This window comes from Meles meles, chromosome 19 (assembly GCF_922984935.1).
Source record: "Meles meles chromosome 19, mMelMel3.1 paternal haplotype, whole genome shotgun sequence".
NCBI lineage: Eukaryota > Metazoa > Chordata > Mammalia > Carnivora > Mustelidae > Meles > Meles meles.
The window spans coordinates 44,127,982-44,200,070 of record NC_060084.1 but is presented as its reverse complement, the minus strand read 5'-3'; the positions used below and the strand labels follow the sequence as shown (position 1 = coordinate 44,200,070).

Sequence of the window (72,089 nt, the reverse complement as noted above, 5' to 3'; positions counted from 1 at the left end):
AACTAAATTAATGTAGGGTTGGCAGCAGTCAGTTAAGTGCTCAACTTTCGATTTGGCTCAGGTCATGGTTGCAGTGTCCTGGGATTGAGCTTGAGTCAGGCTCCACGGTCAATGCAGAGTCCCCTTGGGACTCTCTGCCCACTTGTGACTAAGATAAATAAAATCTTAAAAAAAAGAAAAAAGAAAAAAATGGGTTAAAAAATTAACATAGGGCCTGCCAGTTTTCTCCACTGTAAAGTTTCTATTTGGTGGTTGGAGCGGAAGAGGCAGACCTCTAAAGCCAGCTGTCACTGTCATGTGGAAGGTATATCAAAGTCTATGGGGACAGTGAAAAGATCAGTGGTTACCAGGGTTGACGGGAAGTGGTCGGTAGGAAGAGTGCAGATGATTTTTAGGGCAGTGAAATTCTCTGTATGAAAATACTCTGTATGATACCATAATAGTGGGTACATATCATTATACATTTGTCCAGACCCACAGAATGTACAAAATCAAGAGTGAACGTGATGTAAATTATGGACTTTGACTGATTATGATGTGCCCATGTAGGTTCCTCAGTTATATTGCATGTACCTACAGGGTACCTCCGTGTGGAGGCAGGGCTTAATTGGAAAATCTTTGTACTTTCCCCTCAATTTTACTGTGAACCTTAAACTGCTTAAAATAAAGTCTTGAAAAACCTACATAACATCAAATTTACCATCTTAACCATCTTTAAGGGAACAGTATGGTAGGGTTAACTATATGTACATTGTTGTGTAGCTAATCTCTAGAACTTTTTTATCTTGCAACACTGAAACTCTGTACCCATTGAAAAGTAACTCCCAACTCTCTCCCACACCCCATTCAGCCCTTCACTTCTTTAATCACGGTTTCCCTTAAGTCTGCAAGCATGGCTGTATTGGCCCTTTTGAAGTCTTTTTCTGATGAATCTGACACCTGGTCATGTCACAGGCAGTTTCTATTTCCTGCTTTTGCAGGATGTGGGTCATACTTTCCTGTGAACTTGCATGCCCCATCGTTTGTGGTGAAACTGGACATTCTAGATAATACATCATAGCAACTCTGGATACTGGTGTTGTCCCTCATCCCAGCTAAGGCTCATTATTTGCTTGCTCATTTGCAACATGCTCAAACATATGAGGTCATAGACTTGCTTTGTTTCTCAACAAAAAACTACTTTCTAACAACTTACAGAATGAGGTATTAAAAGTTGTGGTAAATTGTTCCTCATGCTGAGGAGTCTAGTTCTTTAATTTAAATTCCAGCTTCTACTGAGAGAGCTGGTTGGCTGGCTCCTTGCAAGGCTGGTTTTATGTGCATAGAAAGAACTGGGGGTGCCTGGGTGGCTCAGTTGGTTAAGTAACTGACCTTGGCTCAGGTCATGATCCTGGAGTCCCAGGATCAAGTCCCGCTTGGGGCTCCCTGCTCAGCGGGGAGTCTGCTTATCCCTTTGACCTCTCCCCACTCATGCTCCCTCTCTCTCATTCTCTCAAATAAATAAATAAAATCTTAAAAAAAAAAAAAAAGAAAGAAAGAACTGGGATTCCCATGGTTTGGGAGCAACTGTTATCAGGGGATCATGAGTATTATCTTGGTAGGACTTTTCCATTGGGACAAGTCCTACTTTTTGATTATAAAGTAATATTAGTTTGGCCCCATTATTATTGATCTATTTCTTATGGCTTTTAGAGTTAGTCCTACAGTTGGGAGTGAGGTCCATTCGTATCAGTGGTATTTTCACCTGGATTCTATATACTATCTACAGGATGGTTCTAATTTGAGTCATCAGTATCCCTTTGGCTAAAGTGCATATGGTATATCCCACTATCCCCACCCTCAAATAATTGTAATTTGCTTGTATAGTGGCCCTTAATGAGTAATATGCTACCTAAACACATGTTCTACTTAAATTAGAAAAAACCACTGAGGTAAGGGTATAGAGTAACTAGGTTATTTTCAATTATATGGCATTTTTATTTATCTATTTTATCTTCGTATTTTATTTTTAACTGGGCTCTACACCCAGCATGGAGCCCTACATGGGGCTTGAACTCACAATCCTGAGATCAAGACCTGAGCTGAGTTCAAGAGTCAGATGCTTAACCGACTGAGCCCCCGAGGCATCCCATGACATTTTTAATAATATAAAATTGTGTATACATTAATAACTGTTTTTCTTTAATAATAACCTATTGAAAAACTGTTTGAATATTCTACAAAACCGACCTGTACTCTTCAAAAATGCTAGTGTTGTAATAAACAGAAGCAGAAAAACTATCCAGATTATAGAACACTAAATATAGGTGGCAATAAATTGCAGAACTTGATCCTGAACTCGGTATTCTATTAGGGGAGAATATTTTATAAAGGATATCATCAGGACAACTGGAAATGGAATATTGTTGATTGATACAGTGTTTTCTTATATAATCTATGTGACATTTCCTGCTTTTGGTGATTGCACTGTGATGAGATATGCGAATTGCCTTGTTCTTAGGAAATATATGCTGAAGCTTTATGGGGAAAAGGAGTATGATACATATTTCCTGCTCTTAAATGGTTCAGAAAAAAAAATGTGTATTTGTGTTGAGAGTGAGACTGGACAAGCAAGTGTAGCAAATGGTTTTTTTAAAAGGTGAATCTGGGTATATGGGAGATCTTTTTTTTTTTTTTTTTAAAGATTTTATTTATTTATTTGACAGACAGAGATCACAAGCAGGCAGAGAGGCAGACAGAGAGAGAGGAGGAAGCAGGCTCCCTGACAAGCAGAGAGCCCGATGCGGGGCTCGAACCCAGGATCCTGGGATCATGACCTGAGCTGAAGGCAGAGGCTTTAACCCACTGAGCCACCCAGGCGCCTATGGGAGATCTTTTTTATGAATTTTATTTATTTATTTATAGAGTATGTGCACAGCAGTGGGAGGGGTTGGCCAAAGAGGGAGGAGAGAAAGACTCTTAAGCAGGCTCCACATTCAGCTCAGTGCAGTGCCCCGGGAGGATCATGACCTGAGCAGAAACCAGGAGTTGGTCCCTTAACTGACTGAGCCACCCAGGCACCCTATGGGAGATCTTTATACTATTCCTGTAACTTTTCTATAAGTTGAAATTATAATTTCAACTTTATATTTTAAAATATATTTATATTTTTATAAAATATATTTATATTTTATATATTTTATTTATTATTATTATATTTATTCTTATTATTATTATATTTATTATTATTATATTATATATATTATTATATATTTTATTAAATATATTTATATATTTTATATTTATATTTTAAAAAACTCAAAATAATGGTGTATTTTGTTGCTGGAACACTATACAACCACAATGAAGGAGGAGGAAGCCTTTTAAGTAATATGGAATAATCTGAATATATTTAGGAAATCTCGATTGTGCTGGTGGTTACACAAATGTAGATGTTGGCCAAAACTCATCAAACTGTACCCGTAAAATGGGAGCATTTTATTGTATACAAAGTGTACTTCAAAGTTAATTTTTAGGGCTCCTGGTTGGCTCAGTTGTTAAGCGCCTGCCTGGAGCTCAAGTAATGATCCCAGCGTCCTGGGATCAAGTCCCACATCAGGCTCCCTGCTCAGCGGGGAGCTTGCTTCTCCCTCTCCCACTTTCCCTGCTTGTGTTCCCTCTCTTGCTGTCTCTTTCTCTCTCTGTCAAAAAAATAAATAAAATATTTTTTAAAAAAGTTAATTTTGGGCACCTGGGTGGATTAGTTGGTTAAGCAGCTGCCTTAGGCTCAGGTCATGATCCTGGAGTCCTGGGACTGCGTCCCGCATTAGGTTTCCAGCTCCATGGGGAGTCTGCTTCTCCCTCTGACCTCCCCTCTCATGCTCTCTTTCTCTCTCTCTCTGTCTCTCTCAAATAAATAAATATAAAATCTATTTTAAAATATATATGGTTGGGGGGAATTGCAGACCACTGTGCATAATATGCTATTGTTTATATGAAGAAGAGGAAAAAGAATATGTGATTTGCTAGAATGTAGGGAAGGATACATAAAAAATGTTTAACAGAGGAGATTTAAATGCATATCACTAATGAAAGAAGCCAGTTTGAAAAGAAGTTTACATATTGTACGATTCCAACCGTACTGCCTTCTGGAAAAGGCAAAAACTATGGAGACAGCAAAAAAAAAAAAAAAAAAGAAAAGAAATCAGTAGTTGCCAGGGTTGTTTGGGAAGCAAGGGATGATGAATAGATAGGACTTGTATGGCAGTGGAAATACTCTGTATGATCCTGTCATTGTGGATACACGTCATTACAAATTTGTCCACATCCGTAGAATGTACAACACCTTAATGTGAACCTTAATGTGAACTATGAACTTTGTGTGGGTATGAGGTGTCAACATGAGTTCATAAGTTGTGTCAAATGTAGCATTTTGGTGGGGGATGTTGGTAAGTGGAGGCTGTGGGGAGGGGACCAGGGGTTTATGGGAAATCTCTATACCTTTCCCCAGTTTTGCCACTAACCTAGAACTGCTCTAAATACTAGTTTTTTCCCCCTAAGTTTAATAGAAGTTGTCTCCAGGGAGAGAAGATGGAAAGGAGACTTATTATCACTGTACATACTTCTACACACATGAATATATGCATGTATAATACCTTTTCAAAAGTGAAAAATAGGGGTGCCTGGGTGGCTCAATTGGTTAAGCATATGCTCTTGGCTCAAGTCTTGATCTCAGTGTCCTGGGATCGAGTCCCACATCGGACTCCCTGCTTGGTGAGGAGTCTGCTTCTTCCTCTGCCTACCACTCCCCTGCTTGTGCTCTTTCTCTCTGTCAAATAAATAAGCAAAATCTTTAAAAAAAAAAAAAAAGAAAAGAAAGAAAAATTCTTGGAAAGGAGAAGCTATTTGAACAAAAAGGAGTTTAGGAAAGTGGTACTTCAGACAGCAAATTTAAAGTAGTGAAATCTTTATAATAACCATAACTGATTGGGAAATTAATAAATGAAGGAGAAAAGATTCTATTCACAAAAGCAACAAAAATATCAAACACATTTCATTGAACCTAAGAGGAGAAAAACATGCAAGATCTTTAAGAAGAATGCAGTAGACTCCCTGAAGGACAAGAAAATTACCCATTTTTTTTTTGTTTTTGTTTTTTATTACTATATAATGTATTATTAGCCCCAGGGGTACAGGTCTGTGAATCGCCAGGTTTACACACTTAACAGCACTCACCATATCACATACCCTCCCCAATGTCCATAACCCCACCACCCTCTCCCTACCCCTCTCCCCCCAGTCACCCTCAGTTTGGTTTATGAGATTAAGAGTCTCTTATGGTTTGTCTCCCTCCTGATCCCATCTTGTTTCATTTATTCTTTTCCTACCCTCCAAACCTCCAATGTTGCTTCTCGACTTCCTCATATCAGGGAGATCATATGATAGTTGTCTTTCTCTGACTGACTTATTTCGCTAAGCATAATACCCTCTAGTTCCATCCACGTCATCGCAAATAGCAAGATTTCATTTCCTTTAATGGCTGCATAGTATTCCATTGTATACATATACCACCTCTTCTTTATCCACTCATCTGTTGATGGACATCTAGGTTCTTTCCATAGTTTGGCTATTGTGGACATTGCTGCTATAGACATTCGGGTGCACGTGCCCCTTTGGATCACTACATTTGTATCTTTAGGGTAAATACCCAGTAGTGTAATTGCTGGGTCATAGGGTAGCTCTATTTTCAACTTTTTGAGGAACCTCCATGCTGTTTTCCAGAGTGGTTGCACCAGCTTGCATTCCCACCAACAGTGTAGGAGGGTTCCCCTTTCTCCACATCCTCGCTAGCATCTGTCGTTTCCTGACTTGTTAATTTTAGCCATTCTGACTGGTATGAGGTGGTGTCTCATTGTGGTTTTGATTTGTGTTTCCCTGATGCCGAATGATGTGGAGCACTTTCTCATGTGTCTGTTGGCCATCTGGATGTCGTCTTTGCAGAAATACCTGTTCATGTCCTCTGCCCATTTCTTGATTGGATTATTTGTTCTTTGGGTGTTGAGTTTGATAAGTTCTTTATAGAACTTTATCTGATATGTTGTTTGCAAATATCTTCTCCCATTCTGTCAGTTGTCTTTTGGTTTTGTTAATTGTTTCCTTTGCTGTGCAAAGCTTTTGATATTGATGAAGTCCCAATAGTTCATTTTTGTGCTTGCTTCTCTTGCCTTTGGCAATGTTCCTAGGAAGAAGTTGCTGCGGCTGAGGTCGAAGAGGTTGCTGCCTGTGTTCTCCTCAAGGATTTTGATGGATTCCTGTCTCACATTGAGGTCCTTCATCCATTTTGAGTCTATTTTTGTGTGTGGTGTAAGGAAATGGTCCAGTTTCATTTCTGCATGTGGCTGTCCAGTTTTCCCAACACCATTTGTTGAAGAGACTGTCTTTATTCCAGTGGACATTCTTTCCTGCTTTGTTGAATATTAGTTGACCATAGAGTTGAGGGTCTATTTCTGGGCTCTCTGCTCTGTTCCATTGATCTATGTGTCTGTTTTTGTGCCAGTACCATACTGTCTTGATTATGACAGCTTTGTAATAGAGCTTGAAGTCTGGAATTGTGATGCCACCAACTTTGGCTTTCTTTTTCAATATTCCTCTAGCTATTCGAGGTCTTTTCTGGTTCCATACAAATTTTAGGATTATTTGTTCCATTGAAAGAAATGGATGGTATTTTGATAGGGATTGCATTAAATGTGTAGATTGCTTTAGGCAGCATAGATGTTTTCACAATATTTGTTCTTCCAATCCATGAGCATGGAACATTTTCCCATTTCTTTGTGTCTTCCTCAATTTCTTTCATGAGTACTTTATAGTTTTCTGAGTACAGATTCTTTGCCTCTTGGTTAGGTTTATTCCTAGGTATCTTATGGGTTTGGGTGCAATTGTAAATGGGATTGACTCCTTAATTTCTCTTTCTTCTGTCTTGTGTTGGTGTAAAGAAATGCAACTGATTTCCATGCATTGATTTTATATCCTGATACTTTACTGAATTCCTGTACAAGTTCTAGCAGATTTGGAGTGGAGTCTTTTGGGTTTTCCACATATAGTATCATATCATCTGCAAAGAGTGATAGTTCGACTTCTTCTTTGCCAATTTGGAAGCCTTTAATATCTTTTTGTTGTCTGATTGCTGAGGCTAGAACTTCTAGTACTATGTTGAATAGCAGTGGTGATAATGGACATTCCTGCCATGTTGCTGACCTTAGGGGAAAAGCTCTCAGTCCGAGGTGACTTCTTATCCCCACCTGACATCATTCCCCATTTTGGCTCCACAAGACCTCGGGTTTTGAAATCAGCATCTGAGTCAGTCATGCAGCTTGTCCCAGGATGTCAGCCTTCAGAGAAATCAACAGGTACATTGGGTGCAATGTCTCATCCATGTCAGGACGGGAGGTAAAACTTCTCTTTATCTTCAAACCTCCTGAGCATTTCTCTTGTCTCTAGTGGAGCCACACAGTCAGACTGAAGCAGCTGTCAGCAGTCTTGAGTGGGTGCCTGAGTCCCTTAGTTTCCCTGCAGGGAGCACATGGCAGGGGATCCCATTTTCTCTGCTTCATTTCTGGCTTACAAAAGTACTTGGAACATCTCTTTCCTAGGCAATCACTTTGATTAGAAAGGGAAGACAAGATTTATTCTGTGTGTGTTTTTAATATATAATGTGTTCTTTCACCTAATAGTGTTTATTCCATTGGGCCTAGGTTGTGGTGGCGTGGTGGGCATCTAGAGTTAGGTGGCTATTTGTGGTCAGATAGAGACTTGGATGGTGTCTTGTCATTTGTCAGAGGTGATGTTTCCTAACTCATCAGTCTTTTCATCCAGAGAGTTACAATGAGGGCAGAGGGGAAATTCAAATGATTCCAAGGAACCTTTTATGATTTAAAAGTTAAGCTTGACTTTCTAGTTTCACTAAATGGATCATCTAGATATCTGGACATGCTGTATTTTCTCTATAGTTTCATGGGTGGTGAAGTCAGGAGAGTGTTTGGGAATTTTCCTGGATCGAAACATGTTGGTGGCTTCAAGGGGCTTGGTGTCAGGAACCCTGGGGTGAATTTCTGGAACTGCTTGCCTGTCGCTGCATGAGTCAGGTTACCCCACAGGTTTTTCCACTCCCTCCTTAGGGAATTGCTGGCAGGTAATGTTGTGCATAAAGCGGAACCCTCCTGCACTGTTGGCGGGCGTGCGGGCTGCTGCAGCCGCTCTGGAACCGAGTGTGGTGGTTCCCCCAAAAGCTAAGAATCAAACCGTAGGATCCAGCAATCGCACTCCTAGGTATTTACCCAAAGGACACAAAAATGCACATTCAGTGGGGTCCCAGCACCACGATGTTTATAGCAGCATGAACAACAATAGTGAAACTGTGGAGGGAGTCCCAGTGTCCGTTCACTGGTGAATGGAGAAAGAAGATGTGGGAGACGGATACACAACAGAACAGGACCCAGATTCCCAAAGAACGAAACCTTACCCTCTGCAAGGATGCAGATGGACCTAGAGTGGTTAAACTAAGCAAAATCTGTAAGGAAAGACAAAAACCCACTGACTTCCCTCCTCTGGAGCTTCAGAGAGAACACAGATGAACATAGTGGGGGAAGGACGACAGGCACATGAGGAGGTAGACTCAACCTTAGAGCACAAACCGAGGGTTGCTGGAGGGCAGGTGCATGGGGGGAAGGGTAACTGGGTGGTGGCTGCGGGGAGGGCACTTGCGATGAGCCCCGTTGTCTGCAGGGGAGGAATCACGAAATCCTCCCCCTGGAGCAAAGGAATGAATACTGCGTAGAAATGATCTAAAATTGAAGTCCATGAAGAAAAGAAAACATGTTGTGCTTCATGAAGAGCGAGGTAGAAATGGAGCGTTTTCCGCTCTCCTGTTCTGTAGATGATAGTTTTCAAACACCCCGGGGTGGGCTGTGCTGGTTTCTGATTGCACGAGGAGTCCTCGGAGAGCTGCAGTGAGAGGTTCAGATCTCAGAGCACGTTCACGCTCCATTGATGTGCTGCTCACAGTTTGTCCAGGTAGGAAGGTGAGTGCGGAGAACCACTACAGAAGAGGAAATGATGCGTTCACCATTCGGGAGGGAGCGTTCTGCCGCTCATGAAAGCCTTGGGCCAGTGTAATTTTGGGAGGGGTGGATCCTGGAGCTTTGCAGCAGACAGGGGAGCTCCAGGTCTGGGGAGAGCTGGCAGGGGTCCCGGAGGAGAGCGGAGTGCATTCTGCAGGAGGCTGTGGGCAGGGCTGGCCCCAGGGGTGGCTGTGTGTCCCCCTTGTGACAGTTGTGACAGGTCAGGGTGCTGAGAAGATTCCTGGCTGAGGACAGATGAGGCACAGGTGGAGAGCTGCCAGAGCACCGTTTTCTGGGCCACCAGCCTCACAACACACACAACCTCATCATCTGTCCCTGTCACTCTGGTTCAGACCTCTCTGTGTTGCCAGGCCGAGATGCTGGTTTGTCCTTTGTTCTTTGCGCGTGGGTGACATTTCAAAAGTTAGATGGTGGGAATGACGGGTGGTCGGAACATCTGTTCCTCTTTTATTTCCTGCTCTTTTTCAGTCTCTGAAGTGAATCAGACCTGCTAGTGGAAGAGGCAGTCTATGTGGTTTCTTTCTCCTGTTTTTTTTTTTTTTTTTTTAGATTTTATTTATTTATTTGATAGAGATCACAGGCAAGAGAGGCTGGCAGAGAGAGAGGGGGAAGCAGGCTCCCTGCAGAGCAGAGAGCCCAACGTGGGGCTCTATCCCAGGACCCCTGGACCACGACCCGAGTCGAAAGCAGAGGCTTTAACCCACTGAGCCACCCAGGTGCCCCTCTTTTTCCTGTTTTAATTAAACAATGGGAAAACAGTCTTCTGAAATAGTTAAAGAATTCTTTGTGGGTGTTCATGTTTTTCTCTTCCATGAACCATTTTCTGATATTAGAAATTATTTTTTAGGCGTGCCTGGGTGGCTCAGTCGTTAAGCATCTACCTTTGGCTCGGATCACGATCCCAGCGTCCTGGGATCAAGCCACGCATTGGGCTCCCTGCTTGGCAGGAAGCCTGCTTCTCCCTCTCCCACTTCCCCTGCTTGTGTTCCCTCTCTTGCTGTGTCTCTCTCTGTCAAATAAATAAATAAAATCTTTTAAAAAAAATATCTTTCCAGACTTTTTTCTTGGGTTGACTTCTAGTTTATAGTGCTGCGGTCAGAAAAGATGCATGGTATGACCTTGAGCTTCTTGAATTTGTTGAGGCTTGTTTTGTGGCCTAAGATGTGATCTATTCTGGAGAATGTTCCGTATGCTATTGAAAACAATCTGCTGTTTTAGGATGGAGTGTTCTGAATATATCTGTTAAATCCATCTGGTCCAGTGTGTCATTCAAAGCCATTGTTTCCTTATTGATTTTCTGTTACAGTTAACATCTTAAACTTATAATAGTCTAGCTTGAATTAATACTAACTTTGCCTCAGTAGTATACAAAAACTCTCTTCCTTTATAGCTCTGCCCCGCTTTTTTTAATTATTGTCACAAATTACGTTTTTATACCTGTGTGCCATCAACATAGATTTATAATTATTGCCTCATACAATTGTCTTTTAATTCATATAGGAATTAAGACAATTATAGACCAAAAATATGTGAACACTGACTTTTTAAAAAAAGATTTTATGTATTTATTTGATAGAAAGAAAGCATGAGAGGGGAGAGGGTCAGAGGGAGCAGCAGACTCCCTGCTCAACAGAAGCCTGGTGCGGGACTCGATCCTGGGACTCCAGAATCATGACCTGAGCTGAAGACAGTTGCTTAACCAAATGAGCCACCCAGGTACCTGAACACTGATTTTTATATTTATTTATATAATTATCTTAACTGGTGTTCTTTGTTTCTTCATGTGGATTCAGTTATTGTCTAGTGACATTTTAATTTCTGTCTGAAGGACTCTCTCCTGATAATTTTTTGTTGAAAACCAGAACTCCTGACATTATAATGTGGCAACACTGGAGATCATATTTGCTCCCTTCCCCTGGGTTTACTTCGGCTGCTTGTTATAGTTGTTGATACTCATTTATGACTTTTCTGAACAAATTTTAAAAAGTCTAAATTCTTTATCATATATGGCCATGGAAGTCTCTGTTCTATTGGTTTGTGGAGAACTAGTGATCAATAGAAATTTTCTTTACCTGGAACCAAAAACAATCCCCTAGTTTTTGAAGATGGGATGTGTGTGTGTGTGTGTGTGTGTGTGTGTGTGTGTGTGTGTGTGTGTGTGTGTGTGTTGGCACACTTTCAGTGCTTAAGCATTTTGCAACTAGCCTTAACTTTCATTTCCTGGTTGGACAGAGCCTGAAGGTAAATCAGAGGTGAATTTTGGGGCCTTTTCTAGAAACAACTCATAACAATACAAATAAAAATAACACAATCTTGGAATCAAGTGTCCCACGTTCTTCCCGCTGAGCCAGCCAGTTGCCCCCAAAAGTCACTTCTTTCTAAGATAATCTATAAATTCTAGGCAATCTCAATCAGAATACTAGCATCAGTTTTTAATAATAGAATTGACTAGCTCATTCTAATTCTCAGTTGGAAGACAAAAGGGTCCTGAAGAGCCAGAAAAATTTTGGAAGATAATTATGTAATGGAAGGACTTGCCTTATCAGATCCCATAAAGCTTCACATGGTATTGGGACAGTAACACAAACATAAAAGAGAGATGGAAAGAATGGTTGTTCTGTAAATGGTGTGTGGACAGCTGTTTATCCATCGGGTGGGGGGGAATGGTTACATCTCTACCTCACACCATGCTCCCTTCTGCAGCATATATACTAAAATTGGGATGATACAGGGAAGATTAGTGTGGCCATTGCACAAGGATGACATGGAAATTCATCTGTACCTTACACCGTACCCCAAAAATCAACTGCAAAGGAAATGTAAAATTCAGAAACTATTACAGAATTAGAGGAAAATAAAGAAGTGTGTATTTTTAAATTTGAAGGATAAGAATACTTTTGCATGTAAGAAACAAAATTCAGTATCCATAAAGAGATAAATGTAATTTAGTGAAAATTGAATATTTTAAAAGTCCAACAATGGGGTGCCTGGGTGGCTCAGTTGGTTGGGTGACTGCTTTTGGCTCAGCTCATGAACCTGGAGTCCCAGGATCAAGTCCCACATCGGGCTCCAAGCTCCATAGGGAGTCTGCTTCTCCCTCTGACCTTCTCTTCTCTCATACTCTCTCTCACTCTCTTTCAAATAAATAAATAAATAAAATCTTTTTAAAAAGAAAAAAAAAGTCCAATGATGCCATCCCTTCCAGCCAAGATGTGTATGTTGAAATTGAAAGCTCTGCAACCAATTCCAATTCAGGCCAAGGGAGCAGAGACTGGGGACTAATGTCTCCTCAAAACCCCCCAGGGGAGAGCTGCTCCTGGTATAGAGAGGGAAACCTGATTAGGCAAATGTATGGTGCAAAATAAAGATACTGCCTTAGTTGACACTTTTCCCACCCTTTCCACCTGCCACCCTGCCCCAAACTTCTACCATGCTCCAATTCTGCATCTCCCCAAGTGTCTCAATTTAAAACCTTGAGGAAAAGAAACATCTCATCACAGCCCGGGGAACCTGAGTAGACAAAGGTGTGCAGGAGCCTGTCCCCCACTCCTCCCATCCCACCCCACCACAGGTATCCTGCACCTGCTCCCTCTTCCAAAATCCCAAGTGCCCTCTCGGTAGCCGGCGAGATAGCTTGTCTAGCAGGGACAAGAGCCAGCTCGAGGCAAACACGTGGGGTAATCAGGAGCAGACAAGTGAGATTAGCACAGTCATTTAGGAAACAACCCTGAGACTAGAGAAAACTCAGCTACAGGAGACGGTGCACTAAGCCCTCATAAAGATATGAGAGCCCTTTAGAGAAAGAAAAACTGGGAGAAAGGATCTAATCAAGATCTAGAAGGCTGGGTGGCTCAGTGGATTAAGCCGCTGCCTTCGGCTCAGGTCATGATCTCAGGGTCCTGGGATCGAGCCCCGCATCGGGCTCTGTGCTCCGCAGGGAGCCTGCTTCCCTTCCTCTCTCTCTGCCTGCCTCTCTGCCTACTTGTGATCTCTCTCTCTGTCAAATAAATAAATAAAATCTTAAAAAAAAAAAGAAAAGATCTAGAAGGCCCTTAGTTCCCATAGCAACGCCTCAGCGTCCCTTGGTATGCAGGATTCCTTTCCAGGGGCCTGGAAAACAAAAACAAAAACACGTAAGAGGGCCATGATCCCTTCGAAATAGAAATTTTAAAATGTTCCCTCCAAAGGCAGTTCCAGATACCCACATAAAGAGAAGTTTGCTGAAATTAAAGCCGTTGGTTGCCTATAAGAGAAGCGCTGCGCCCAGAACTGAGGTAAACTGTAGAACATTGAAGTGGCTGCAAACCCTGGGACCCTACTGACAAATTATATGAATTAAATGCAAAGTCCTGGGGCACCTGGGTGCCTCAGTGGGTTAAAGCCTCTGCCTTCGGCTCAGGTCATGATCCCAGGATCCTGGGATCGAGCCCCACATCGGGCTCTCTGCTCCACGGGGAGCCTGCTTCTCCCTCTCTCTCTCTGCCTGCCTCTCTGCCTACTTGTGATTTCTCTCTGTCAAATAAATAAAATATTAAAAAAAAATAAGGCAATTGTGCCTTCTCAGTAAATGCAAAGTCCTGCTGCCTGCCACCTCTGTGCTCTGACTGCTGGTTAGAAATGTGCAGTTTGCCTCTGGGCTTGGTTTTGTAAAGAAGGGGCCGTTGCACCATAAGCGTCTGTTTGATCTTATTCATTAAAGTCTTCACTGTCCATTTCCTTTATTTTATTATTTTTGATTTATTGGCCCATTGATAATGAGACCTGCTGTCAGGTCTTGGAGTTCAGGGGTCATAACACCTGGAGGAGGACAGAGGGTCTCCAGCGCTGAGTGCAAATCTCCTAGAAGATTCAGCCAACAGCCTAAAAGAAGATTGCACAGTCAGAGAGTGCCTGGGTGGCTCAATCGGTTGGGTGCCTTGGCTCGGGTTGTGATCCTGGGGTTCCTGAGATAGAGCCCCACGTCAGACTCCCTGCTCAGCGGGGGTTCTACTTCTCCCTCTCCCTCTGCCCCTCTCCCTGCTAATTCTCTCTCTCTCTCTCTTTCACTCCCTCAAAAAAATAAAAAACAAAAAAATAAAAAAAAAATAAAATAAAATAATAAAAAAATAAAAAATAAAAAAACAGAAGATGATGATGATGATGATGAAGAAGAAGAAAAAGATGATGAAGAAGATGAAGATTGAAAGTCCGGGTGAGTTGCCCAGAGCAAGCATTCCTGCCAGGAATCCCGCAAGAAGCCTGTTACTCTTTGTAGGTATGTTGGCCGCAAACACTTTTTATTGGTCAACGAGAGGTGAGCCCGCCTCCTTTGCACATCCATTGGCTAAGAGCTCTGTCTATATTTGAGATACCTGCATTCTTCCTTCCTTTCCCTGTGTTGCTTTAAAACCGAGTCCAGTGTATTTAACCGTGTCTCCCATTGACCACTGTTTCGGGAGGCCTGCCTCCAAGTGAAAGCACAGGCAAACGCGAGGCCGGAAGAAGCTGGACAGGCAGGTGGCGTTGAACGTGGTTCCAGAGCTTTACGTTGTGCTGGCAAGAGATCGCCGGACGTGGGATGCTTGGGGCCCGCGCGGCGTGAAGTCCTCTGGGTCAGCCCTGCATGCCTGGGAATTCGGCAGTCATGTTGGGGAGGGTCCCAACTCGGGCTCTAAGTCCAAGCGGTAAACCTGCAGCTCTTTCTGCTTTCCAACCGGACTTGGTGAACACCTGTGCAGAGACTGATTTGCAGGGTTTCCCACCTCCGACTGGCAGGGTCTTCATATTAAAAGGAAAAGAGGGCATTTTCCAGCCCACCTGGGTAAAATGCCCTTTTATTTTCTGGCAGGGTTGGTTTTTTTTTTTTTTTTTTTTTTAAGATTTTATTTATTTATTTGACAGAGAGCACAAGCAGGGAGAGGGGCAGAGGGAGAGGGAGAAGCAGACTCCCCACTGAGCGGGGAGCACGATGCTGGCAGGGCTGGATCCCAGGACCCTGAGATCAGGACTTCAGCAGAAGGCGGATGCTTAACTGACTGAGCCACCCAGGCGCCCCTTGGCAGGTGTTTTTTGCAGGATGCCCTCTGTGAAGCCTTGGCGGATGGATTCAAGTTTATTAAATGAATAAATTCCTGGTTAAGAGTGCATTGATACCATGGCGCCCCAACCTTTAAAAAAATCCAATTCTTGTTAGCTGTGTTATTTAGTGGAATGTCTGTGATAAGGACAGCCAGTTACAGTGGCTTTGGGGATTTTATGTTGTTGATGAAACCAACTTTTAGTTCTGATTGGCCTAGGCTTCATAAAATTTATTTTGAGAAATTGCTGTGAAAGACACAGCAAGTTACTTTGGAATTTTTTTCTTTTAAGGGAAAATAAGTTCCTGACTTTGGTACTTTACTATTAGTAATAATTCCCCAGTTTCTTTCATATTTTATTTTCTGGGCAGATGTACATAGTTTTTGTAGAAAGAACAACCAGTTAAGGAGGTTTAGGGATTTTTGTTTTGTTTAAAAACTATAACCCTGGTTTGATTCTTTTAGTAATAGGTAATAGCACTACCTTTCCAAATCCTTTAAAATGTTTCTCAGGGGATCTTTAATTTTGTAGGATTTATTTCATAGCTTTGGATGAGAGACCTCACATAGGCTTAGGTCCCCATGCCAAATGAAATTTTATCCTTGGGTATGTTGCATTTTCTTCTTTGACATGCATCAGTTTAGAAGTGTGTTTAGTTTTCCGAGTTTTCATTTTCTCCCTTTTCTTCTTCAGTGTCCAGCTTAGAACAAATACTGACAGAAAAGAATAATGAGGGATTTGGAGAGATACTTTTTACTTACCACTGAGATTGATTTTTAGTCATTGTGCATCAGGCACAGGCCTGGGAGGCCAACATTGAGTCCCAGATCTAACCTTTATTAGCTGTCTGACCTTGAACTCACCCATAAGCTTCTCTGTGGCTTTGATTCCTCATGGGGAAAATGGTAGCCTCCAGAGTGACTGGCTGCCAGGTTCACATTGATGATCCAGGGGAAGGGCCTGGCCTCCATCCCTCCTCGCTGCTCCAGGCTTTGCCTTGTTAATTGAAGAAATACTGCTATAAACACATCCTGGAGGTGTGTCTGGCTTTTACCCTCCTAACGGTTTATGGAGAAACCCCTTCACATTTGCAACTGCTTCCTCCGATGTCTGTCATTCCTAACCCACCTGACTCGATCTCGTGTGATCTTAATTGTGTGTGTTTGCATAGATAGAATTTTGGCTTACCTGTCTCTTCAGAGTCTGATTGCCCCCACCCCCTAATCCAGGATGTGGAGTTTCTCTGGACTCCTTCCCAGCCCATCCTAGACTCCTGTGCTGTTCCGCCTCCCTCCCCATCACTGCAGCTTTATTGCTTAAACATTTCATAATGGACATCCCTTCCTGACTTTGTATTATGTTAAATTATATAGAGTTACTCTCTGGGTGTCTGTGCTGTATTACTGTTCATGGAGGCAGGTGGGCCTAGGTAAGAATTTCCCTTCTGTTGCTGAAGGAGGGGGTCACAAAGAATTGTTGAGCAGAGATGGGGAGACACTGGGATGATGTTTCTTTAAGGGTTGCCCTAAGGAGGGGCAGGCTGAACTTCCTCAGGCAAATCTCGTTTTTATTCTTTTAGGTCTGAATTGTGGGGAAATCTTGTAGAGATTGAAGAGGTAAGACTAAGCCTTCAACATTCACATTGAGAAAGGCACAGGAGAGGGCTGCAATTTGGGCTGGCAAAATGGTAGACAGGTGGACAACAAGAAAATATAACCCAGAGGGAGAAGAGAAAATACCCTTCGGAGATCAGGGCAAAATCCCAAAGTGTCTCTTTCCCCATGGTTATCATCAGGATGTGGATTCCCCTCCCAGCTCCACCCCTGCAGTGCCAGTGAAGGACCGCGGAGCTGTGGGGATGAGGGTGTGATAGGTCCATTCAAATGCACATCCAGATACAGGCGTGGCACCTCCTGGCCCGCTGCGCCACTGGGTAAGTTCAGTGCTTTTCCGTGCAGAGCATATCTTTATTTTCAGTTGACACATCAGTCTATATGGTACCTGCTGGTTTGGTTTTGATCTCATGTCATGGTGATAATTGAGACAGTGACCCTTAACACTTTAAAATTCTTCAGCTTGGGGTGCCTGGGTGGCTCAGTGGATTAAGCCACTGCCTTCCGCTCAGGTCGTGATCCCAGCATCCTGGAATCGAGCCCCACATCGGGCTCTCTGCTCAGCAGGGAGCCTGCTTCCCTTCCTCTCTCTGCCTGCCTCTCCACCTACTTGTGATCTCTGTCTGTTGTCTGTCAAATAAATAAATAAAATCTTTTAAAATAAAAAAAAATAAAATTCTTCCGCTTGCGGGTATGTGCTTGGGAGATAGTTTTTTATTGTTTTTTTTTTTTTCTTTTAAAAGATTTTATTTATTTGACAGTTAGCGAGCCAGTGAGAGAGCACAAGCATGGGGAGCAGAAGGGAGAGGGAGAGGGAGAAGCTTCCTGCTGATGACCTGAGCTGAAGGCAGACGCTTAACTGGCTGAGCCCCCCAGGTGCCCCTGGAATGTATTTTATCCCTACACCATTTCTTGATTCAGACAGACTAGCTGTGTTTCTAGTGCTTAGTAGCCACATATGATGAGTGGCTGCGTCATCAGACAGCACAGCTCTAGGGAATGATTTTATGTCTGCACTCCACCTCTCTTCCTGCCTCCTTTATTCTCACGGACCTCCACACCCCTGGAGCCTGTGACTCCTGCCTGTTTCCTCTCTTACCATTTGTTGCATTCCTTTTCTGATACAGAGACTCATTTCCAATCTTAATATTCTGCCCTGATTTCTTCTGTCTTACTTTCCTTTGAGAATCACAGTTTATTTTTTTCTTTTATCCCCCATCTCAGTCTTTCCCCATAAGACGTGGCATGCTTTTTTGTCTTGGTTGGGCATTTATTTGCAGTTACTTACTAATAATTATTTTCTTTGTCTCATCGGTTACATTAGACACTTTCCCCATTTTTTTCACAGATCTTTCTTGACAGATCTCCAGATTAATTTTAGAGTTAAACTGGAAAACTGGAATGCATGCATTTAGAGGTGTGTAGCACCCCTTATGCTTATGTTTCTGCCTTGATTTTTAAAATAGCATATATAGCTATACATATATTTTAGAATATAAGATCTCTTAACTATTGCTTTGCTTGTTGACTATGTTTAATAATTATTTTTATATCTTTTACACCTTTTTATATCTTTTCTGTGTGTTTTAGGGTTTCCATTAAACTAATGTTAAATTTTGTGTTTTTTTTTAAATGAAAAATAAATATTTATTTTAAAAAATTTCTACTCGAGTGGATATTTTTACCTAGGAAAGTCCATAAAAATGGGCATATTAGTGATGTTCCTTCCTGTGCTATAATGGAATGTTATCAGGAAACAGGGTGTCGGATATCAGGGAGGGTAGAAAGTAGGGGTTCTCGGAGTGCCAGGGTCCTGGGTTTTCTGGAAGGTCTCCGTGGGTCTGGTGGTTGGGCCTGTCACTACCTGACAGAGCCCTGCCTCAGTGGTACCTTTAATTTGTAGACATGATGCTGTCAATGCTCTTTCAGCATCTTGGAGGTTTTTATGTTTGAGGAGTTTCCAGAGAACCCTCTACACCCAGGGTTCAAGTCCCTTCTGGTCTTTAGTCCCTCCCCCTGAACTGGTGTTAGAGTAGAGCCCAGTGTGCGCCTTGGACCTGCAGCATCAGTGTTACCTGGAAACATATTAGCAATGCAGATTCTCAGGCACCACACAGACACTGAATTAGAAACTCGGGGGGAGGCCCAGCAGTCCATGTTTACTAAGCCCCCAATATGGGTCTGTTGCAGCAGCTTTCGAGAAGCCTTGTACCAGACGATGTTTGAGTTCATGCTGACTCAGTCACAGACGCCGGAGTCTACTCACTGCAATCCCTCCTACCCAAAGTCTGTCTTCCACAGGCTCTGCACTTCCTGGCTTTTGCTTCTCGTGAGTTCTGGGGTGTGTACATCTGTGTCTGTGAGGCCGTGGGAGAAGTGGCCCGGGCCGGAGTAGGCATGTACTGCTGCGGGCAGTAATAACGTGTTCAGAAGGGGGCGAGGAGCTGTGTTTGTGTCTGACTAATACAGCTCCTCGCCTGCTTTGTCTTTCCTCCATCTCCTGCTGACTTCACAACCTGACTGCAGCTTGTGCAAACATCTCTACTGAGTGGCGCACAAATATAAGTATTTGCGTGAACACGTACAGTCTACATATGTGGGTCCGCACCCCTTACAGGATCGTTTATTTATCCATCACTACGACTCTCTGTGATTCCTCTACCTTATTTTCTGTCACTGTATCCATCTCTACTTGAATGTATATGAAATAGTTTATTATACTGATATACAAGTATTATGTTTACTTTGTGTTTTTTCTCTCACTGTGGAGCCTCCTGCCTGTTGGAGTTTCAGTGTGGGATCAGTAGGTCCCTTTGGGAGGCCCTAGCTTCTCCCTGACCTCTCCTGCGGGACTGCCTTCTCTGGCTCTTTTGGAACAGAAGGTGTTGCCTGCCACCCTGTGGCTGCAGGTGACATAGCAGAGGTGTGGGCAGCGATCTCTTACCCTTGAACCTGAGTTTCCACATGAGTAGATTTAAGGACTCTGTGTCTTTCTTTTTCTTTCTTTTTTCCCCTCTTCCTCCCTCCCTCTTTCTTTCTGTATTACCTTTGTTTCTTTTTTAAAGATTTATTTGTTTGACAGAGAGACAGTGAGAGAGGGAACACAAGTAGGGGGAGTGGGAGAGGAAGAAGCAAGTTTCCAGCTGAGCAGAGAGCTCCAGAATCTTGGGATCATGACCAGAGCTGAAGGCAGACACTTAATGACTGAGCCACCCAGCACTGCCCCCCTTCCTCTCTCTCTCTCCCTTTCTCTCTCTCTCCCTCCCTCCTTCTCTCTCTCTCTCTCTTTGTGTGTGTGTGTGTGTGTGTGTGTGTGTGTGTGTGTGTGACAGGATTGTGCTCATTTCCCTCATCGCTTATTTACTCCCCATTTGTCTGCTCCTCATTTGCCCATCACCTGCTGTGCCCATCCCACAAACATATCCACGTTCTCCCCCAATCTGTGTGCAGGATGGGAAAGGCTCTCCACTTTTTATTCAATGTCAACCCCTGAATATACCTTCCAGGGGTATCTGTCATCTTCCAATCTAGCCGCAATCCTTGTGTGTACACCTCCCCAAAGACCGTCTCTCTGTAATGATTCTGTGCACAAACTGCCCTCCTCCGTGCCTCCTGCATCCCCGTAAGTGTTCCACCCCCACCCTCATCTGATTATCCTACTTTTATGTTAGTTTTCTGACCTGAAAGGTGATACTAGCTCCTTTGTTTTCGGCCTTAATTTCTAGGTCATAGATTACTTTCAGGCTAAATTCTCACAGAATTCAGAGAAATACGTTATTTACTAGATTACCAGTTTATTATAGACAGATAATACAGGAACAGCCACATGGGAGAGATGCATAGGGGAGGTACAGGGAAGGGTCACAGAGCTTTCATACTGAGCGCACCACTCTCCCCAAATCTCCCATCAACCTGGAAGCTCTCCAAACTCCCATTGTTTTGGGTTTTTATGGATGTTTTGTTACACAGGCATGATTAAGTCATTGGCCACTAGTGACTGATTCAACCTCCAGTCCCTTTTCCTTCTCTGAAGGAAAGAAAGGGGAGTAAGTTCGCAGAGTCACAGCATCACCTGACCTGCTGTTATATTATGTTTGCCTTTTTAAGGTAACCTATCGGCCTGGGTCTCTCTTCAGTGTGTACACACATGTCTACACGCAGGGATCTGGATTATCTCAGGATCCCACCTCCAACCATCTCCCACTCCCTGCACCTCCAGTCCCTTCTCTAACGTTCTCAGTTCTTCCATTTCATGTTTCCTCTTCACAGCCCCATGCCTGATTTTGGTTCTTATTGAGTTCTGTCAACAAGCATTCCACATTCATGGATATAAAACCCTCTGTGAGCTGTGCCACCAGACTGGAATAGGGCACAAGGCTGATCCTTCCTGAACATCATCCTATTGGGGTAGGCTGATGCTAACATGCAAACTTTTTTTTTGAACTTTTCCAAGTAAAGGGATATTGGAAGAGATTCTGGAGTGGAATGTGAAGACTCAAGAGTAGTCTTTGAATATTTGCATCATCATGATAGGTCTGGGAGGAACTTTGTGGGTGGGGTTTGGGAGGTTATCAGATATCAGGGAATTGTGGATATTAAGGAAGTCAGGAAAGAAAGGATAACTCACAATGCAACAATTCTGGATAAGCTCCCAAAGGCCTCTTTCTGGCTACTTAATGCCAGAAGCCAGGCCCTCACTTCCTATCAAGACTACAAGTCAATAACTGCCAATGAGGTCCATATAATGTCAGATCTATTCATGCCTTTCCTACAGCTGGGACTTTGAGGACAAAATATAAGGGGGCACCAGAAAAACTCAGTAATCAAGATAAACATTTTGAGGTAGTATCTTTGAAAATAAAAATTAATGCAAAAAAAATTCATGGTGAACAAAACTGTCAAGTTCTGCTTCCTCTTCACACCCCATGTCCCCACCTCCCAACCACAACCCTGGTAAATTTCCTCTAAGTGGCACCTGTCACCTAGCTCCCAATAAAACAAAACAAAACAAAAAACCCAGGGATTTCTGGATGAAGTCACAGTTTCTCATCACACTACTACTTCTACCACCAGGGGGCCGTTTGCTCTTGGCCTCAGTCCTCCTTCCCCATCCACAAATATCTCCGAGATAGAGGACCAGACCCATCCACCGCTACGCAGGGAGTTAGCCCAAGCCAATCCCGCTCTCCTACAAAATAGCCTTGACGTTCCCTGTGCGAGCTGGCGCACCAAGGCCGGTGTCGCTCCTATCCCGGAGTCCCAGCAGAGCGTCACTCCACGGCTTCGTCCCCGAAGAGCTTTGCCCTGAGCCGCGCCCACTCGCGCCAATCTGGACCCTGGTTTCTGCTCCTGGAAGGGCACAAAGGGCGGAGCTTTGGCATGGGTTACCCTAGCTCACCTGCGCTGCTGAAGATCAGCGCGCAGTCTGTCCACCCGCCTCCGTAACACCGGTGGAGCGCCAGGACCACATTTTCTAGAATCCTCGGGCATTTCTGCGACTCTCATGATCCGCGAGATCTCATTGGCCCTCGGAGGAAAAACATGCACAGCTTGCGGTCTGGGCATCTTAACAGTGAGCTCCTAAACTTCATAGTATGAGACGTGCAGACGTCAGAGTCACCCTGCCACCGAAACCTCTCCATCCCAAAGACTACACTTTCCAGGGGCCCGCGCGGCCACTTCCGCTGTCCGTCGCGCTCTCCTTACTGTGGCGTTGACGTGACAGGAGCGCTTCCGGTTGGTGGGTCCCGCCCACTCGCTAGTTGGCTTCTGGGGAAGCCTTGGTCTTCGGGTAGTTCCCTCAGTTCTGCGCTTAGTTCCCGAGCGTCAGCTTCAAGATCTGCAACGTGCGCCCCGCGTTCTGTGAGTGCCCTATAGTCATTGCCTTGTCAGTCAGCACGTCCTTCTGCTTGTCCCTGTTTTAGTCGTGAGGACACAGTTGCCTCTGAACTCGGGCGCTCTTCCATAGGCACCTCCAGGCCATTATCTTTTCATTCCAGCCCATAGAGTTAGAGACAGACCCTTATTCCTCTGCAGGAGCACATGGGCTTCATTCCCTGGCCAGAGCTTGGGGCTGAACTTGAGGGTGCTCTGTCACTCTGAACCCCTTTCCCAGGGCTCTGGATGGGAATTGGATTGTGCTGGTGATTTCTGTGACACTGAACCCCCAGGTGTGGGACTCCGGGACATACCCGCCTTGACTCCTGGGGAGGGGCTTTTCCATCTAGGAACGCTCTCGTTTCTCTTAACATCCCCAGATCTATCTTCTGAGACTTTGCCCTTCTCCAGGGAGAGCATTCAGGAGACCAGGAAAATGGCCACGGGGCTCCTGAAAGCCAAAAAAGAGGTGAGAATTTTCGTCAAATTCCATGTTGGCTGCCAACAGGATGAATCTGTTCCTTTTTCTTGCACTGCAGGCTGTCTTGTTGATGTTGGGCAAAGTTCACGCCTATTCCTGGAGGAGGGGTGGCTCATCTTACATGGGAGTCCCCCCATCAGCGTTCCTTTCCGCTCCATCCGTATCTCAGTCATCCGCGAAGTGATCCGTTGTAAACAACACACGGAACAGTTTAAATAAAAATACAGGAACATCCAAGCTTGACTGTCCAGTGGTAGGGATGCAAGACAGGGCCAGCAGAGATGCTTATGACCTGAAGTGGTTAGGGAGGGCTTCTGGAAGAAGTAGGGCTGGCTGAACGGCCCCTGAGGGTTTGGTAAGTTAGAGAGTTGGCAGAGCAGAGAGGAGAGAAGGAAGTATGGTTAGCCTGAGGCTAACTAATGGTGTTATTTAAGGTTGATTTTTAACTATGTGCTGGTGAAGATACAGACACGTGGAACAGAGGAGAGCTTGATGGTCTGACCTGAATTTTTTATTGAGAGCGTTTTCCACATCTGGCAATGGGAGATTTCACCAAAAATTCTGGATTGCCTGTCTCTCTGAAAATAAATTGCACTGTGATGTCAGGGAATTCACACCGAACAGTGTCTTCATTTGGACAGGTCCTGCAGAGTTTACTTGCTGCACTTTCCATAGTATCTTCCAAACTGAGGTTGAAACCACTGATCAGCTAACATTTGGCCTGCCTCCCTCATTTATATTACCTACCTCGCCCCTGAAGGATTTTCATTTTCCACCTCTTAGTCTGGGTGGCTAGGTTGAGTACCAGATTGAGGAATATAGATTTTGTCTTTGAATAAGCTAGGTTTTGGAGGATTTTGAGAAAGAATTTGACATAAGGAAATCAATGACATGGATATATAGGAACTTAAGGGGAAACTTCTAACCCCTGTGAATGGTGGCTCTGATGACCTGGACTTAACTGAATGTGATTAACATTTATTGAGCACCAACAAAGTTGCCAGGCTTGTTTACTATCAGTTTTGATATGCATTAACTTGGTTATTTCAGATCTTCCTTGACTAACCTTATGAAAAAAAATAAAGTTTAAACAGAAAATGAGACCTCAATTTACTTTTTTTTTTTTCTGTGACCTTGATTTATTCTTAATCCTGGTCCTTTGTGGTAGAGATTTACAATCGCCTGGATGTTATCAGAACAACTTGGAGAGTTCTGTGTTTCTCATTTGTATTTCATTCATTTGAAAGTGTTAGTGCCAAGAATGCATAATAAATCTAATTCAGGGCATTTCCTAAGGTAACATTAATATTTTGTGTGTATTTTCTTCACTACTCATAATGTTAATAGGAAAGCATTCTGATTTCCTGGGAAAAGCCAGACATTTGTGTGAGTTGATTTTTTCCTGCTCCTAATACTATATATATATAAATATTTTATATATATATATATATATATATATATATATATATGAAGAATTGATCAAAGGGTACAAGCATTTGAATGGATAAGTTGTTTAAGATGAAACTTCTTGTGCCTGGAGGAGTACCTGACACATACAAAACGTTGAGTGCATAGAGGAACCACACTTAAATAAATTAATTTGAAGGAATTAAGTAACAAAGGAGTTTCCGTTGTTTGTATTGATATGTTATTTAGGGCATATAATTAACTACATATTTCAGAGGATTTGGGTAGACTTTCTAGGTACTCTGATATGCATGACATCTGAATCATACAAAGCAATTTAAACAGATATACAGTAGGGTATTCAGTCACTGGCAAGGACATTTGCCTGAGAGAATAAACTAGAATTTGTAACAAATGAGATGGGCTGGCAGGCACATGATGTTACTAATCCTTAGCATTTTTTCATTGATTCCATTGAATAAATTTGATGACTGTCTACTGTGTGCAGAATACTTGATGGACGACAGTCAGTAATGTGTAAAGGCACAGCCTGCACACTTTTGGGCCTTCCATTTTATTTTGGGATTCTGTTACCATTGGGATTTTGTTTCATTTTACACACACACACACACACACACACACACAAACACATTTTGACAGACCTTAATGATAAAATCAGGATATTAAAGCTAATGCCAGGGGCACCTGGGTGGCTCAGTCTGTTAAATATCTGCTTTCAGCTCAGGTCATGATCCTGGGGTCCTGGGATCGGGTCCCAAGTCAGGCTCCCTCCTCTGTGGGGAGCCTGCTTCTCCGTCTCCCCTCTGCTCATGTTCTCTCTCACAATCTCTGTCGCTATCTCTGTCTCTCTCAAATAAATTAATTAAATATTTTTTAAAATAAAAAAAAAATAAAGCTGGTGTCAGCTATCTACCCAGACCCATATTTTATAGGTGGAGGAACAGCCAATACTTAACCCACTAGAAGTGATTTCTATAATGTAGTGCATCGAATGGATGAACCCATCCATTATTTTCCAGTTTGGGGGATCATTTTTATTATTATTTTTTAATTGCATTATAGTTAACCTACAGAGTTACATTAATCTCAGGTGTATAATATAGAGATTCAGCACTACCATACATCACCCAGTGCTCATCACAAATGCCCTCCTTAATTTCTATCACCTATTTCACTCCTCCCACTGCCTCCCCTCTATCTCCCCTCTAGTATCCATCGGCTTGTTCTCAATAGTTAAGATTCTATTTCTCGGTTTCTCTCTCTCTTTTTTCCTTTGCTTGTTTATTTTGTTTCTTAAATTCCACATATGAGTGAAATCATATGGTATTTGTCTCTCTCTGACTATTTTGCTTAGCATTATACCCTCTAGCTCCATCCATGTTGCAAATGGCAACTTTTCATTCTTTTTTATGGCTCAGTGATATTTCATTATATATATATATATATGTCACATCTTCTTTATCCATTCATCTATTGATGGACACTTGGGCTGCTTCCATAATTTGGCTATTGTAAATAATGTTACTATAAACATAGGGGTGTATGTATCCCTTTGAATTGTTTTTTTGTACTTTTGGCTAAATACCCAGTAGTGTGATTACTGGATCATAGGGTAATTCTATTTTTTTTAGAAGATTTTATTTATTTATTTGACAGGAGCTAGAGATCACACATAGGCAGAGAGGCAGGAAGAGAGAGAGGGAGAAGCAGACTCCCTGCCGAGCAGGGAGCCAGATGCGGGGCTCGATCCCAGGATCCTGAGACCATGACCTGAGCTGAAGGCAGAGGCTTAACCCACTGAGCCACCCAGGCGCCCCTCTATTTTTTTTTTAACTTTTTCTTTTCTTTTTAATATGAGAGAAAGAGAGAACACGAGTAGGGGGAGAGGCAGTGGGGGAAGCAGGCTCCCCACTGAGTGGGAAGACCAATGTGGGGCTTGATCCCAGGACTCCAGGATTATGACCTGAGCTGAAGGCAGACTCTTAGCTGACTGAGTCACCGTGGTGCCCCTATTTTTAACTTTTCAAGGAACCTTCATACTATCTTCCATGGTGGTTGCACCAGCTTACATTCCCACCAGTGGTACAAGAGGGTCCCTTCCAATTTGGGGGAGCATTTAACTTATTCCCAATATTTTAATTAGTGTAAATTTTGCTTCTATGATCAATTTTGCATGTGAAATTCTTTTATAGATTTGTATTTATTCTCACAGCAAAAATATGATAAGGTGAGTTGAAATGACCATTTCAAAGCAGTGGGGACTCACCCAGTTGGAGCTTTGGACTCTGCCTGTTCTAAAACATTTGATCCTTTTGATTATTTCTTCTGTTTTTGAGGCTCCCTTCTTCCATCATGATGTCTGCTTTATGTTTTGCAGGGGTTTTGTTTCATTTTTATTGCTATGCTGTGCAGTTGTGCATCCCCAGGGTAGACCTGCCAGCACAGATCTTTTTCTTTTCTCACGTGAATGTTTACAAGAGTGTCCTAGTTGGTTTCTCTGTGTTGATACGGTCCTTTGCTCCCACTGCATGTTTCTGTCTTTCTCATTTTCCCCAAACATTACAGGGACATTACTTTTCTGTTTAGAAGTCCTCCTTCAGTGGCTCACAACAGTGTCTTAGGTATTCAGAACACTCCTCATTTCACATTTATTTATTTGAGAGAGAGAGAAAGAGAGCAGGGGGAGGGACAGAGGGAGAGACTCTTCAAGCAGGCTCCCTGCTGAGTGTGGACCTGGACTAGGGGCTCAGTCTCATGACCCTGAGATCATGACCTGAGCTGAAACCAAGAGTTGGATGCTTAACCAACTGTGCCACCCAGGCACCCCAGGACACTCCTCATTTCAAATGTCTTGTGCTGTTTCTGACATCATGTTCTGGTTATTAATTCTGAAAATGTGCTTATTACACCTTTAACTTAGATTAAGTCACTTTTTAGGAGCTTGGCTGGCGAAAGGAAGACACATAACTGTTCCAGTCATTCACAGGAATCTATCTTTTCCATGTAATGACTTCAGGCCCAGGAGTAAGAGAAAGATGGAAGGACTGAATCTAATACTTGCCAAATCTAAGGAGTTTCTTTTTTTTTTCTTAAGATTTTTACTTATTTGTCAGAGAGAGAGCATGTGAGCACAAGCAGGGGGAGCAGAAGGCAGAGCAGGCAGAGGAAGAAGGAGGTTCATTCCCCACTGAGGAGAGAGCTCGATTTGGGACTCAATCCCAGGACCCTGGGATCATGACCTGAACTGAAGGCAGATGCTTAACCGACTGAGCCACCCAGGCGCCCCTAAATCTAAGAAGGTTCTGACAGCATGAGCATCACAGCAAGTCAAGGATGATGCTGGTTGTAAAGTATTTTTCATCTACCATGACATTCCTTCAGTTAGCAGTGTATCAGTTAGCCTTTGCTGTATAACAAACCACCCCAAAGCTTACTGACTTAAAATAATTCATTAGCACACAATTTGATGGGTCAGCATTTTGAGCTGGGCACAGAAGGGTGTTTGGCAGGCTTCATCGGGGCTTGCTCGTGTTGCTGCAGTCCACTGGCAGTTTGGCTGGGGCTGGATGACTGTCCGTACATGACAGTAACAAGCTAGTTGCTTAAGGTGCTTTAGTTCTTGTTTTTTTTTTTTTCCCCATGTCTATATTTCCCCTGAATTATGCTTACAAACCGTTCAGTTGCTTCTTTAACTCTACTCTTTCTATAAGTTCTCTATAAGTTTTTATAAGCTAGAGGCATCCAGCTGAAACCTTTAATGGGGTTCCCGGAGATCTCATTAGCCAGATCTGGAAATCATTGGGTATATTTTTCTGTTTTCCAAGGGAGCACAGGTGACAGTGTTGCTAGTACCTAGAAGGCATGGCCTTTCTCAAGCTGCCCTAGTGGTTTCCTTAGCCACTTTTCCAGCCTCCACTAACAATTCGTTTACTACTTTTCCCAGTTGTGCACATAACCTCTGCTGTTCCTGTTCCTACAGCTAATGCCACATGTTTTCGGTAATTGTGATGACATTTCACTTCTTTCTACCAGTTCAGCTTAAAACAAAATCACTTATTCATTCATAATTCTGTGGGTCAGCAGTTGGGCTCCGCATAGCGGAGTAGTTCTTCTCTCGGTTTACCTGGGCTTACTCCTTACTGTTGTCAGCGGGCTGCTCAGCTAGAGCAGGATGGCCTTACATGGCTTGCAGTTGACAGGCTGGTCGGCGGAGGTACCTCAGTCCTTGGTTCTCTCTGGCCTTGTCAGCAGACAAGCTCCATTTACTTACATGGCGGCCTCAAAGTTGACTGCACAGAAAGAAACAAGACCAGCCCCAAACCCAAACCTGCATCATGGTGGCCAGTGTCCAGTTGGCTAAAGCATGTCCCATGGCCAAGCCTAGTGTTAGTATAGGAGGAGAATGCCTAAAGGGTAGAAAAAAAGAGGCATGAATCACTGCGGGGCAGAGGGTGGGGGTGTAAAGACGGCCATTGCTACAAGATAGGATGTTTTACCTTTTGCCTGCAAACAACAGGAAACCCCACTTGTGCTGTTCTAAACAATAACTGAGCCCACCTGAAAGAAAGTCCTGAGCCAGGACACACTTGGGGGTTTTCCTCTCCCTTCATAAGCTTATCAAGGACTGGGGTTCTTTCATTCCTCCACTCTACCCTGTTCACAGTATCAGCCTCATCACACTAATTCCCCTCACAGTTGTATGATGTTTATTATTGGCAACTTTAAGTTGCATAACAATCCTAAAAGGTAAGTCATAGTATAATACCCATTTTTAGAAAATTGAGACACAGAAATGTCAAGTTACTAGTGCAAAGTGGTGGGAGAAAGAGGGCTGTCATTTGAACACAGTCTGTCTCCAGAGTGTGCTTTTAGCCACTGAGTATTTCTTAGACTTTTCTGTGAATCAGAATCGCTGAGAAGCCTTGTTAAAACAGATTGCTGGGCCCCACATGCTAGAATTCTGATTCAGTGATTCTGGGATGGGGCCTGAGAATTTGTATTTCTAACAAGTGCCTAAGAGGTGCTGCTGCTATAGGTTTAGGGACCGCACTTAAGGCTGATGCACTGAACTCGGCTGCCTCTGTTGGGTCATTTGTGCCCACATTTACAAGCATCAGGAAAGTACTGGCTCCGCATTACTCCATCTTTTTTTTTTTTTTTTAAGATTTTGTTCATTTATTTGACAGAGAGATCACAAGTAGGCAGGGAGAGGGGGAAGCAGGCTCCCTGCCGAACAGAGAGCCCAATGCGGGGCTTGATCCCAGGACCCTGAGATCATGACTTGAGCCAAAGGCAGAGGCTTAACCCCCTGAGCCACCCAGACACCCCTCCACATTACTCCATCTTAAAAATGTTGACGTCTTCTGCTGGGATCCAGCAGCGGTCTACTGTGTCTTGTTGGTTCCAGTTGGCCACCAATCCATTCTTCAGCTGACAAAGGGATAGGTTACTTTTATGCCAGTCGGGCCTCCCCTTGAGTTGGCTTTAGTGCCCGCAGCTGCTAGCTGAGTTGCTCCTCAGTGAGAGAGGTTTGGAATAGGTCCTGGAGAGTCATCCATTTAGTGTTTCCATACCTACTTCGTGTGTGGTTCTCTGCCAGAGAAACCATGAATTTTTCCAGGGCTGTGCAAATACCAGTTGCATTAAACTTATTGAAAGAACATAGGTTGGTCTGCAGTGCTGCTTCTTTGTTAGAGATTTTCTAGTTACTTTTGCGTGCACACACGTGTGTGTGTGTTCCATTCCAAGAGGGGCTGTAAAATCAAATCACCACAGGGACTAGGCAGATATCTGAATGAATGGTCTTTTCTCTTCAATATTTAATTCTGAAAATTTCAAACCTACAGAAAAAATATAAAGACTTTAACATTGACTCACATACCTGCCACCGAGATTCAACAATGAATATTTTGCTACACGTGCTATCCACTTGTACACTCATCTACTCATCATGTACACTCGTGTGTACTCATCAAGTATATTACTCAAATACTACCTTCAGTGCACAGTAGAGGATAGGATTTTATATTCCTTTGGCCTTTCAGACCCTCTGTAGTCTGCCACTACCTGCCTGCTCTCTTTTCCAGCTAGCCACTTTTCATTCTTTATTTGCTCTCATCCCATATGTCTTGTCTGGAGGGCCCATCCCTGTTCTTTCTTCTTAATCCTTCAAAATCCTGCCTGCCCTTTACAACTAAGATCATACCTCCCTCTTATAAAACCTGCTGTGATCTCTCTATCCTCCATTGACCTCTCCCCCTTGAGATTCCTGTGGCCTGGTGATTTTAAACTCTACTTAGGAGCCTTTAAAAGTATAAAAGCCCTATCCCCAGAGAGTCTGATTTTATCCATTTGTGGAGAGACCCAGGAGTCCATAGTTTAAAACACCACCAGTTAGTTCTAAAGTACAGCTAGACATGAGGGGTGAGAACCATAGCATTCACTCATCCTGGCTGTTCTTTATTTATAATTAATTACTTTGATGGAGGGCTGACTTCTGGGATTGCTCTTACTAAAGGCGGGGGTGGGAGGGCGCAAGGTGGGGTCCTGTTTTAAGACCATTCCACTGCCATGCAGAACACTTATGCTGATAGTGAACAGGAAATTTAGGGGAGGGTCCCCTGAGAGGGCACAGCATGGAATTAGTTTGGGAGACAGTGTCATTCCTCAGGGAGGGATGGTGTTCTGAGAGGGATACAAAATCAAATCAACAAAGGGACCAGGCAGGTAGCTAAATGAAACAGGTAAGGTAGGAGTTGCAGCAATCTGCCAATAACATGGGTGGGCTAATGGACGCCTAGTGTGATCACCTTCAGCCATCTGTGCCCCTGCAGCAACGCAAAGCCCAGAGTGAGTAGTCAGATTTATGGACTTTTTTCAACAGAGCTCATGAGTTGATGTTTTCATAGGAAATCATCCAACATATAAGTGATATAAGGAAAATGCTTTGTATGGCTCAAAGTAACCCTATCTGGACTGCAGATTGTGTCCTCTTTTAAAATCTTTTTTTTAAAAAAAGATTTATTTATTTTAGAGAGAGGGAGAGAGGGTGTATGCAAGCAGGGAGAGGGGCACAGGGAGAGAGAGAATCCCAAGTAGACTCCCCACCAAGCACAGAGCCTGATGTGGGGCTTGATCTCACAACTCTGAGATCATGACCTAAGCTGGAGCCAAGAGTTGGATACAACTGATTGAGCCACCCAGGAGCCCCAGATTATGCTCTCTTTTGAAAGACAGAAAAACTAATGAGCTAGGAAAAATCCCAGAACTAGATCCCTAGACTCCTTGGGGTTTGGGTTCTGTACACCTCCATGCCAAGACACCTCACCAAAACCTTCATGCCAAGGACCATTATATATTCCCACCCTCCAAAGTAAAGTCTTCTAGGTAGCAGAAGGGCATTTGAAACTTTTAACAAAGTTAAATAATAATAATAAATGCACATTCAGTCATCTAAAAATACTTGACTGCTTGGTGTTTGTAGGCTCTGCTTTGGGTACCAGGACAATAATAGTAAACAATGCATATGGAACTTAGAGTCTGATAGGCAGTCAGAAAATAAAAATGCGTAACACGTTATCTAGAGTTAAGGGGGTCCATTAAAGCAGCAGAGGGGAATAAGAACCTGAAGAGAAAATTTTCATGGAACAGCTAGGGAAATCCTCCCTGAGTGCTTAACTGTCCTTTGTTTTGAGTCCTTACATTTATCAACTTCTCTGATCCTTAGCACAATTCTGTGAGATAAGCACTGTTTTTTCTTGGGAAGTGCTGAGAGGTTGACTAAAGTTGCTGATGGGCACTCTACTTGGGGACAGTGTGATTTGAGTCCATAGTCTTCCCACCCATGCACTTGCACTCTTCAGGTGGGATCAAGGCAGTGGGAGTATGAGCAAGGGGGAGGAATGGATCCTGCTACAAAATATACATATTGGTGGGTCCTCGCCCCCAAGAGACTCAGCTGCCTCAGGTAAGTAGAGCATAAATGGCATAAATGCTTAGACCAAGTAGTCTCTGATATTCTTCAAGCTCGGTAAGATAATTATTTTTTACTGTTTAACTGTGTGTGATGTCTTCCTCATCTCTCTGCCTAGATTTAAAGCTCCTAATGTGAAGGGACTTGTGTTTTGCTTTCATCCCCGGTAGCTGCTAGCCTAGAATGTTGACAGTAGTAGGTGCATAAATGATGCTGGCTGGATAGAGAAAGGAGAATAATGGTGTTTGAACCCTTGGCCCTAAGGTCATGTAGGGGAAGGAAAAGAAAATAATTTTTCCTCCACCTATTTTGGGTTCATTGGCTGGCATCCTATAAATTAGACCAACAAAAGACAGATCAACAAGAGAAAAACAAACAGAAGGTTATTAACATACATCATAGATACACATGGGATCCCACACTCAGTGATGAGTAACTCAAAGGGGTGGTTAGAACTTGAGCTCATGGGATGCCTGGAGTGGCTCAGTCAGTTAAGCCGCTGCCTTCAGCTCAGTCATGATCCCAGGGTCCTGGGATCAAGTACCGCAACCGGCTCCTTGCTTCTCTGTCTGCCTGCTTCTGGGAGCCTGCTTCTCTCTCTGCCTCTGCCTGCCACTGCCTGCTTGTGTTCGCTCTCTCTCTCTCTCTCTCTGACAAATAAATAAATAAATAAATAAAATCTTCAAAAAAAAAAAAAGAACTTGGGCTCATATAACATCTTAACAAAAGAACAAGAACTTTTTAGAGAAGTGAGAAGACAAAGGAAAAGGATTTTGAGTGAGGATGGCAAATAGTGGTCCAAGATAAGGGGTAGTTAGTAAGGTTTGTTGTGTGGATTCCTTCAGTGCCCTCTCCTGGCTGATAAGGGTGTAGAGTTGTTTCCAGAGATTAACTTCTACTCTTCCCGGTAGAGCCGGGGGTGGGGGTGGGGGGATACTTTCACAAATTTATATTCTGCTTTTAGGCGGGTAGGGGGAGGGCAGAGAGCTTTTCTTGGTCTGCTTCTTCTCAATGCCTTCAGCCCAAAATAATCCAAAATGGATGATGGTGATGATGATTTTGGCATAAGCCAAAATGTCATAATTTGGAGTGGCATATTCTGGTACCTTTCATTCATAATCCAAAGTAGGGCTTAGAAATCTCTACCTCCCACAGGGAAGCCTTTTGATTCTTCATCCTGAGCAAGGTGAACTCCTGGACGAACAGCGGTGTGTTTTGTGTTAAAGGCATTCGTGGCATTCAGAGATGTGGCTGTGGACTTCAGCCAGGAGGAGTGGAGGTTGCTGAGCCCAGCTCAGAGGACCCTGCACTGGGAAGTGATGCTGGAGACCTACAGCCACCTGGTCTCACTAGGTAAGGATGGCTTCCCTTACCACTTAAAATCTGCCCCACAGAGTATTTTCTACATATCACAAGGAAAGGCTACCCATGAAGCAGCTTTGTCCTAGAGTTGGGCTTAGGAACAACAATCCCTCTCCCTCAGGGGCAATCTGGATTTAGTGGAATTGAAAACAGGGAGATTTACTCATGTTGCCTCTAATACTGCATTTCCCCACCTCTTTCTCAAGGCTGGGGCTCTCTTTTTGCTTTTCTTGTTTGAAACCTAGGTGGTTTTCCTTCACCACGTGTTAATATGCTGTTTTTCTGACCAGAGGCACGTTTACTTACTCAGCTCTTCTGAGGAGAGTTCACAGTACAGGCCCTTTGTACCACCCTTTGAGTTTCCCTATGCATTTTGGCTCTGATGTACAAAATGGCCCCTTGAGCCCATGACCAAGAATCTCCTTGGTTTTTGTTTGTTTTTGTTTTTTCCCCATGAGCAGACATTCCGTTTTCCAAACCAAAACTCATTTCTCAGCTGGAGCAACGGGTAGAGCCCTGGATAGAGGAGAGACAACATCCACTGGGCCTCTGTCCAGGTGAGTGTGATGCAGGGTAGACAGGACCGTCTGCAGCTTGGAAGATAGGGAAGGAGGAGGCATCTCTCAGGTACAAGGAAGAAGCTCTTCTGAGGCCTCCTAGGTCATTGGTAAGTCTACCTGGCATTTTCAGTTGAGGGAGGGGGCTTTCCTTGTCTCTTTCCTCCACCAGGAAGCCTCCCTTCTTTACCTGGCTTGCCTTCTTCATCATGTTCGGTCTTTCCTCATTCATGGGCTTCTTTCTCTTCTCTTGATCTTTTTTTTTTTTTTTTTTTTTTTTTTTTTTTATTTATTTGACAGACAGAAATCACAAGTACGCAGAGAGGCAGGTAGGGGGGCGGGAAGCAGGCCCCTGCTGAACAGAGAGCCTGATGTGGGGCTCGATCCCAGGACCCTGAGATCATGACCCGAGCTGAAGGCAGAGACTTTAACCCACTGAGCTACTCAGGCGCCCCTCTTCTCTTGATCTTAAAAACTACATCTGTCCTATGGACATTAAGTCTGCCACCCTTTAGATACTTTCTAGTTTCCTGTAGGTGAAATGTAATTGATTATTTCTACCTTTCCAATTCCCATAATTTAAAAAATGTGTTAGTAGTTAAGATTACAGCAAGCTATGAATAATAATTTTAAAAATGTGCTCATGAACCGACATCCCAGCTTAAGAAATAAGGCATTACCTAAATAGTTGAAGTTCCTATTTCCCCTACCTCCCCACACCCCTGCCCAAAGGGAGCTGTTTTTTCAAAATTAGGGGTTATAAATCTTATGCATGGTCTTTTGCTTTCTTTCATATGTGTGAATCCCTCAACTATCTACAGTGTTGTTTGACATATTTTTATTTTTTATTTTTCTTTAAAGATTTTATTTATTTATTTATTTTAGATTTTATTTATTTATCTGACAGACAAAGATCACAAGTAGTCAGAGAGGCAGGCAGAGAGAGGGGGAAGCAGGCTCCCTGCTGAGCAGAGAGCCCGATGTGGGGCTCCATCCTATGACCCTGAGATCATGACTGAGCTGAAGGCAGGGGCTTAACCAACTGAGCCACCCAGGCACCCTAGATTTTACAACTTTTAATGTAAATGTACATCTTTCTTTAAATTTATACATAGGCTTATATTTTCGTTGTTTTGAGAGTTATGTTTTTAAAAACTGAATTTTTAGAATTTTTTGTTAAAATGTAGAACTAAAATTTATTTCATCATACTGATCATATACCCAGCAGCTTTGCTGAGACGTTTTAATTAATCCCATAATTTGTCCTGTGTATATTCTTTGGAGTTTCATATAGAGACAACTGTTTCATCTGCTTATTTTGCCTTTTTTTTTTTTTTTGCTTTATTGATCCTGTCTATTGTATGTATTATGTCTGAACTTGTATTTAATATTTCCTTTCTATTCTTACTTTGGACTTATTTTGCTATTCTTTTCCAAGTGTTTGAGATGGATGCTTATCATGATTACTTTTCAGGCTTCCTTCTTTCCTAACACAAGGGTTTCAGACTGTGCATTTCCTTCTATTCTTTTTTTTTTTTAAGATTTTATTTTTAAGTAATCTCCATACCCAACATGGGGCTTGAACTTATAACCCGAAGACTAAGAATCATGTGCTCACCAACTAAGCCAGGCAGGCATCCCATTTCCTTCTATTCTTTTTTTTTTTTTTTAATTTGACAGAGCTCACAAGCAGGCAGAGACGCAGGCAGAGAGAGAGGAGGAAGCAGGCTCCCTGCTGAGGAGATAGCCCGATATGGGGCTCGATTCCAGGACCCTGGGATCATGACCTGAGCCAAAGGCAGAGGCTTTAACCCACTGAGCCACCCAGGCACCCCCCATTTCCTTCTATTCTTAACACAGATTTTCAGCTTCTGTTCCACCTCTGAATCTTTACCTGTGGCACCTTAAGCCCATAAGGCTGTGGTATTTCACCACTATTTCTGCTCCAGTTGTGTGTGTTGGGAGTGCTTAGTAGCAAGAAAATTCCAGCCCCTCCCTTTTTACTGCAGCTTTTTTAATGTAAACTCTTTATTCCAACCAGTTGCTGGTCACTTTTGGGTGTTTTCCAGTGACTTGAAGTAATTATTTGTTGTATTTTATCCAGTTTCATCATTGTTTTCTGCAGGGGATTCTTGTGACCAATTCAATCTGCTGCCATTTTCAGAAGTAGTCTCCATCCGATATGTTTTTGACTTGACATTTGGAAAGTACTTCAAAATTACAGAAAATTCGCAAAAATAAAAACAGTACAAAGAACACCTTTTATCCTCTATATACACACATATATGGAAAGATATATGGCATATATGTTATTATGAAATGGCATCGGGGCACCTGATTGGCTCAGTTGGTAAAGCATGAAACTCTTGATCTTGGGATTCTAAGTTCGAGCCCCATATTGGGTGTAGTGATTAATGCTGGGTGTAGTGATTAATCTTTAGGGGCGCCTGGAGGCTCATTCATTAAGTGTCTGCCTTCAGCTCGGGTTGTGATCCCAATATCCTGGGATCGGTTCCTGCATTGGGCTCTTTGCTCAAACAAAATGTGCTATGAGGAGGAGCCTGCTTCTCCCTCTGCCTCTGCCTGCCGCTCTGCCTATTTGTGCCCTCTCTCTGTCAAATAAATAAAGTCTTTAAAAAAGAAGAAAAATCTTTAAAAGAAGTAAGATGGCATCATAAAATCACCTATTAATATTTTATATTTGGTTGTGTGGTATCTTATATGCATGTTCTCCCTTCTCCTTCCCCCCTCAGTATATACGTGTATATATTTATGTGTTTGTAATATGGGTGTATGTGTGTGGGTGCATGGGTGGGTGCATTCATATGTGTGTGTATGTTAAAAGGTACTATACAGGGGCGCCTGGGTGGTTCAGTAGGTTAAAGCCTCTGCCTTCACTTCAGGTCATGATCCGAGAGTCCTGGGATCAAGCCCTGCATGGGGCTGTCTGCTCAGCAGGGAGCCTGCTTCCTCCTCTCTCTGTCTACTTGTGATCTCTCTCTGTCAAATAAATAAATAAAATCTTTAAAAAAAAAAAAGGTACTATACAGTGGCTAACAACATAATTGAAAAATTTTTTTTCTAAGAAGAGCTGTATTCTCATATAACCATAGTAGTTACCAACCTTAGTAAATTTAACTTTGATAACAGTAATTTTATCTAATACCTACTTCTGATATTATAATTTTGTTAGTAGATGCAGTAATATCTTTTTAACTCTCCAGAAAATGATCCAGTCCTGGTTTCAGTAGTGCATTTACATGTCATGCCTATTTAATCTCCCTTAATATAGATCATTTCAGTAAACTTGCTTTGTCTTTTATGACACTGACATTTTAGAAATATACAGTCTTACAGCTTTTTAACAACTTCATTGAGATATAATTTATGTACCATAAAATCTTGTTATTGTAAGTGTACAGTTGCATTATTCTTTGTAAACGTTTACTCTTGTATGATCATTATTCCCATGTTACTTTAGAATACTCTGTCATCCCAAAAAGCTCCCTTATACCCATTTGCGTCTATCTCTCCTCCCATCCAAGCTCTGGGGAACCACTGATATGCTGTCTCCATAGATTTTTCTGTTTCCGGACGTACTCTATAAATGGTATCATAAAATGTATAGTCTTTTGTATTTGGTATAATATTTTTTTAAAGATTTATTTATTTGACAGATAAAGATTACAAGTAGGCAGAGAGGCAGGCAGAGAGAGAGAGAGACGGAAGCAGGCTCCCAGCTAAGCAGAGCCCGATGCGGGGCTCGATCCCAGGACCCTGGGATCATGACCTGAGCTGAAGGCAGAGGCTTTAACCCGCTGAGCCATTCAGGTGCCCCTTGGCATAATATTTTTGAGGTTCAGTAATCCATTTCTTTTTTCTTTCTTTTTTTTTTTTTGAGAGAGGGAGCATGCATGTGTTGGGGGGGAGGGGAAAGGAAGAGGAAGAAAGAGAACCCCAAGCAGACTCCATGGTCAGTAAAGAGCGGGGGCCAATCCCACGACCCTGAGATCATGACTTGAGCTGAAATCAAGAGTGGGAAGCTTAATCCACTGAGCCACCCAGGCAGCTTAATTCCTTTTTATTGCCATATAATATTCCATTGTAAGGACATAGCACATTTTGTTTGCCTCTTCACGGTTGACAGATATATAGGTTGTGTCTGCTTTTTGGCTATTGTGAATAACATGGTAAGAACAATCATGGACTAGTCTCAATGTGGGCATATATTTTCATTTTGGGGTAGTTAAGGAGGTGTAAAATTTCTGGGCTGTATGGTATATTTATACTTAACTTTTTAAGAATCTGGAAAATTATTTTCCAAAGTAACTATACATTTCTATTAGTATTTCTGTTTTACATTTCTGATTTCTATTTTTACATTTTCTATTAGCAGTGTGTTTCTCTACATCCTTGTGAGCACTTGGAATTGTCTCATTTTCATTACAGACATTCTAGTGGGTATGTAGTGATATTTCATTGTGGTTTTAATTTGCAATTCCCTAGTGACTGATAACGTTCATCATTTTTTTTTTAAGATTTTATTTATTTATTTGAGAGAGAAAAAGAGAGCATGAGCTGGGGGAGTAGTGGGGAGGGAGAAGCAGACTCTCTGCGGAGCAGGGAGCCTGAGGCGGGGTTCTATCCTAGGACCCCGAGATCAGGACCTGAATTAAAGGCAGACACTTAACCAACTGAGCCACCCAGGCGCCCCCTTTGCATATCCTTTTTTTTTTTTTTTTTAAAGATTATTTATTTATTTATTTGACAGACAGAGATCACAAGTAGGCAGAGAGGTAGGCAGAGAGAGAGGAGGAAGCAGGCTCCCTGCTGAGCAGAGAGCCCGATGCAGGGCTCAGTCCCAGGACCTTGGGATCATGACCTGAGCCTAAGGCAGAGGCTTAACCCACTGAGCCACCCAGGTGCCCTGCCCCCCTTGCATATCTTATTTAACAAAATAGCTACTCAGTTCTTCTGCCCATTTTTAAATTGGATTGTTCTGTCTTCTTTTTTTAGTTGTAAGAGTTTTTCATATATTCTGGACATAGTCCTATATCAGATAGATGGTTTTCACGTACTTTCAACTCTAAAATCAAGTTTCAGAAAAAAGACAAATCTGTGTCTTGTCTTTTCATTCTCTTCATGGTGTCTTTTCAAGCATAAAAGTTTTAAACTTCGGGACACCTGGGTGACTCAATTGGTTAAGCGTCTACTTTCAGCCCAGGTCATGATCCTGGGGTCCTGGGATCGAGTCCTGCATCAGGCTCTTAGCTTAGCAGGGAGCCTGCTTTTCCTCTGCCTGCTCTGGCTGCCACTCCCCCTGCTTGTGCTCTCTCTCTCTCTCTCTCCCCCTCTCTCCCTAACAAATAAATAAATAAAATCTTTAAAAAAAAAAAAAAGGCTTAAACCTTGGTGATGTCCAGTTTAACAAAATTTTAGATGGATTGTGATTTTGGTGGTATAACTAAGAACTTTTTATCTTTTGTTTAGAATGTTTGGTTTGTTCATATTTAATATAATTATTGATATGGTTTAAGTCTGGCATTTTGCTGCTTGCTTTTTATATGCTTCATGTTTTTTTATTCCACTACTTTTTTGGCATATGTGTATATATTTATCATTATTTGTTATATATGTTATATATATAATTTTGTAGTTATTTTCTTAATCCTAGGAATTAAAAATGCATCTAATTTAGCATAATTAATTATACTAACTTTGTTCCAGTAAAATATATATATTATAAAACCCATAATATGATGTTACAGTTATCACCTTTTATAATAATCTTATGCATTTCAGAGAAATTAAGAGAAGGAGGAAAATAGACCTATGTAGTCTTTTATATTTACCCACATACTTATCAGTTTTGGTGGTCCTCATTTGTTTCTGTGGATTTGAGTTAATGTCTGGTGTCATTTCTTTTCAGCCTGACAGTCTTATTTAGTATGTCTTACAAGGCATGTTTGCTAGCAAGAGATACTCTCTGAGGGGCACCTGGGTGGCTCAGTGGGTTAAAGCCTCTGCGGTCGGCTCAGGTCGTGGTCTTAGAGTCCTGGGATCCAGCCCCACATCGGGCTCTCTGCTCAGCAGGGAGCCTGCTTCCTCCTCTCCCTCTCTGCCTGCCTCTCTGCCTACTTGTAATCTTTGTCTGTCAAATAAATAAATAAAATCTTTTAAAAAAAAGAGAGAGATACTCTCTGAGTACTTGTTAATCTGTGAACATCTGTATGAATTTCATTTTTGAGGGATAGTTCTGGGAGAATAGAATTCTTCTTAGTAGCTTTTTCACCTTTATTTCAGCACCTTGAATAAATCATTCCATACTCCATTGTCTCTGAGGAGAAGTTAGCTCTAATCATATTGTTTCCTGCTGTGCATATTGAATCATTTTCCTTTTGCTGCTCTCAAGATTTTCTCTTTTGTCTTTTTTTCTGATAGTCAACAATTTGTCTATGATATGTCTCTCTGGGGCTCTCTTTATGTCTTTCCTTTTTAAAAAAGATTTTATTTACTTATTTGAATTTGAGAGAGAGAGAAAGAACGAGTGGGTGTGCACGAGCACGGGGGGGGGGGAGGGGCAGAAGGAGAGGGAGAAGCAGACTCCCTGCTGAGCAGGGAGCCCGATGTGGGGCTCCATCCCAGGATGCCGGAATCATTACCCGAGCTGAAGGCAGATGCTCAACTAACTTGGCCACCCAGGCACCCCTGAAATATTTTTGTTTAAGATTTAAAAAAAATTTTTTTTAATTTTTTTTAAATTCTAGTTGATTAGCATACAGTGCTGTATTGGTTTCAGGAGTAGAATTCAGTGGTTCATCACTTACATACAACACCCAGTGCTTATCATAACAAGTGCCCTCCTTAATACTCATCTCCCATCCAGATCATCCCCCACCTCCCTCCCTCCTTCCCTCAACCCTGTTTGTTCTCTTTTGTTAAGAGTCTCTCTCTTTTTTTTTTAGTATAAATAACTTTATTTTTTTTTTCAGTGTTGAGTGATTCATTAGTTAGGTATAACACCCAATGCTCATCACAGCACGTGCCCTCCTCAATACCCATCATCCTATTACCCCTCCCCCCACTTTCCTCCCCTTTGAAACCCCCAGATTGTTTCTCAGAGTCCATAGTTTCTCATGGTTCATTTCCCTCTCTGATTCTCCCCTTTTGGTTTTCCCTTCCTTCCCCGATGGTCCTCTATGCTATTCCTCATGTTCCACATATGAGTGAAACCATATGATAATTGTCTTTCTCTGTTTGACTCACTTCACTTAACATAATCCCCTTCAGTTCCATCCATGTCGTTGCAAATGGTAGGTATTCATCATTTTTGATGGCTGAATAATATTTCATTGTGTATCTGTACTACATCTTCTTTATCCATTCATCTGTTGAAGGGCATCTTGGCTCCATCCACAATTTGGCTATTGTGGACATTGCTGCTATGAACATTGGGGTGCATGTGCCCCTTCTTTTCATTACATCTGTATCTTTGGGGTAAATATTTAGTAGTGTTAGTGCTGGGTTATAGGGTAGCTCTATTTTTTTTTTTTTTTTTTTTTAGATTTTATTTATTTGACATACAGCGAGAAAGGGAATACAAGCAGAGGGAGTGGGAGAGGGAGAAGCAGGCTTCCTGCAAATCAGGGAGCCTGATGTGGGGCTCAATCCCAGAACCCTGGAATCATGACCTGAGCCAAAGGCAGACACTTAACAAACAACTGAGCCATCCAGCTGCCCCTACGGTAGCTCTATTCTTAACATCTTGAGGAATCTCCATACTGTTTTCCAGAGTGACTGTAACAACTTGCATTCCCACCAACAGTGTAAGAGGGTTCCCCTTTCTCCACATTCTAGCCAACATTTTTTGTTTCCTGTTTTGTTCATTTTTACCATTCTAACTGGTGTAAGGTGATATCTCATTGTGGTTTTGATTTGAATTTCCTTGATGGCTAGTGATGTTGAACATTTTTTCATGTGTCTATTAGCCATTTGTATGTGTTTTTTAGAGAAGTGACTGTTCATGTCTTCTGCCCATTTTTTGACTGGGTTATTTGTTTTTGTTTTTGTTTTTTTAAAGATTTTATTTATTTATTTGACATACAGAAATCACAAGTAGGCAGAGAGGCAGGCAGAGAGAGAGGAGGAAGCAGGCTCCCCGCTGAGCAGAGAGCCCAATGCGAGGCTCGATCCCAGGACCCTGGGATCATGACCTGAGCTGAAGGCAGAGGCCCAACACACTGAGCCACCCAGGCACCCCTGGGTTATTTGTTTTTTGAGTGTTAAGAGTGAGAAGTTCTTTGTAGATCTTAAATATCAGCCCTTTAGCTGTAAGTCATTTGCAAATATCTTCTCCCATCTCGGAGGCTGCCTTTTAGTTTTGTTGACTCTTGCGTTTGCCTTGCAGAAGCTTTTCATCTTGATGAAGTCCCAAAAGTTCATTTTTGCTTTTGTTTCACTTGCCTTTGGAGATGTGTCTTAAAAGAAGTTATGTGGCTGATATCAAAGAGGTTACTGCCTATGTTCTCCTCTAGAATTTTGATGGATTCCTGTCTCACATTGAGGTCTTTCATTCAGTTTGAGTTTATCTTTGTGTGGGGTATAAAGGAGTTGTCCAGTTTCATTCTTTTATATGTAGCTGTCCAATTCTCCCAGCACACTTATTAAAGAGACTGTCTTTTTTTCATTGGATATTTTCCCTGATTTGTCAGAAATTAGTTGACCATAGAGTTGAGGGTCCATTTCTGGAGTCTCTGTTCTGTTCCAGTGGTCTATGTGTCTGTTTTTGTGCCAATACCATGCTGTCTTGATGATCACAGCTTTGTAATAGAGCTTGAAGTCAGGCTGCATGATGCCCTGCTTTGTTTTTCTTTTTCATCCTTCTCTTGGTGATTTGGGTCTTTTCTGATTCCATACAAATTTTAAGATTTTTTTTCCCCAGATCTTTGAAAAATGCCAGTGGTATTTTAATAGGGATGGCATTGAAAGTGTAAATAGCTCTGTGGAGGATAGACATTTTAATAATGTTTATTATTCCAGTCCATGACCATGGAATATTTTTCCATCTTTTTGTGTCTTCCTCAATTTCTTTCATAAGTGTTCTGTAGTTTCTAGAGTATAAATCCTTTACCTCTTTATTCCTAAGTATCTTTTGGTTCTTGTTGCTATTGTGAATGGAATTGATTCCTTAATTTCTCTTTCTACAGTTACATCGTTAGTATATAGAAAAGCTACTGATTTCTGTGCGTTGATTTTGTATCCTGCCACATTGCTGAATTGCTGTTTGAGTTCTAGTAATTTGGGGGTAGAGTCTTTTGGGTTTTCCACATGAAGTATCAGGTCATCTGCGAAGAGGGAGAGTTTGACTTCTTCTCTGCCAATTTGGATGCCTTTTATTTCTTTTTGTTGTCTGATTGCTGGGGCTAGAACTTCTAGTACTCTTTTGCTGTGGGCTTTTCATAAATGGTTTTTAAGATATTGAGGAATGTTCACTCTATCCCTGTTCTCTGAAGAGTTTTTATCAGGAGCAGATGTTGTATTTTGTCCAGTGCTTTTTCTGCATTGGTTGAGAGGATCATATGGTTCTTGTCTTTTCTTTCATTGATGTACTCTACCACGTTGATTGATTTGTGAATGTTGAACCACCCTTGCATCCCAGGCATAAAACCCACTTGGTCATGGTGAATAACCCTTTTAGTGTACTGTTGGATCCTATTAGCTAGGATCTCGTTGAATATTTTGGCATCTATGTTCATCAGGAATATTGGTCTGTAATTCTCCTTTTTGATGGGGTCTTTGCCTGGTTTGGGGATCAGGGAAATGCTGGCCTCATAGAAGGAATTAGGAAGTTTTCCTTCTGTTTCTATTTTTTGGAAAAGCTTCAGTAGAATAGGTATTATTTCTTCTTTTTTTTTTTTTTAAGATTTTATTTATTTATTTGTCAGAGAGAGAGAGACAGAGAGAGAAAGATCACAAGTAGGCAGAGAGGTAGGCAGAGGCAGAGGGAGAAACAGGCTCCCCGCTGAGCAAGGAGCCCGATATGGGACTCGATCCCAGGACGCTAGGATCATGACCTGAGCCGAAGGCAGCCGCTTAACCAACTGAGCCACCCAGGCGTCCCGGTATTATTTCTTCTTTAAATGTTTGGTAGAGTGGTCGCTTCGGCAGCACATACACTAAAATTGGAACGATACAGAGAAGATCAGCGTGACCCATGCACAATGATGACATGCAAATTTGAGAAGCATTCCGTATTTTTGATCCCTCTGACATGAAGAATTTGAGAGGCAGGGCGGGGGGGGTGGAGGGAAGGGAGGGAAAAATGAAACAAGATGGGACTGGGGAGGGAGACAAACCATAAGAGTCTCTTAATCACAGGAAACAAACTGAGGGTTGCTGGAGGGGATAAGCGTGGGAGGGATGGGGTGACTGGGTGATGGACATTGGGGAGGGTATGTGCTTTGGTGAGCACTGAATTGTGTAAGACTGACGGTTCACAGACCTGTACCCTGAAACAAATAATACATTGTATGTTAATACAAAATTAATTAATTAATTTTAAAAAATGTTTGGTGGAATTCCTCTGGGAAGCCATCTGGTCCTGGACTTTGGTTTTTGGGGAGGTTTTTGATCACTGCTTCAATTTTGTTACTGGTTATTGGTCTATTCAGATTGTCTGTTTCTTCCTTTTTCAGTCTTGGTCATTTGTAAGTTTCTAGGACGGCATCCGTTTCTTTCAGGTTGCTTAATTTGTTAGCATACAGTTGCTGATAATTTCTAATAATTGTTTCTATTTCCTTGGTGTTAGTCATAATATCTCCCCTTTCTTTCATGATTTTATTAATTTGGGTCCTTTCTTTTTTCTTTTGGGTAAGTTTGGCCAGTGGTTTATCAGTCTTATTAATTCTTTCAAAGAATCACCTTCTAGTTTCATTGATCTATTCTGCTGTTTTCCTGGTTTCTATTTCATTGCTCTCTGCACTGATCTTTATTATTTCTCTTCTCCTGCTTGATTTAGGTTTTATTTGCTGGTCTTTCTCCAGCTTCTTTAGGTGTAGGGTTAGCTTGTGCATTTGGGATTTTTCTACTTTTTTGAGAAAGGTTTGGAACTGCCTTTGCAGTATCCCATTGGTTTTGGACTGATGTGTTTCATTCTCACTGGTTTCCATGAATTGTTTAAGTTCTTCTTTAATTTCCTGGTTGACCCATTCATTCTTTAGCAGGATGCTCTTTAACTTTCAAGTGTTTGAATTCCTTCTAGTTTTTTTCTCGTGATTGAGTTCCAGTTTCAAGGCATTGTGGTCTGATACCGTGCAAGGAATAATCTCAGTCTTTTGGTATTGGCCGAGAACTGATTTGTGACCCAGTATGTGGTCTATTTTGGAGAAAGTTCTGTGTGCATTCGAGAAGAATGAGTATTCTGTTGTTTTAGAGTGGAATGTTCTGTATGTATCTGTGAAGTCCATCTGGTCCAATGTGTTGTTCAAAGCTCTTGTTTCTTTGTTGATCTTCTGTTTAGAAGATCTGCCCAGTGCTGAGAGTGGAGTGTTAAAATATCCTACTATTAATGTATTAGTTTTGATCTGATTCTTTATTTTGATTAATATCTGGCTTACGTAGTTGGCTCTTCCCATGTTGGGGGCATAGATATTTACAGTTGTTAGATTTTCTTGTTGGATAGACCCTTTAAGAATGATGTAGTGTCCCTCTGGATCTGTTATTACAGTCTTTGGTTTAAATTCTAGTTTGTCTGGTATAAGAATTGCTACCCCATCTTTCTTTTGAGGTGTGTTGGCTTGAAAAATGGTTCTCCATCTCCTCATTTTCATTCTGGAGGTGTCTTTAGGTACGAAATAAGTCTCTTATAGACGGCATATGGATGGGTCCTGTCTTTGTGTCCAGTGTGCAACCCTGTGCTGTTTCATGGGAGCACTTAGGCCATTCACATTGAGGGTTACTATTGGAAGATATGTGTTTACTGTCATCCTACTGTCTAAGGATTGTCTAGGATGGCAAAAATATATATATATATTTATTTATTTATTTATTTATTTGAGAGAGAGACAGAGAGAGAGAGAGAGTGCAGAAGCATAAGTCGGGGGTGAGTCAGAGGGAGAGGGAGAAGCACACTCCCCAGTGAGAAGGAAACCCAATATGGGACTTGATCCCAAGACCCTGGGATCATGACCTGAGCCAGAGGCGGATGCTTAACTGACTCAGCCTCCCAGGCACCCTCTTGATGTTTTTCTTTTTAAAAAAAATTATCTATCTATTTATTTATTTGACGGAGAGAGAGATCACAAGTAGGCAGAGAGGCAGGCAGAGAGGGGGTGGGAAGCAGGCTCCCTGCTGAGCAGGGTGGATCCCAGGACCCTGAGATCATGACCTGAGCTGAAAGCAGAGGCTTAACCCACTGAGCCACCCAGGCCCCCTTGATGTTTTTCTTGCAGTTTGTTGAGCTTCTTAGACTTATAGACTAATGTTTTTCAACAAATTTCAGACTTTTTAGTTATTATTTCTTGAGACATTTTTTCTGCTCTTTTCTCTCTGTGTTCTCCTTCGTGCATTCCCACTACACATAGACTGACTTATCTGATGGTGTCCCACAGGTTTCTGGGGCTCTTTGTTTTTCTTCAGTTTTCTTTCGCCTGCTTTTCAGTTTAGGTAATTTCTATTGATTTATCTTCAACTTCATTTGTTCTGTTGCAAACCCAAATATGCTGTTGTGCCTTCCTAGTAATTTTGTAATTTATTTTACTTTTTAATTCCAGAGCTTCCTTTTATTTTTTTAATAGTTTTTATTCTTTATTGAGATTTTTCTGTTTCTTAAGTTACCATGCTTTCCTTTAAGTTTTTACACGTTGTTTCGTTTAGTTCTTTAAATACATTTATAGTAACAGCTTTGAACTCTCTTTCTCCCTATAAATCAACAAGTGGGCCACCCAGCAACAGTTTCTATTGTCTGCATTTTTTTCCTCACTCTGGGTCCCTCTTTCCTTTTCCGTTGGAAACTGGATATTTTATTTTTATTTTTTTTTAAATATTTTATTTATTTATTTGACAGAGAGAGATCACAAGTAGGCAGAGAGACAGGCAGAGAGAGTGAGAGGGAAGCAGGCTCCCTGCCGAGCAGAGAGCCCGATGCGGGACTCGATCCCAGGACCCTGAGATCATGACCTGAGCCGAAGGCAGCGGCTTAAACCACTGAGCCACCCAGGCGCCCGGAAACTGGATATTTTAGATGTTGTAGCCTCTCTGATAGCTGGTGATGTTTCCTGCTTAGACGTTGTTTTGACTTTTAGTAACCTTTCTAGACTAAATGTATGGAATCTGTTTTCTCTGTGAAGGTGATGTTTCCGCTTGCTTGATTTGTTATTGTATTCTTGTGTTTAATTTTAATCCCGGCTTCCTGATTTCAGCCTTGTATCTGCAGAGCTCCGTGATCTGCAACAATTAGCAATAGGTTGTGTTCAAAGACTGAGCCAGTAAGGCTTCCTACCTCTGCCAGTGGAGAAATGGGTGAGTTGGGGAGCTCCTTCAAAGTTCAGATAGTTTCCGAGTCTTGTCTGGCTTTTTACTTTGCACTGATCCCTCTAATGTTCCCTCTGTACCTGGTTATAGACTCTGTGTCAGGCAGGGTTATGTGCGTAGCTCGGGCCCCCACCCATCTCCCCTGCTTTTGCAAACAGCCTTCCAATCACCTGGGGTTGCGTGGAGTTTATCAAGCGCACCCCTCCACCCCACCCCCACCCAGCTCTCTCACTTTCAGGTTTTCCCCTGCTACATTTCTGGATGGTCTACCAGTCTTTGTTTTTGTTTTGTTTTGGTTTTTTTGGGCTTTTGTTTTTTGTTTGGGTTTGGGGGAAGGGGGTCCCTGCCAAGTCTGCAGCCTCAGATAGCAGTCACTGGTGGCCTTCCCTAGGCCACATTTATTGACAGGTCCACCCGGCACTGGTTTCTCACCTTCCACTCAAATCAGGTGACCGCCCCTGTAAGAGGAACAGCACTGACTGTTTTAGGACCTGTCCTAATTTAACTACCATACCAGCCAAGCCGGGGATCAGAAGGGTGAGAGCTGCTCTAGGCAATAATGCTCCAGATTCCTGCTTTTCTTATCCAGGGCTCAGTGTTTTTCATGAATAAATACTTCTCCCTGTATTGTATGTGTTTAATTTCTGAAAGTAAACTTTTTGCTCTGTCAGATATTGTGAAAACAAGTTTTTGGTATGAGTTTTCTACATTGCAGTAGGACAAGGGGCCACCCAGAAAAGATTTTTTAAGCTTTCCAGGTCACATGCCATTGGCTGGTTTGTTTGTTTGCTTATTTATTTATTTTTCTTTCTTAGAAAGAAATCCTTAGAAAGGTAGAATCCATTTTTGTCTGGTGGGTCATACCAAAAAACAGGGGATCCCTGCCAAGTCTGCAGCCTCAGATAGCAGTCACTGGTGGCCTTCCCTAGGCCACATTTATTAACAGGGTTGCAGGCTGAATTTGGCCTACCTGACAAGTTTGCTAACTCATGCAATTAAAAATGTAGTTTATAGGGACACCTGGGTGGCTCAGTTGATTAAGCCTCTGCCTTCATATCAGGTCATGATCCCAGGGTCCTGGGATCCAGCCCCACATCAGGCTCCTTGCTCAGTGGGGAGTCTGCTTCTCCCTCTCCCTCTGCCCCTCATCCTGCTTATGCTCTCTTTCTCTCACTCTCTCTCTCTTTTGCTCTCAAATAAATAAATCTTTTTTTTTAAAAAATAGTGTATAAAGTAAAATGAAAAATAGCTCTTGTTACGATGCGAGGGTGTCTGAGGAGGACACAGGTTGTGATATAAACATATTACAAACGACCAACGGGCAAAGCAAAGTGGCCCCAGCAACCCTACCCATGGCTACTCTGACTAAAACTATTCTTTCTTCAGCAGAATCAAAGCTAAACATTCCACCTTGTCTCCACTGCCCGCTGGCATTCGCTAGTCAGCAAGGCCTCAGCCAGCACGTGTGGTTCAGTCACCTTCCTCAGCTCTTCTCAAGTTTACGTGCAGGGAATCATCTCCCTCTGGGGAAACACTGTCCAAAAGATCAAAAACAGCTGCAGAAGCGACTCTTTGGTGAAACTTGCTGGAGTGACAAAGCGGAAATTCAAGAGACAGAAGAAGACTCCAAGCCCTGGTCCGGGAGCAAGGGCATCACTTCAAAAGTGTTGTCCCGCCCACTGCAACAACAGCCAGTAAGGGCTGAGCAAGACAGGGCAGTGACGGCCACAGGGCGGAGCCGAGACCAGAGGACAGACCTTGGAGAAACAGACAAAGTGTTGCAGGGTGTAAAAATCTCAGGATTTGGAGCAATCCCCAACGGGGAGTTGGGGCTAGGCTTCATGAAGGAGTCAAACCTGCTCAGCTTCCAGAAGATACACACAGGGGAGACACCGTACGTGTTCACGGAGTGGGGCCAGAGCTTTGGCAATATGTCAGTCCTCATCAAAAACCAGAGGATGCCCTCTGGGGACAAGCCTTATGTGTGCAAGGAGTGTGGACGAGGCTTTACCTGGAAGTCAAACCTCATCACACACCAGAGGACACACTCAGGGGAGAAACCTTACGTATGCAAAGAGTGTGGACGAGGCTTTACTTGGAAGTCAAACCTCTTCACACACCAGAGGACACATTCAGGGGTCAAACCGTACATGTGCAAGGAATGTGGGCAGAGCTTTAGTCTGAAGTCAAACCTTATCACGCACCAGAGGGCACACTCTGGGGAGAAGCCTTATGTGTGCAGGGAGTGTGGGCATGGCTTTCGCCAGCATTCACATCTCATCAGGCATAAGAGGACACATTCGGGAGAAAAGCCTTATGTGTGCAGGGAGTGTGAGCGTGGCTTTCTTCAGAAGTCACACCTCATTAGACACTTAAGGATACACACAGGAGAGAAGCCTTACCTATGCACAGAATGTGGACGCCATTTTAGCTGGAAATCAAACCTCAAGACCCACCAGAGGACACACTCAGGCATTAAACCTTATGTGTGCCTCAAGTGTGGGCAGCGCTTTAGCCTGAAGTCAAACCTCAGCAAACACCAGACGTCACACACAGGGGAGAAGCCATTTGTGTGCAGGGAATGTGGGCGAGGCTTTACCCGGCAATCAACCCTTATCACACACCAGAGGACCCACTCAGGGGAAAAGCCATTTGTATGCAGGGAGTGTGGGCGAGGCTTTAATGATAAGTCAACCCTCATCTCACACCAGAGAACACATTCTGGGGAAAAGCCTTTCATATGCAGGGAGTGTGGTAAAAGATTTAGCCAGAAGCCAAATCTCTTTAGGCACAGGAGGGCACACTCAGGTAGCATAGCTTTTGTGTGCCAGAAGTGTGGGCAAGGCTTTTGTGATAAGTTGACTGTCATCACACACCAGAAGGCACACTCAGCGGGGAAGCCTCATGTGTGCAGGGAGTGTGGGCAGGGCTTTATCCGGCAGTCACACCTTATAAGATATCAGAGGATACATTCAGGAGAGAAGCCTTATATTTGTAGGAAGTGTGGGTGATGCTTTAGTCGGAAATCAAACCTCATCAGACATCAGAGGACACATTCAGGATAGAAACCTTGTATGTAAGAGTGTAGCAAAATCTTTAGCCAGGACTCATACTTCATGAGATACCAGAAGTCACACGTAGGGCTTTAGTGTGGCTTTAGTAATAAGTCGGGCATTGCCAGACACGGAAGTGGAGACATCTTATGTGTGACGGGAATGTTGACGAGCCTAATGGTTAAGAGTCCACCTCTCTAGTCCACGTGAAGGAGAGCTGCCAGCACCCTTTCGGAGCTCTGACGTTCACTAGTAGGGATGGTGGGTTGAGGAAGATCTGTCAGGTAATATGATAGAGGGGGTACTTCTAAGTAGGTTGAAATTAGGGAATGGAGGCTCTTCTAATGTCGTTTCCTGTCGTGCCTGCACGACAAACAGCAAGGGGAAAAGAAAGGGGGAAAAGAGGGAGAGTCCCGGGGGAAAGGGAATGCGAAGAACACGCGAGGGACACCAGGCCGATTGACGCAAGTGACAAAGTTCTTTATTAAGCACATACTCTTATAATCTGTTTCATAAGTGATTACCACAGCATATTTGCACAAAGTGATTACCATAGCATATTTGCACAAAGACGAGACATGTCTCATGTACAGGATGTGTCAGTCATAATTATAGAAAATGCAGCTGCAGGGTAGACCGCAAGGTCCGCTTTCGGAATGACAGCAGAACATGGGAGAATAATCTTAAGGCAAACAACAGGGCCTTAACGAGCCCAGGGGATTAGCCATGAGTGCCCTCCGACCGAGGACCAGGGAGCCTTTGCTACCACCTGCTCAACTCGCTCTAGGAGAGCCGCTCACAACAGTTTCCCAAGAATACTTGAACAGTCTGTATACAGTAACCTTGATGTTGGAGAAAGAGCAACACTAGAGCTCATCTCTTAATGTCTGTCTGACCTTCTGAGAACAAGAGACTTGACAGGAACTGTGGCTGATTTAATCTTGGTTTCCCAGAGAATGAGCCAGCAGAGTCAGCTTCAGGGAGAGTTTGGGAAGTGGTGAATTCATGGGAACAGAGATGGTACATGGGTAGGAGATTTTATTACGCAACAAGCTAACTGGTGAGAAAAAATGTGACTATCCTAGCTGTAGATTTTGGGAAGAAGTATCCATTTTTGCTTATTTCCTGAGGCCCTCTCTGGTTTCCAGGTTGAATATGTACTAAAAATATTTTTATGTACTGGCGTATTTAGACTAGAAATGTGTTATGTGCTTTCATGAAGAAAACACACATATACAGAAACAGAAAATGAAATTACTTTCTATTCTTCTTTGAATTACCATACTACATCCCACAGGTAATTCATTGGTTTAAATCTTTCCAGCCATTGTAAAATACATGACTTTTCTGGTTGGGAATACTCTCTTTTTGAGAAGGGCAGTGTCCCATAGATTCACTTATAATTCTGAGCCAGGGCCCAATTTTTTTTTTCATGGAACTTGACTAAATGATTCTGAGTTTTATTTGGAAAGCAAAATTTTGAGGAATGGCAGGATAATATAAGAACTGTATAGTAACATGTCTTTTTCATCTGTGGACCGATATCTAGAATAGAACTGTATAAAAAATAGAAAAACAAACTCACTTTTATATGAGTATTTAGAAAGTGAGGAAGCAGGATTTCAAATTATGATGAAAATAGCAAGTACAAGATTCAGTATTTGGGTCATTGGCTCTCAACCGAGGGAAAAAATAAACATAGGTCCCAGAGTCTCAATATCCAAAGTTAGAGTTAGGAAAGAAACCACTAGCTCAAATAATATGAGGTACAGAGGTCTTTTTAATTTAATTTAATTTTTTCTTTTAAGTAGGCTCCATGCCCAACCTGGGGCTTGAACTCGTGACCCTGAGATTAAGAGTCACATGCTCTACTGACTGAGCCAACCAGGCACCCCAAGGTGTAGGAGTCTTAATTTTTGTTCAAAATCTAAGATTTCTTATCTTAAATCACCAGATTTCTAAGAATCTGGTGAAGAATTATGAAATATTATCCTAGATGGAGCCACTGGTGTAGCTTGCCCTTCTCTTTCCCTCACTGGGATAAATCCTGGCCTGCTGCTATTTCTCCTTCTCAATGGAAAAATACTTGTAGAGTTTCAATCTCTTTGTATCCTAGAATTGAATTATTCTTTTTCATAAAATGATGTCACAAAAATAAGGATTCCCACAGTAAACATGTATCTTTTATATTTTTTTAACTTTAAGAAGAAATATTTCAGTTTTCAATATAATCAGTCCATAAATCCAAAAGATTTTGCCTTAAATTATTTAAAATTCTCAACAAGAAATAGAGCACTGCTGGTGTCTGAAGATTCAAACAGATTCAAAGAGACTCCAACCTTGGGAGACATTTATATAGAACAGCAATCAAACAGACACTGGAAATGGTAGAAGGAGGCCCCATACTTTGGCCCTACCCAGTCCCCACCTATACTGAGTCTTAAACCTGCATTAGATCCTCTGCTTAGAACTTCTCAGAAGAGAATTGGAACAGGTAACCTGAGTTCTCCACTTGGGCCTAGCATTAAAACCTGTGTGCGAGTCGGGAAGCCAATCAGGAGGCAAGCAGGTGGTGTTCATATATGTGAATCTTCAAAATCTTGTGGTTTTATTATTTTTTTTCCAAGCTGTCTGGATAAGCTGTCTACCGGTGCCCCATATTTCCTATCTTAAGATAATAGCTCTAGATGTTTAAAACCAACAGAAAAGGGCACCTGGGTGGCTCATTTGGTTAGGTGACTATCTTTGGCTCAGGTCATAATCCTGGAGTCCTGGGATCGAGTCCCGCATTGGGCTCTCTGCTCGGCAGGGAGTCTGCTTCTCCCACTGACCTTTCTCCACTCATGCTCTCTCTCATTCTCTCTCTCTGTCAAATAAATAAATAAAATCTTAAAAAAAAAAAAAAAACCAACAGGACAAGTGCTGAACCCCAACTGCCCATCTTACCACTCCTATGGTTAAGTAATAGACTATACTGCCTGGAGAAAATTTTGAAGAAAAGATGATGAACAGTATGAAATAATACCACTTCAAATCCATAAGCCTGTTATGGTCACCACTGAAATCTGTTTCAGAAGAGGGTAGCTGGGGTGCCTGGCTGGCTCAATCAGGTAAAGCATGGGACTCTTGATCTTGGGATCATGAGTTTGAGCCCCACATTGGATGTAGAGATGACTTAAGGAAAAAAAGTAAAAGAAAAGGGGTGGCAGTAAGTCTTAATATAACCATTCTATTTTAACTTATTATGGATCAGTGGTTCTCAAAGTGTGGTCAGAGGATATTTGGGGACCCTTTCAGGTGATCTTCATGGTCAAAACAAATTTCATTATAACACTAAGACCTGATTTGCTTTTTTCCTATTGTGCTGAAATTTGCACAGATTGTGGAAAAGCAATGGTGGGTAAAACTGTTGGGCCTTTAGCTTGAATCAGGATTGTGTCGCCAAACTGTACTACTAGTTGTTGTGTTCTTTACCACCACACACTTGTGGTAAAAGCATGCTACTTCCACTTAAGAATGTTCTTGATAAAACAGTTAAAATTAGTTTTGTTGAACTTGACGCTAAGCACAAAATTTTTATTTTTATTTTAAAGATTTTATTTGTTTATTTGACAGAGAGATCACAAGGAGGGATAGAGGCAGGCAGAGAGAGGGGAGGAAACAGGATCCCTGCTGAGCAGAGAGCCCGATGCCCATGCAGGTCTGGATCCCAGAACCCTGAGATCATGACCTGAGCTGAAGGCAGGGGCTTAACCCTCTGAGCTACCCCAGGCACCCCAAAATTTTTAAATTATACTTTTTATTTTGAGATAATTTTAGATTCACATGCATTTGTAAGAAATTATGCAGAGAGATCCCATGAGCTCTTCGCCCAGTTTACCCCAATGGTAATGTCTTGCAAAACTATAATGTTACAGCCAGGATATTAAAATTTATCTTCTAAATATTTTATGTAATGAGAGAAAGGCACGTAAAGTTTTCCTTCATTCTGAAGTATCAAGTTGTTTCCAGGAAATGCTCTTTTATGATTGTTTGAATTGTGAGCCAAACTAGCCACCTTTTTATGGACACCCATTTTATTTGAAAGAACAACTGATGAATTTTGAATAAGTGGATGAAGACCTGTATATCTGGTAGCATCTTGTCAAAAATGAAGTGATTTATAAAACCTGACAATAAAGAAAACTGGTAGTAATTTTTGTTAATTTGACTTTCAGACAAAAAAGTTAGCATATTAAGAAAGTATCTGTGACGACCATGAACTTGACAGCTTTCTGAGACTTACTTAGTCTTTTGTGATGAGATTACTGATGGTATTAATGAATGTGATTTTGTAATACCATATAATGAACTATGTCAACCTTTGGAAGGTCTGCCTAACTCCTTGGACCAGTATTTTCTGAATGATTATTGTGTGATGCCACAAAATCATCTGGTGATATTAAAGTATAAGATAGATGGATGGATTTTAATTTAAGAGATGAAGGCTTGGGGTGCCTGGCTCAGTTGGTGGAGCATGCAGCTCTTGATCCCGGAGTTGTGAGTTCGAGCCCCACCTTGGGGATAGAGTTTACTTAAAAAAAGCCTGCAAAAAAAATTAAAATTAATACCAATCTTACAGAGAGAGATAAAGGTCAGATTCCACATTATAATAACATTTAAGTAATTACCACTTGTTGATTTTTGGTGTAGTGTCAATAATATTGACAAATACCTGAAAAGGCCATTAGAATACGTCTTCATTTTTAAATTATGGATCTGTAAGGCCAAATTTTCTTTCTTTATCTCAGCAGATGAAAAGCAAGAGCACACTGGGACGCCTGGGTGGCTCAGTAGGTTGTGTCCAACTCTTGATTTCCGCTCAGGTCACGATCTCAGGGTTGTGAGATAAAGCCCCATGTCAGGCTCCATGCTGGGTGTGGAGCATGCTTGGGATTCTCTCTTCCCCTCTGACCCTCTCCCCAACCTTAAATAAATAAACAGATAGATAAATAAATAAATTCTTTTAAAAGAAATAAAAATCTTTGAAAAAAAATTTAAGGTTGCCTGGCTGGCTCAGTCCATAGAGCATGCAACTCTTGATCTCTGGGTCATGAGTTTCAGACCTATATTGGATATGGAGCCTATTTACAGAAAATAAAAAATATTTAGATGTTTATGGTCTATATATCACAGCAAACAATACTTCACATTAACACCAGAAAAAAAGTTACACATTATAATACTTAACATACTATTAACATCTATGCCTTATATAATTTAAACTAAGCCTGGGGCGCCTGGCCAGGTTAGTTGGTGGAGCATGTGACTCTTTTTTTTTTTTTTTTTAAGATTTTATTTATTTATTTGACAGATAGAGATCACAAGTAGGGAGAGAGGCAGGCAGAGAGAGAGAGAGAGGAGGAAGCAGGCTCCCTGCCAAGCAGAGAGCCCAATGCGGGGCTCGATCCCAGGACCCTGGGATCATGACCTGAGCTGAAGGCAGAGGCTTTAACCCACTGAGCCACCCAGGCGCCCCGGAGCATGTGACTCTTGATCTCAGGGTCGTGAGTTTGGTAGAGATTATGGGGGTAAAAAAAAAAAAAAAAACTTAAAAAAATTTAAACTAGGCACAGAAGAAAATTACCAAACAAGCAAAACAAATGCAAAGAAATTGCTTGTTAACATCTACAATCTGAAGTATGCTGCTCTCTCTAGACAAAACAGAGACATCTTGGGTAATCTTTATGCAAGAACTAAATTGTATGATTACTTAATCTCCTCCAGCCTGTAGCTATGTCTCTCTCTGAATATTCTTGCCTATCATTTTTCTATTTTTTTATTTAAAAAAGCTTTATTCTTTTAGTCACATTTTCAATGTGCTTAATAATTACTAACCTCTTGAAGCTAATTTTTATTGCTTTTTGAAGCTTATTTAGTCATACTTAAAGCTTTTCTACCCTTTTCCTTTTTTCTTCTGAAAGTCAAGGTTATAATTTTTTTATTTTTATTTTTCTCCTTTAGCCAAGAATTACTATTTGTACAAATCCTTGATGAATGCATTCATTTTTACAAACCCCTAGTGTTTCATTTTTTAAAAAATTTTGTATCCTTATAGACAATATATTTTGTGATTTCTTCCATCTTAATTCATAAGGTTTAGTTTTGAATATAATCAAGTTATGTGAATTTTCATTTTATCTTAAAAAGCAAATGTTTTTAACGTGTGTATGTATATTTTAACAATATTATACCAAAATTAACACAAAAGGTGGTAAACTTTAATGTTTCTCTATATAGTTACCGCATCATTCTGTTGTTTTGTATTGATGATGTCTTTTATTTATTAATTTATATTATATACTTAACACATGTAAAATTAGATTTATAATGTAAATGCAGATATAAGTAATATTAATAGAACAAACACCATTGTATTTACCCCAACAGAAGAAATTAGCCTTAATTATTTTTAAAAACTTAGCACTTCCATTTCTATAAGTGATTATAATAAATAAATTTATGATCATGTTAAGAAACTTTTCTTTAGGTATTCCCACTAAATTTTGCTTAATACGTTTCTGAGCTATTTTATTTTGAGCTATAGAAATTAACATTTCTTCTTGATGGGTTTTCTCTTTTAAAACCATGGAGCAACCTCAAGTCCCATTCAGTGTTTCTAATTAGTCTGTTCTCAATACTGTTTGCATTTACCTTTTTTGGTAGTATTTTTTTTTAATCTCATTTTAAAAAAGATTTTATTTATTTATTTGAGGGAGAGAGAGAGAGCTCATGAGTGGCAGGGAGGGGCAGAAGGAGTAGGAGAAACAGACTCCCTGCTGAGCAGGGAACCGGATGTGGGACTTGATCCCAGGACCCTGGGATCATGACCTGAGCCGAAGGCAGACGCTTAACCAACTGAGCCACCCAGGCATGCTTGGTAGTATTTGCTTTACTCACTTTTTCATTTTCATCTTGATATCTTTTTATGAGTTTATTTATTAATGAGAGACAGAGGGAGAAGCAGGCTCCCCACTGAGCACAAAGCCTGATGCGGGACTTGATCCCAGGACCCCAGGATCATGACCTGAGCCAAAGGTAGACAGACATTCAACCATCTGAGCACCCAGGCACCCCCATCTTGATATTCTTGTTTGTGAGTAGAGTGTCCTATTCATGTACTGGGAGCCATAGTCAGAACAAGTAGGTAAGAAAGAGAAATAAAAAATACCTATATTGTAAAGGACTAAGTAAAACCATCTCTAATTGCAGACATCATTCTATATATAGAAAATTGAAAATAATAGAAACGACTAATAAGCAAATAGAGCAAAGTTACAGAATACAAGATCAACAAACAAAAGTCACTTGTATTTTCATACACCAGCAATGAACCATCTGAAAAGGAGACTGGGGAAACCATTTCATTAATATCAAAGAGAATAAAATACCTAAGAATAAATTTAATGAAGAAGGTAAAAGACTTGCACACTGAAAACTAGAAAATATTAAACGAAACCTTTAAGACTACAAAATTTAAGAGGACCTTAGGGCACTTGCGATGAGCCCTGGGTGTTATAGGAAGTGATGAATCACTAAATTCTACTCCAGAAACTAATATTAATTTAGATTTCTGGACTCTAAATATGAGAACAAAAATTTTAAAGTTATTAGCAAAAAACAGGAGTATCTTCATGACCTCCTATTTGTCAATAGATTCTTAGATTTTGACACCAAAAGTATAAGCAATAAAAAATTCAGATACATTGAACTTCGTAAAAATTTAAAACTTAATATACACCAAAGGATATTATCAAGAAAGTGAAATGACAATCTACAGAGTGGTACAAGATATTGGAAAATCATATATCTGATAAGGGTTTAGTATCCTGAATATATAAAGATTATTACAACTTAGAATAAAATAAGGATACAATTTAAAAGTGGGCAGGGGTGCCTGGCTGGCTCAGTAAGTAAGATCACGTGACTTTTAATCTCTGAGACCTGAGTTCAAGCCCCATGTTGGGCATAGAGACTACTAAAAAAACAAAAACAAAAACAAAAGTGGGCAAAAGTTGAGGTCGAATCAGTCACCAATGGTCAATGATTTCATCAACTGGGCCTATTAATAAAGTCTCCATAAAAACCCATACAGTTGGGGTTCAGAGAGCTTCTGGTTGGGTGAATCCATGGAGATTTGGAAAGACTGGTGCTCAGAGAGAGCATGGAAGCTCCAGGCCCTTTCCTCGTACCCTGCTCTATGTATCCCTTCCTTCTTACTGTACCTGAATTATAGCCTTTTATAATAAGGCAATAATCTAAGCCAAGATGGAGCTGTGTCTGCCTGGGTACCATGTCAGCAAACCGAAACTTGGATAACTTCTGTGTCCTTGTAAATACTCTGACCAGAAATGCAATCCAGCCAGCTAATCCCCAAATGGCAAGCCAACTCTGGGCCTTCCCATTCCCAAGAAGGTTGACTATATGGCCCCAGCCAATCAGATATTTTCTATTTGTCTCTTCCCTGTTCTTTATTCGTTATCCTATAAAACCTATTTGTCTTCCACCTCATTTTGTAGTTCCCTGAGACTGTCCATGAAGTGTCAAATAAACTTTGTTCCTTTCACCAAATAAATAAATAAATAAATAAATAAATAAATGCAAAGTTCTTGAGTAGACATCATTAGTTATTAAGGAAATGCAAATCAAAATCACAATAAGATACAATTTCACACCCATTAGGATACCTAAAATAAATAAACAAGGAAAGTAAGAAGTGTTGGAAAGGATATGGAAAATTGGGAATCTTCATACATTGCTGGTGGCAATGTAAAATGGTGTAGTTACTATGGAAAATAATTTGGCAGTTCCTATAAAATAAAACATACAGTCACCATCTTATCCAGCAAATCATTTCTGGTTATATACCCAAAAGAAACAGGTACTCAGAACAAAATGTTTTTCTATCATTTTGTTTTATTTTATTTTCATCATGATAAATGTACTTTTAAATCCTCATCCCCTATTGCTCGCTTCCCACCTCCCCTCTGGTAACCATCAGTTTGTTTCCTTTAGTTAAAAATCTGTTTCTTGCTTTGTCTCTCTCTCTCTTTTTTTCCTTTCCTCATTTGTTTTGTTTCTTAAATTCCACATATGAGTGAAATCATATGGTATTTGCCTTTTCTACTTATTTCGGTTAACATTTTACTCTCCAGCTCCATCCATGTCATTGCAAATGGCAATATTTAATTCTTTTTATGGCTGAATACTATTCCATTGTGTGTGTGTGTGTGTGTGTGTGTGTGTGTGTGTATGTGTGTGTGTGTGCATACACATCACGTCTTCTTTATCCATTCATCAGTCGATGGACACTTTGGCTGCTTCCATAGTTTAGCTATTGTAAATAATGCCGCAGTAGACACAGGAGTATATGTATCCCCTTGAATTAGTGTTTTTGTATTTTGTAGTCGCAGTGCAACTACTGGATCAGAGGGTAGTTCTATTTTTAGTTTTTTGAGGAACCTCCATACTGTTTTCCACAATGGCTGCAACAGTTTGTATTCTCACCAACAATGAAAGGGGGTTCCTATTTCTCCACATCCTCACCAATACCAGTTGTTTCTTGTGTTTTTTATTTTAGCCATTCTGACAGCTGTGAGGTGGTATCTCATTATAGTTTTAATTTGCATTTCCCTGATAATAAGTGATATTGAGCATCTTTTCATATATCTGTTGGCTATCTATAGGTCTTCTTTGGAAAAATATCTACTCATGACTTCTGCTCATTTGTTAATTGGATTATTCAGTTTGTGGGTGTTGAGTTTTATAAGTTCTTTATGTATTTTGAATACTAATCCATTATCAGATATGTCATTTGCAAATATCTTCTCCCATTCTGTTGGTTGCCTTTTAGTTTTGTTGTTCATTTCCTTTGCTATAGAGAAACTTTGTGTTTGATGTGGTCCCACTAGTTTATTTTTGCTTTTATTCCCCTTGCCTCAGGAGACATATCTAGAAAAAAGTTGCTATGGCCAATGTCAGAGAGATTACTGCCTATGCTCTCTTCAAGGATTTTTACGTGTTTCAGGTCTCACATTTAGGTCTTTAATCCTTTTTTAGTTTATTTTTGTTTATGGAGAAAGAAGGTGGTTCAGTTTCATTCTTTTGCATGTGGCTGTCCAGGTTTCCCAGCACTATTTATTGAAGAGACTGTCTTTTTCTGATTATGTATTCTTGCCTGCTTTGTTGAGTACTACTTGTCAGTAATTACTTTACAGCTTGTGGGTTTATTTCTGGGTTTTCTATCCTGATTTATTGATTTATGTATTTTTTTAAAGATTTTTATTTATTTGACAGAAATCACAAGTAGGCAGAGAAGCAGGCAGAGAGAGAGGAGGAAGCAGGCTTCCTGCTGAGCAGAGAGCCCGATGTGGGGCTTGATCACAAGACCCTGGGATCATGACCTGAGCCGAAGGCAGAGGCTTTAACCCACTGAGCCACCCAGGCACCCCTATTGATTTATGTATTTCGTATGTGTTTGTGTGTGTGCCAGTACAATACTGCTTTTGTTGCTGTAGCTTTGTATTGTAACTTGAAGTCTGGAATTTGTGATAGTTTTGTTTTTCTTTTTCAAGATTCCTTAGGCTGTTCAGGGTTTTATTTCTGATTTTGGACAAATTTTAGGATTGTTTTTTCAAGTTCTATGAAAAATGCTGTTAGTATTTTGATAGGGATTTCATTATATCTGTAGATTGCTTTGGATAGTTATAGACATTTTAACAGTATTAATTCTTTCAGTTCTTTCAATCCATGAGTATAGAATGTCTTTCCATTTCTTTGTGTTGTCTTCAATTTTTTAGAAGATTTTATTTGTTTATTTGAGAGAGAGACAGTAAGAGAGCACATGAGTGGAGGGTGGGGGTGGAGGGAGACACACGCTCTCCACTGAGCAAGGAGCCTGATTTGGGGCTCAGTCCCAGGACCGCATGATCATGACCTGAGCCAAAGGCATTCGCTTAACTGACTGAGCCACCCAGGTGCCCCTCATCTTCAATTTTTTCATTGATGTTTTATTGTTCTCAGAGTGCAGGTCTTTCACTTCTTTGGTTAAGTTTGTTGCTAGGTATTCTATTATTTTTGGTGCAACTGTACATGGAATTGTTTTCTTAATTTCTCTTTATTTTGCTTCACTTATAGAAACACAACAGATTTCTGTACATTGATTTTGTATCTTGTGACATTACTGAATTCATTTATCAGTTCTAGTAGTTTTCTGGTGGAGTCTTTAGGGTTTTCTACATATAGTATCATGTCATCTACAAATAGTGAAAGTTTTACTTCCTCCTTACCAATTTGGATGCCTTTTATTTCTTTCTTGTCTCCTTGTTGTGACTAGGACTTCCAGTATTATGTTGGGTAAAAGTGGCGAGAGGGATTAAAGAGTGCACTTGTTGTGATGGGCACTGGGTATTGTATGTAAGTGTTGAATCACTATATGGTATACCTGAAAATAAGATTCCACTGTATGTTAACTAACGGGAATTTAAATAAATATTTTTTAAAAGTATGAGAATGGACAGGGGAGGAAGGGAGGAAGGGGAGGAGGGAGGAAGGAAGACAAACTTGGATACAAGAGAGGAAACAAAAAAACTGAGACAGACATTTAGAATCTGAACCAATTGAAAATCCAGACTTTACTAAAACAGCTGATATTTTAGAAAGACAAAAGGTGAAAACTGGCTTTTGCTCTTCTACCTAAGTGCTGAACTAACTTTAGCATCTGCTGAAATGAGTGATTTGACCAGTCTTCATGGAGTTACTCAATACTGGGGCTCAAATTAGAGTTACACATGGGGATCACACCAAATTTTTAAAAAGTTCCTTCTATAAACTTAGAGCTGAGTTACTGAGTTACTTAGAGCTGAGTTACTGAGTTACATTTATTGCCTTGCATAAACTCCCATGGTTATAGCACCCATTGCATTAAAATATACCATTGTGGGCATGCACATTATAACCCAATGAGTAACAAATTAAAATTAAGCCATTGGTGCTTACAAATTGGCTTGAAAGAGTGGGATCCAATTGGCATTACCCTTTAGTTAAAATAATTAATATGACTTAATGTAAACTACAACAGGACCTTCAAGGATTGAGACAGGTTATACAAAACCTACTTAGAGAATAAGTTATAAGGTTATACAAATTAAGGTTATACAAAACCCATTAGAAAATAATCCCCACTCTTTCTCCATTTAACCATTAAATGAGTTCTCTACTTAACAGCCAAATTTGGCCTGCTCTTAAGCTTAGAAAGAATAAAAGTTGCCTCAGAGCAGATTAAAAAAAAACAAATGAAAATACTAACTATGGCTTAAAATGTAAAATGACTTTAAAAATATTTTTAAAAATTTTTTTTAATTTGACAGAGGTTACAAGTAGGCAGAGAGGCAGGCAGAGAGAGAGAGAGAGAGAGGGAAGCAGGCTCCCCGCTGAGGAGAAAGCCCGATGCGGGGCTGGATCGCAGGACCCCGAGATCATGACCTGAGCCGAAGGCAGGGGCTTAACCCACTGAGCCACCCAGGCGCCCCCAAAAATAAAATTTAAAATGACTGTTGTCCCCCTCACTAAAGCCCTCACACACAATAACACGTGCGGTTAGGTGGCATTAATTACTTTCACAGCGTTGTGCAACCATCACCACCGTGTAGTTCCAAAACTTTTCATCACCTCAAACAGAAACTGTAACCATTAAGCAATAACTCCCATTCCCTGCTCTCCCTAACCCCTAGAAACGTCTAATCCACTTTCTTTCTCTATGAATTTGGCTAATTTAGGTGTTTCAGATAAATGGAATTGTACAAACTTGTCCTTTTGTGTCTGGCTTACTTCACTTAGCACAGTGTTCTCAAGGTTCATCCATGTTGTATCATGTATTGGTACTTCATTTTTTTTATGGCTAAATAAATTCCCTTATATAGATATACCACACATGTATCCATTCACCTGCTGATGGACACTTGGGTTGTTTCCAGCTTTTCGAACCCTCATATACTACTATGCGTGTATACACACGTATCTGTCTATACCTGGGGAAAAAATCTGTTCGTATGGATACTTCCAATTTCAATTCAACATCACAGCGCTCATTCTAATCTTCCTTCCCACATCTATAATCCCTTTTCTTATAGTGAGAAACCTGGCCCCCATTACCCATATTTGCTTATTTGCTCAGTCTTAGAATGCACATTAAGTAGTTTCAGAATTGCTAATGCATACAACTGTGATAAGCAAACCCACTCACTGGAGCTTATTATTTTTGTAGATCTTTTTGTCTTTGGCCTGAGGACAAATTACTGCATTTGAGAGTTACTCAAGTTAGTTCCGTTTCCCCCGCCTTCACTGTGGCTATGTTATTCATTTGAAATAGAATTAATTTCTGTTTGTATTTAATTTGGGGATTCCCTCCATCTTTGCTGTTGTGAACACATCTTAGGGTATCTCCTATGATTCTCACTCCTAATACCACACTGTTGGGTAATGCCCTCCCCTTGTGTGTGAGTGGGAGTGTGAGCAGCCTCTAACCAACAGAATATGGTAAAGGTTATGTGATATCATAGCTTGTTTTTATGTTAAATTGTATGGCAAATGTGAAGGGATTTTGCAAATGTAATGAAGGTTCCTTAATCAGTTGACTTTGAGTTAATGGAAAGGTAAATTATCCTAAGTGGGTCCAACTTAATTTGGTAAATCTTTAAAAGAAGGCCTCAGTCTTCCCTAAAGTCAGAGGCTCTGAGAAGCAAAGATTTTCTCTTTATTGCTGGCTTTGAAGAAACAAACTGCCCTGAATTCTATATCCACAAAGGAACCATTTCTGCCAACTATCAAAAAGAGCTTGGAGGTTAACCCTTTCTTTGTCAAGCCTACCAATGAGACTACAGCCCAGCAGACACCTTGATCTCAGCTTTCTAAGAGCCTGACAGAGAATCTAGCTAAGCCGTGCTCCACCCTACCCTAGATACCTGCTACATATCATTGTTTACTATTTTAGTAAAGGAGACTATCATTCATATAAATGATCAGGACAAAAATGTAAGCATTATATTTAGTATTGGTCTTTCCTTCATATTCACATCCAAGCGTCAGCCACTCTTGTTACTTCTACACTCAAATTGTATCATTTTGACCATTTCTTTTTTTTTTTGAAGATTTTGTTTATTTGACAGAGATCACAAGTAGGCAGAGAGGCAGGCAGAGAGAGAGGAGGAAGCAGGCTCCCCACTGAGCAGAGAACCCGATGCGGGACTTGATCCCCGGACCCTGAGACCATGACCTGAGCCGAAGGCAGAAGCTTTAACCCACTGAGCCATCCAGGCACCCCATTTGACCATTTCTTATTGCCTGTAACATTTACTACCCTAATTCAAAGCCCCCTATCTTAACAAGGTCAGTGGTTTCTAAATAGATTAGATATCAGCAAACCTGCTACTGATATTTAGAGACCTGGGTCAATAGTACAAGTGGAGGTCCCCATCCAGCTCCCTTCTCTTAATCATCTCCACCTTTGTCCACAAAAAAAGGGGCCTCATGTCCACATGTGGACACCCCAACTTGTATGTCTAAGCTGTCTAGTCTCACCATGTAGCTACCACTTGACCATCTTGTGCACATAGGCAGCATGTTTGCCTTTTGGAGGACAGATGAAGGGAGAGAGCTTAAGACACAGAAGAGGCACAGGCTCTGGAAGCAGGCTTGAGGCTACTTAAGTGGAAAATTCTCAGATACCTAGAGCACAGTCTAAAGGAGGTTGTAGGCTCTGGACATGTAGGTATCTTTGCATATCATTTTCTCACCAGGAAGAAAAGAGGCTTGGCCAAAGGAGGGCCAAAAGTGAACTTTTGTATGTTTGATAATTATTAACATGTTAAGTATATTTGTTATTTTGATCATCTGGATACCAAAATTATGACTGAATCTTTTAAAATCTTATTTAAATTCAATTAACTTATAGTATGTTATTAATTTCAGAGGTAGAGTTTAATGATTCATCAGTTACATATAACACCCAGTGCTCATTACACCATGTGCCAGTCTTTTTTTTTAAAATAATTTTTTAAAAAGATTTTATTTATTTGAGAGAGAGAGAGAGTGAGTGAGCACAGCGGGGGGAGATGCACGATTGTCCCATCCCACCATCCACCTCTCCTCCAGCAACCCTCAGTTTGTTTCCTGATTAAGAATCTCTTATGGTAAGTGACTCTTACTCTCACAAAACAAACTGAGGGTTGCTAGGGGGAGGGGGGTCAGGAGAAGGGGGTGGGGTTATGGACATTGGGGAGGGTATGTGCTATGGTGAGTGCTGTGAAGTGTATAAACCTGGCAATTCACAGACCTGTACCCCTGTGGATAAAAATACATTATATGTTTATAAAAAAATTTAAAAAAATTAAAAAAATTCTAGTTAGTTTAAAAAAAATCTCTTATGGTTTGTCTTCCTCTCTGATTTTGTCTATTCTTATTTTCCTCTCCCTTCCCTTACGATCCTCTGCTTTGTTTCTTAAATTATACATGTGAGTGAAACCATATGATAATTGTCTCTCTCTGATTGACTTATTTTGCTTAGCATGATACCCTCCAATTCCATCCATGTTGTTGCAAATGGTAAGATTTCATCCTTTTGATGGCTGAGTAATATTCCATTGTGTATATACCTAATATCACATCTTCTTTATATGAATGGACAAATAACTGAAACTTTAAAAAGCTTTTTGACACTTATAGACTGTTTAGGTCACAGGGAAAAATTAAAATTTCATTTTTGTTGCTGAGAAGTTAAACAAGGTAACTAGTAAGATTTTTAAGGATAGGCAATTATTACATTAAGATAAAATTCAGTGATGAAAGTAGAATGGAAATGATTTCAAGAAAAGGGACCAGTGCAAGATTTCTATATTTTAAAAAAGCTCATGTATGTTTAATGATGCTATAGAAAATATGCTAGAATGGTATTTTGCATCATTTAAACTTATGAAGACTATCTTGTAGATGTCAATTTAAAAATGTAAACGGGGAAGGGCGCCTGGGTGGTTTAGTTGGTTAAGCATCTGACTTTGTCTCAGCTCAGGTCTTGATTTTAGGTTCATGAGTTCAAGTCCTGTTTGGGCTCCATGCTGGGCATGGAGCCTACTTAAGAAAAAAAAAGTAATTTTTTAAAAATTGTTTCAAGAGGAATGTAGCAAAACCTTTGAAAGACCATTGCTCTGATAAAGGAAGATCAGGTTTAGTAAATGTTGTATCAAGTATACCATCACAGACATGTGATCCTAAAGAGAAATAAATAAGTTTGACTTCTATCTCATCTGAATATTTATAAATTGTCACACTTCTGAGTCCCCCAACTGTAAATTGGATAGGAATATTTATTTGTAGTATTGTGAAGAACAAATGAAATGACATATACAAAGGAAATTACACAGTTCTTGGATTGTGTAAGTTACCCATTACATGTAAATTTTCTTCCCCAGAAATTAGCCATTGGTTTTTAATTTATCTGAATTGGACATTCATGAATTGCGGTGTGAGGAGGTTCTTCACTAGCACTAATAGGAGGGCACGGACTCTTTCCAAATACCTCCGGAAGCCGTGCTAAGTAAGGCCTGGTAAACTTGTGCTTATCCTTCCCTAAGCAGTTACAAAGAACATTCTAGTGTAAAGAATACAGTGACCAGTCAAAATAACTAAGACAAGAAATAATTCTTGGTTTTTTCATTCTCGATTTTATTTATTTCTAAATATTTTGTTTATTTTAGAGAGAGAGCGAGCACACAAGTGGGGAGAGGGCTGAGGGAAAGGGAGAGAATCCTCAAGCAAACTGTGCACTGAGCACAGAGCCTGATGTGGGGCTTGATCCCACGACCTTGAGATCATGATCTTAGCCAAAACCAAGAGTCAGACTCAACTGACTGAGCCACCATGCGTCCCCTCAATTTTATTTTATTCTCAATTCAGAATAACTGCCTTCAAATAAGAAGAAACTTAAAAAAAAATATCAAAGAGGGGCTGGCCTGGTCAGTAGAGCATGTGATGCTTGGGGTCGTCAGTTCAAGCCCCACATTGGGCTTACTTTGAAAAAAATTTTTCTTAAAAATTAAAATGTTTAAAAAAAACACACATATCAGGGATGCCTGGGTGGCTCAGTGTGTTTGGCTCAGGTCATGATCTCAGGGTCCTGGGATCGAGGCCCGCATTGGGCTCTCTGTTCAGTGGGAAGCCTGCTTCCCCCTCTCTCTCTGCCTGCCTCTCTGCCTACTTGTGATCTCTCTCTCTCTGTAAATAAATAAAATCTTTAAACACACACACACACACACACATCAAAGACACAGAACAGATTGGTGGTTGCCAGACATGGGGTAGGGGTATAGGTGAAGTGGGTGAGGGGCGTCTAAAGGTACAAGCTTCCAATTATAAAATAAATGAATCATGGGGATGTAATGTACAGCATAGTGACTAATGTTAATAAAACTATATTGTATATTTGAAAGTTGCTAAGAGTTAAAAGTTCCCACCAAAAGAAAAAAACTTTTGTAACTATGTATAGTGATGGATGTTAACTAGACTTACTGTGGTAATCATTTCACAATATATACAAGTACTGAATCATTATGTTGTACAACTGAAAATAACATATTATATTTCAGTTATATCTCAACATATTATATTTCAGTTATATCTTAATTTCAGTTATATCTCAAAAAAGAGATGACTAATATACCTAAGGGTTTATTTTAAAAAATCACATACTGTGATTCTCACACTTGTTAGGATTTTGAGAACTGTTTGTTTGTTTGAGGGAGAGCACAAGCAGGAGTAGGGGCTGAGGGAGAGGGAGAAGCAGTCTCCCCACTGAGCAGGACCCCTCCCCTCAATGCGGGACTCAATCCCAGAATCCCAGGATTGTGACCTGAGCCAAAGGCAAAGACTTAACCAACTGAGCCACCCAGGCACCCCAGGATATTGAGAACTGTTAAGTGATGGGTGCAATTAGTGGTTCACCATGAAATATTTATATTAGATAACACAAAGTTAGAAAACATATAAATCTATATTATTAAAATTACAGCAAAATATGTAAAAACGTGAGTTCATCCATAAAACTACATATTAAACTAGAAAATAGCTATTTCAGAATTTATGTTTAACAAAGAATTGTTTAACAAAGAATTTGCCTTGTTATTAAGATGTTTTGTTACTAAACATGTACTATTTTTTGTCACGTAGTAGGATTCCTTTATAAGGAATTAGTAACATTGTTAAGAAATGTTTCTGAGAAGAAACAGAAACTTGGAAAATTGTATGAATTAATTTATTTTCCAGCAAATTGAAAAAGTGTCATATACTAATCATTTCCCTGTCATCATTTCAGCTTCAAACATGCCCTTCTCTATTCTGTGATAATGGAGGTGGAACTCTGACAAAGCCATTTCCCAGTCTCCCTTGCTTACTGCTGTAGTTTGCCAATGGAGGCATTAAAGGGAGATTGAAAAGGGGAAAGGGAGAAGGAACTCACTTCCTATTTTCCGGTTCTTTCAGTATCTCTAGCAGCAGAAGAGGGCTATAGCTTGCCTGCAAATTCTTTTTGCTTTCCCAGCTTTCCTAGTTAACAGTCAGGCTGAATCTCCTCTTCAGAGCTCTTAGGATCTGGTAAATCCATTCCTTCCCCTTTGTTCCTCAAGCTCTGTGGTATTAGCTGTTTCTTGATGTTACAAATCTATCCCTGTTTTGGTCTTTCAGTCATTCAACATTGTATAATAAATTTCCTGCAATTAAATATTCTGTTTGAAATTGCCAGTGTAGTTCTGCTTTTTTGACTATATCTTGATGGACATCGTCCTACCACAATTTGTTTTAGCAGTGCAACCACTAACTTGGTTGCCGTACTTTGAGTACTATTGTCCTGCTCTACTGGAGATGATTAGACTCAAACCAGTGTTGGACTTGGTGGTATGAGATAAGAAAAATAAATAAAAGACAAAAAGTCTTCCTATGATCAATTACTGACATGTGAAGAGGTAGTTATACACATTCCAAGTTTCTCTGAAGATATACTGTGCCAGTCAAGAAAGGAGTGTCTTGGGGTGCCTGGGTGGCTCAGTGGGTTAAAGCCTCTGCCTTCAGCTCAGGTCATGATCTCAAGGTCCTGGGATCGAGCCCTGCATCGGGCTCTCTGCTCAGTGGCGAGCCTGCTTCCTCCTCTCTCCCTCTCTGCCTAGTTGTGATCTCTGTCTGTCAAATAAATAAATAAATCTTAAAAAAAAGGAGTGTCTTACATTTCTAGCACTTTAGTGTGAAATGTCCAAGATGATCTCTAGTACCAGCTTCAGCAGCACATATACGAGATGATCTCTAACCTGCACTGATAATCAAATCCAGGAAAGAGCTGTTCCACGTACTGGTCAAGTAGCAAACCAGAATTATCATCCAAAGAACACTTACCTAGTACATTTCCCCATTAAAGTGACCCAACTATTAAATGTTTTTATAGAATCGTTTTAAAAAAAGTGCTTGCCTTATTTTGTAAGTAACAAAGACCAATTTCACAGAATAAACAGCAAATCACTCCAGCCCTATTAGCCAGACTCCTTTTGTTCAAGACTCTCTGGCTTTAGCTCTTAGAGGTGTGTGTGTGTGTGTGTGTGTGTGTGTGTGTGTGTGTGTGTGTGTGTGTAGGGGGAGACTGGAGGGATTATTCTCCAAAGACTGGTTGTCATTCAAGAACTTCCTCCTTGTTTCCACATACTCCTACTTACCAAGATCTTGACTTCAGTACACCTTCCAGATCTTCCAGGGTCTGGGGATCGGGATGAATGTTGCTTTGTTCAGAATTTTAACCATCAAATACTTTCTCCTTGATCAAATTTTAGTTAGGCTCCTCTGGACCCTCTTCTCAACTATGAGGCTTCAACCTTTGGGTTTTGATGTTTGTCTTTCCATTACCCAGTTTTAGCAAGAATTCTGTCAACTCAGTTTAGCCAGAGCTCTTAATACCTGACTACTTTTAATATCTAATTAAATTTCTCATCCACCCAGGCAATATCTGATCACCCTGGACTGCCCTCAGCAAGAATTCTGTTTGTCAGTCTAGCAAGAATTTTCCCCTACCCTTGATGTCTCCTCTTAATTTTCCATCCAGACTGCCCCAACCCCCTTAAACTTGTTCCTTGCACATTTTAAACCCAACTTGTTCTTGCTGTATTGGAATCGAGCCCAGTTCTATGCTGAAGTTTCTTCTCCCCTATTACAATTGTTCTTGAATAAAAGTTTTTAAAAAACCCCTTTTACTACCATTCAGCTGTGGCTTTCTTTAACTTCACTCAGGGGCTCACATTCTTGTCGTGACTGCCAAGTTTTCTTGAAGTCGGGCCCTGAATGAAGTTGTCAAGTGAAAATGTGGAAGCAGTACCAAGAGAACCCCCAGAGATCCGGCTATCACATCATAAAGGGCTCTGGGGCAAATGAGTGTCTTCCTAACGGAATCTAATTACCCTTCTGTGGTACCACATTAGGTCCAAGTAGAGAAAGGGTATAAAAATGAAGGTAACAGGAGCGCCTGGGTGGCTCAGTGGGTTAAAGCCTCTGCCTTTAGCTCAGGTCATGATCTCAGGGTCCTGGGATCGAGCCCCGCATCAGGCTCTCTGCTCTACAGGGAGCCTGCTTCCTCCTCTCTCTCTGCCTGCCTCTCTGCCTACTTGTGGGTAGGTCTCTGTCTGTCAAATAAATAAATAAAGTATTAAAAAAAAAAAAATGAAGGTAACAGTGACCCGGCTCATGGCCGGAGGTGAGGGACGGCATAGGAGCGGGCGAACAGTTAGATCTGGAGACAGTCACACACAAAGACACACAAAGAAACCTCTCCCACCGGCTCCACACTAAAAGCAAGCCTAGAAACAAACAAACAAAAAAACCCCAACGCGTGTCACAGGTAAACTCCTTCGATCTCCGGGGTAAGAACAGAAAGAAATGGTCGCCCAAAGTCAGCCACAGTCCCTCTCTCAAGTCCACAAACACT

General features: G+C 41.3%; 1 protein-coding gene, 1 non-coding gene and 1 pseudogene across 2 annotated transcripts; all 3 read left to right on the top strand.

Annotated features, from left to right (window-relative positions):
- Positions 1 to 11,803: 11,803 nt before the first annotated feature.
- LOC123931932 lies at positions 11,804 to 11,901 on the top strand (annotated as a pseudogene).
- Positions 11,902 to 22,557: 10,656 nt separating this feature from the next.
- ZNF875 (zinc finger protein 875) lies at positions 22,558 to 51,410 on the top strand. Its single transcript, XM_045988727.1, has 5 exons — positions 22,558 to 22,648; positions 23,044 to 23,132; positions 33,771 to 33,897; positions 34,368 to 34,463; positions 49,380 to 51,410. Exons 2-5 carry the CDS (start codon positions 23,100 to 23,102, stop codon positions 51,002 to 51,004), a joined length of 1,881 nt encoding a protein of 626 aa, XP_045844683.1. The 5' UTR covers positions 22,558 to 22,648; positions 23,044 to 23,099; the 3' UTR covers positions 51,005 to 51,410.
- Positions 44,615 to 44,721, top strand: LOC123931922. The gene has a single exon (XR_006816343.1). It is a non-coding gene; the product is annotated as a U6 spliceosomal RNA (small nuclear RNA).
- Positions 51,411 to 72,089: the final 20,679 nt, after the last annotated feature.

Excerpts from the sequence above, each read along its gene's own strand:
- ZNF875 (XM_045988727.1), top strand. The coding sequence starts at position 23,100 with ATGGCCACGGGGCTCCTGAAAGCCAAAAAAGAG. Across the intron at positions 23,133-33,770 it reads TCCTGAAAGCCAAAAAAGAG|GCATTCGTGGCATTCAGAGA; the intron begins GTGAGAATTTTC and ends TTTGTGTTAAAG. Across the intron at positions 33,898-34,367 it reads CAGCCACCTGGTCTCACTAG|ACATTCCGTTTTCCAAACCA; the intron begins GTAAGGATGGCT and ends CCCCATGAGCAG.